We start from the raw sequence: 72,089 nt of genomic DNA, 5'->3' as shown, positions 1-72,089 counted from the left end.
AGCACTCTGAGGCAAAGGTGAGGTGTGCAGTGCATGTATCTGTTGATGTTACTGAGCTTTGCAATCTTCCTCTCCCTGCTTCTTCATACTGTTTGCAAACCTGTCAGGCAAGGGATCCAGCAGGAGGCTGATAACACAGTGTTATCAGCCCATCAACAAAACAAAAGCCTCTCTCATTAGTTCAAGCTCTTCTTAAACAGCTTTTTCCAAGGGAGAAATGGAAGGATATTACCAGCTGACCTGTTGGTTAGCTCCAAAAACCCCTAAGCAGACACTTTTCTGTCTGACTGTCCGGTGAAATTGGAGGCGCACACACACACATACCTGTTAGTATTAGCTAGCCCACCACACGCCTAGAGTCCATGGGACTGAAGTCTGTGCTGTACGAGATGGGAGGTGGGGGGGGAGGAACCCCTGCTTGAGCAGTGAGCAACAAGGGAGGGGTGGGGCATGGGGAAGCCAGGCAGACCCCACTGTGCCTGCAGTTTCTGCTAGAGCTCTGGCTAGAGAGCAGAGGGGCGGGGCCAGCCCTGTTCTCTGGAGCCAACAGCACAGCCCAGGGCTGCAAAGCATCTGGGATGCTGGGGGATGCTGGTTTAACTTAAATCTGGAAGGGGTCTGGGACAGCCATTGCATAAATCAGTTTGACCCAAATCAATTAAGTCTGATACTACATTCAACCAGGTGTATCATAAACTAGTTTCAGCCATTTTGAAACTGGTTTATGTGCACTGAACTCATGTTCTGTTACAGGATTAAACCAATTTGTGATCATTTAAACCAGTTGATGTGTAATGTCTGTCCCTAGCCCAGGTGGAGAAGATCTTTCCTTTAAAAATTTTCAGCCAGTGGCTAGTCTCCTGCATTATAATCTCTCTCAAGTCCATAAAAGTTTCCCCTTCCTAACTTTCCCTTTCTAAAGGCTGTCTCATTTCCTCTGAACTTTCCCATGGCTCTAGGTGAGTATATGGGGCCAATATAGCCAATAATCACATTTACTTTGCCTTCTTCCTCTATCTTGTTGCTGTGGGAACACTGGCTTTTAAATCAGGTGTTCATTGCTTCCCTTTATTCAGAGTGAAGTCTGCATCTTATTAAGAGTTATGCCTTTCCATCATGCTCCTTGTCCTTTCCTTTGACCCTACAGGAACCTTCAGTATAGAGCTAAACTTGGTCAGAGAATTTTTGTCAGAGAAAGATATAGTTCTGGCAAGATAAATATGGTTCACTGCATTGTGTTGATTTTCCTGATGCTTTGATTTGAAGAAAGGAAAGGCAGAAAAGTTCCAACAGTGTTGAAATGGAGTTTCAGCATGTTCAGAACAAAACATTTTGATTTTTCCTTTCAGAATGAGTTTTTGTTAAGTGCTTTTATTTTATATTCAATATTATAACATAATAGAGAATAAAATGTCAAAAATAAAATATAATGTTTAGATTGTGTCAAAATAGAAATACTGTATGTCCAGAATTTCCTCACAGACACTCTTGAAATTTTGGGGACTTGTTCCCAATTGGAATGACACCCAGTTTCAAAATTGAAAAAATCTCATGAAGTGGAATTTCTGTTCTCCACATATCAGTAGTGGGGCAATGTCTGAAATTATGCAAAATGCATTCCAGGCCCTAAGCTCACACAGGGGAGGAGCTGAAGTAGGAATATTCTCTTCTGAGCATTGTTGCTAAAGGAGGCCCTACTATCCAGGGGCCTTTGTACATGCCACAAAATTGGCCTTTAAAGCAGCTTAAATGCCCTTTAATGGCATTGCTGTTTGCACGCTTGGTGGTGTATTCTGCTTTAAATGACTTTGGTATGTAGCAAGATGTTAACACCTCCAAGGTGTTTTAGTTTTCTACCTAACAACGTGCAACATGCACGGGGCACTGGAAGCTGATGTGCTTGGAGGTTGGCAGGCCCTGCACAGCTCAAGGGCAGTGGGACCTGGCGGCAGCCCATGCAGGCAGGCTCCATTGAAAGAAAAAAAGCAGCAAGCCTGATCTTTCTCCCCCCCACCCCGAGCCTGCCTGCCTGAGCTGTGTGAGGGCCCAGTGCTTCCCTTCACAGCTGTGGTGCCCCTCGGGACTGCCTGAGCCAGGTGCCAATGGCTGGGTGCCACCTGGGGGGCCCAACACACAGCTCAGGGATGGCTTGGCCCTCTAGCAGCTTACCCCCCCCCACCACCACTGCCAAAGAGGCAGGTAGGGATTGGGCCCCTACCCTTGTGTACACACCATGGGGGTTTAGTGTGGTTTAATTCTCCGTAAATTGAAGGAATGTTTGTAAAAATCCACTGTTTCAATTTAGGGAGAACTAAAGTAGACTAAACCCCGGTGACATGTACAAGCAGCCCGACAGAAACAAAGATTTAGTTTTAATACAACTGTCCCTAGTAATAAGAAAGAACAGGGAAAAAAAGAAAAAGTTCTATGATTGGGACTGTCTCTCAATTCAGAATTAGATAGACTTTCAGCTGCTGTAATCTGGCATAGTTCCAGTGATACCTGAACAACTATGCCAATTTATGCCATCTGAGGATCTGGCTGTGAATCTTTATCAATGTTTTCCTGAAGGTGACAACCCATCTTTATAGAAATCCTTTAACATTACCTCTCTAAGATACTAGGATTTCCCCTCTTTTTTTTTTTTTTGCAACTTCAAATTTCCAAACAGATTAGAATAAAATGTGGAGTGCAGAGTCAGGCAGGACAACATTGAGACTGTATTTGATTAAGATAATCCTTCTTTTCTTCTATGTAGCTGCTACAAACATGCAGTTATTAATCATACGATCAATTGCTTTGCAACATCGTAGCACACAGGTTAAATATCCTTGTGTCAATGGGAGCATCTGTTCCAGGTTCTTACTGAAATCTAATTATTTTCATCCTCAAAGAAATGTTATTGAGTTTAAAATATCTACTCTTCTGTTTTAATTGTAGCACTTCATACACTGTACATTCAGCAGATCAAAACCATGCACTTACTACTTCTGTTTTTTTCACTTAACAATATTGTTGACAAACCCTTTTCAGTTCTATCTTTATATTTATATTTCATTAAAGTCAAATTTATGTTTGTGTGTGATATTGGTTCATGAATGAATAATATTTGCATGAGTAGCTTACAAATGCTCACTTCTGGATGACGACTATATGTTCACTGAGGAGAATACATAGATGAAGTTGCTGTTTCCTTGAATTACACACTGAAAAGGTGCTTCTAGGCTATTTGTATATATGCATGAAAACACACACACATTCTCCCGCCCTCTGCTCCATGTTTTACTCATGTATGTCTATCAGGCACCATTCTCTCAACCTAAATAGCACCTCCTACCTTTATTTCTCTCTTGTTTTTATCTCCTCTCTTCTACTTCCATTATTCATTACTACCATTTCACCTCAAAAATATTTTATCTTACTATTTATCTATAGCATTAGCTCAGGGGCAGGTAAAATACAGCCCACAGTTTGGACCTGGCCCACCAGGCAATTTCGTCTGGCCTAAGGGCGCCCACCAATTAATTGTAAACCACCCAGCCCATGCACCTCGCTCCTACCCTCATGCGTGGAAGGGCCTGGCCTAGCCAGCACACTGAACTTCCAGGTGTGGCTGCTGCTACCACCTGCTTGGCTTCCCTGGCATCCAGCAGCTCCTCTTCCTGTTCTTGCTGCAGTACTCACTCCAGGGAACAGGCAGGGAAGCAGCAGAGTCGGTGGGGAGAAGGAGAGAGAAGCTGCAGATGGTTGAGAATGTGAAGCATAGAGTATGCGGCTGGGGCTGGTGGGAGTGTGGAGCCTGGACCCCATGCCCAGGGAAACAGTGGGACTGCAGACCTCAGGTGGGCAGGGTGTGGGTGTGAGGGGTGTGAGGGAGGGTGGGGGCATGTGGGCACCGCCCACACACTCCCCTCATGGCACACAGGTCCTGCTGCCAGCAGCAGCAGGTGGTGGACCCTCATGGTGCTCATGGTCCACACAGGCACTGGTGGAGCATGGCTCTGGCCGTTGCAGGAGCTGCACATGGCAGCAAGGAGCACAGCCAGGCCAGTCCACCTCTATTGCACAGAGCTCCCTACAATGCATGTGCAGCTCCTGGCACTCACATGCCACTGTGGGAAAGCCCTGTGCAATGGAGTTGGCTGCCTTTCCTTCTCCCTGCCACCACATGGAGTCCATTGGGAAGCAGGAAGCAGGGCTCCCCTCCACTTCTGGTGGAGTCCCAGCACCTGCACATGGCGGCAGGGAGTGAGGCAGGCAGCCAGGTCCATCACATGGGGCTTCCCCTGGTTGTATGTGAGTGCCAAGAGCTGCACGTGTGATGTGGAGAGCCCCACATCATAGAGGCAGGCTGGCCTGGCTCCAGTCCTTGCCACCACATGCAGCTTCCAGAACTGACCTGAGCTGTGCACTGCTGAGCAGCAGCGCCTGTGTGGGCCATAAGCACCTCAAGTGCCCACTACCTGCTGCTGCTGCTGCTGCCACCAGTGGCAGGTGCTGTACACCATGGGGGAAAGGGTGTGTGGGAGTCCCCACACCCCACCACATATACATACTCCACAACATACCCTACACCCCCCACACCTTACCATATGCACACACCCACCCCACAACTACACCCAACACACTCCCCTACAAACCATATACAAAGATAAGACTGTATTTTGAGCTATTGCAAACACAAATCATAGAATCACAAAGTCATAGAATCATAGAAAATTAGGGCTGGAAGGGACCTCAGAAGATCATCTAGTCCAACCCCCTGTTCAAAGCAGGACAAGGATGGAAATTCTACAACCTCTCTTGGTAACTTGTTCCAGTGCTTCACTGCCTTGCTAGTGAGAGAGGTTTCTCCTAATATCTAATCCAGCGTTTCCCAACCTTTTTCACCCCATGGCACTCTTACATGGCCTCCCCTGCACCATGGCATACCAGCCGAGCAGGGAGGGGGTTAGCAAGTGGCCGAACACAATGGGGGGTGGTGGCGATTGGGTGAACACTGTAGAGCAGGGCGGGGTGGGGGAGGTGGAAGGTGGCAAGCGGCTGAACACTGCACACCAGGGAGGAAGGGGGAGCAAGTGGTGGATTGCTGCAGAGCGGTAGGAAGTGGGTGGTGCAGTGTTTGAATCACTGGCTGGAGCCACGCCTCCCCATCTGTCTGGCTGCCCACAGCAGCAGGTTGGGGGTGTGGCTCCAACCAGACAGGGGGTGGGCGTGGCTTCAGCCCAAAATGCCACAGCACACCAGTTGGGAAACACTGATCTAACCTAAACTTCCCTTGCTGCAACTCGTGACTGTTGCTCCTTGTTCTGTCATCTGCCAACACTGAGAACAGTCCAGCTCTATCCTCTTTTGAACCACCATTCAGGTAGTTGAAGGCTGCTATTAAATCCCCTCTGTCTTCTCTTCTGCAAACTAAATAAGCCTGGTTCCCCCACCCTGTCCTCATAAGTCAGGCACCCCATTCTAAGTGCAGGACTTTTCTCTTGTCCTTGTTGAACCTCATGAGATTTCTTTTGGCTCAGTCCTCCAATTTGTCTGGGTCTCTCTGAATCCTAGCCCTACCCTCCAGAGTACCTACCACTCACCCCAGCTTGGTGTCATCTGCAAACTTGCTGGGGGTGCACTATTTGCCATCTTCCAAGTCATTGATGAAGACAATAAACAAAACCATCCCCAGGACAAACCCCTGGGGCACTCCACTTGATACCAGCTGCCTAGATCTCAAGCCATTTATTATTACTCTCTGAGCCTGATGCTTCAGCCAGTTTTCTGTCTACCTTACAGTCCACTCTGCCAGCCCATACTTCCTTAGCTTGCCAGTAAGAATGTGGGAGACCATATCCAAAGCCTTGCTAAAATCAAGGTATACTACATCCACTGGTCTCCCCACACCCAACAGAGACAGTCATCTCATCATAGAAGGCAATCTGGTTGATCAGGCATGACTTATCCTTGGTGAACTGTTCCTAATCTCTTTCTTCTCCTCCAAATGCTTATAAATGGATTCTTTGAGGATCTGCTTCATGATTTTTACAGACACTGAGGTGAGGCTCACTGGTCTATAGTTCCCTGGATCCTCCTTTCTGAAATAGGGGCACTATGTTTGCCCTTTTCCAATCATCCCAGACCTCTCCTGATCACCATGAGTTTTTAAGGATGATGGCCAGTGGTTCTGCAGTCTCATCAACCAACTCTGTCAGCACCCTCGGGTGCATCCTAACTGGCCCTGTGGAACTGTATACATCCAGCTTTTCTAAATAGTCCCTAACCTGTTCTTTTGTCATTGTTGGCTGCTTACCTTCTCCCCAAACTGCGTTGCCAGGTACAGTAGTCTGGGAGCTGACCTTGCCTGTGAAGACTAAGGCAAAAAAGGCATTGAGCATTTCAGCCTTTTCTGCATCCTCTCTCAAGGTTGCCGCCCCCATTCATAGATTCATAGATGTTAGGGTTGGAAGGGACCTCAATAGATCATTGAGTCCAACCCCCTGCACAGGCAGGAAAGAGTGCTGGGTTCAGATGACCCCAGCCAGATGCCCATCCAACCTCCTCTTCAAGATCCCCAGGGTAGGGGAGAACACCACCTCCCTTGGGAGCCCATTCCAGATTCTGGCCACTCTAACTGTGAAGAAGTTCCTCCAGATGTCCAGTCTAAATCTGCTCTCTGCTAGCTTATGGCCATTATTTCTTGTGACCCCAGGGGCGCCTTGGTGAGTAGAGCCTCACCAATGCCCTTCTGCACCCCCATGATGAATTTATAGGCAGCCACAAGGTCACCTCTCACCTCCTTGGTTCTGTTTGTCATGCATCTGCTGATGCATGATAAAGTGCAGTTAGTTTTTCTGATGACTTCATCACATTGTCAACTCATGTTCATCTTGGAGTCCACAAGGACTCCAAGATCCCTTTCCACTTCCATGCTACTGAGCAGGTCATTTCCTAGGCAGTAGGTGTGCTGGACATTTTTCCTCCCTAGGTGCAGCACTTTGAATTTCTCCTTGTTAAATTGCATTCTATTGTTTTCTGCCCATTTGTCCAACCTGTCCAGATCTGCCTGTTGTTGTTCCCTGCCCTCCGGTGTGTCCACTTTCCCCCACAGTTTTGTATCATCCACAAACTTGGACAGAGTACACTTCACTCCCTCATCCAAGTCACTGATGAAGACATTGAAGAGTATCAGTCCAAGGACCAAGCCCTGTGGGACCCCACTGCCCACATCCTTCCAGGTCGATACCAACCCATCCACCACCACTCTCTTGGTACGACCCTCTAGCCAATTTGGCACCCACCAGACTGTATAATCATCCAAGTCACAGCCTCTTAACTTGTTCACCAGTATGGGGTGGGATACCGTATCGAAGGCCTTCCTGAAGTCTAAGTAAATGATGTCAATCCCTACTCCTGTGCCCAGGTGTTTTGTAACCTGGTCATAAAAAGAAACTAGATTTGTCAGGCATTATCTACCTGCTACAAACCTGTGCTGGTTTCCCCTCAGCACAATTTTTTCTGCTGGGCTCTCACATATATGAGCCTTAATAATCTTTTCAAAGACTTTGCCAAGGATGGAGGTGAGACTGACTGGCTTATAGTTGCCTGGATCCTCCTTCCTCCCCTTCTTGAAAATAGGGACCACATTGGCCCTTTTCCAGTCCTCCAGGACCTGGCTTGTGCACCACAAGTGCTCAAATATTCTTGCCTGTGCAATGACATCAGCCAGTGCCTTCAGTACCCTTGGATGGAGCTCATCCGGGCCTGCTGACTTAAACACATCCAGTCCTTCCAGGTGACTCTGCAACATCTCAAGGTCAATGCTTAGTAGTCTCATGCCTAGCTGCTACAATCCCATTGTGAGACTTGTCTTGCCCCTTGTTTAGGAACACTGAGGCAAAGAACTCATTTGTGAGAGCCCTGCAGAGGAAGTGATGTTGAGGGGTAACCAACATGGGTTCGTGCTAGGCCAATCCTGCCTAACCTGGTCTCTTTCTATGACCAGGTAACAAAGAGCTTAGATATGAAGGAGGATGTTGATGTCATCTTCTTGGACATCCAGAAGGACTTTGACACAGTGTCCCACCCAATTCTGGTGGGCAAGCTGAGGGACTGCGGCATTGATGAATGCAGAGTCACATGGGTGGCAAACTGGCTCCAGGGGTGCACCCAGAGGGTGGTGATGGATGGGTCGATGTCGACCTGGGAGGGTGTGGGCAGCGGAGTCCCCCAGGGCTCGGTCCTTGGGCCGGTGCTGTTCAATATCTTCATTAGCGACCTGGACAAGGGTGTGGAGTGCACCCTGTTCAAGTTCACTGATGACACCAAGCTGTGGGGTGAAGTGCATACATCGACAGGAAGGGACCACATCCAGGCAGACCTGGATAGGGTAGAGAAGTGGGCGGATCTGAACAGGATGCAGTTCAACAAGGACAAGTGCAGAGTGCTGCACCTGGGGATAGGGAACCAGCATTATAGTTATAGGTTAGGGGCTGACAGAGGCAGCACAGAGGGAGCACAGAGCACAGAGGATCTTGGAGTCAGGATTGACTCCAGGATGAATGTGAGTCGCCAATGCGATGAAGCAATAGGCAGAGCCAACTGCACCCTGCAATGCATCAACAGGGGCATCACTAACAGGTCCAGGCAGGTCTTGCTTCCCCTCTATGCGGTGTTGGTCGGACCGCAGCTGGAGTACAGTTCTGGGCGCCGCACTTCAAGAGGGGTGTGGAGAACCTGGAGAGGGTCCAGAGGAGGCCACTCATAAGGTTGGGGGCCTCCATGGCCAGCCCTATGATATGAGGCTGAGGGACCTGAATCTCTTCAGTCTCTGCAAGAGGAGACTATGGGGGGATCTTGTGGCTGCCTACAACCTTATCAGGGGCCAGCAGCAGGGACTCGGGGAAAGTCTGTTCACCAGGGCCCCGCTTGGAGTCACCAGGAACAATGGCCACAAGCTGAGGGAGGATAGGTTTAGGTTAGATATTAGGAAGAACTACTTCACTGTAAGGGTGGCCAGAGCCTGGAATAGGCTTCCCAGAGGGGTGGTGCTCTCACCTTCCCTGGAAATCTTCAAGAGAAGACTGGATAGGCACCTGGCTGGGGTCTTATGACCCCTCCCAGCCCCAGTGCTCCTTCCTACCCATGACAGGGGGTCAGACTAGATGATCTGTCTAGGTCCCTTCCGACTCATTGACTCTATGATTCTAACTCATTGAAGAGTTCAGCCTTGCCCTCCTGTCTGTCATCAATTGCTTTTACCCATTCAGTAGTGGTCCTATTCCATCCTGGGCCTTTCTTTTACTCCCTATATATCTGAAAAATAATTTTTTATTATCCTTAACTTGGGATGCCATCCTCAGCTCCATGGTAGCTTTGGCCTTTCTAACTGCCTCCCTACAACTGCGAGCTGAGGAGATATACTCCTCTTTAGTAATCTCTCCCTGTTTTCACTGCTTATATGCCCCCCTTTTTGCCGTTAGGCTGCTCTGGATTTCTCTGGTCAGCCAAGGAAGACTCTTGGCCCCTTTCCCCCTTTTTCCCTGCATTGGGATCATCTCCCTCTGTGCCCGAAGTATCATTTCCTTAAGGCACAGCCACCTTTCTTGGCTCCCATCTTGTCAAATCTCTTACTCTGCAGTGCGCCATTTACTAAACACCTGAGTTCACTGAAGTCAGCCTTCCTAAAGTCTAGCACTTCCACCCTGCTAGTTACTTTACTCACTCTATGCCTTATGATGAAATCTATTATTTGGTGGTCACTGTCCCCCAGGTGACCACTGATCTTTAGGTCCCCTACCATGTCATCCCCTGTTGCCAATACCAGGCCCAGTAAAGCATTCTCCCTAGTGGGACCATGTACCTCCTGTGTCAGGTGGAGGTCCTGTACACAGGATAAGAACCTGCGTGAATGGTGGAAATTTGCTGTCTGCATCTCCCAGCAGATGTCAGGGTAGTTTAGGTCCCCCATGACTACCACCTCCCTAGTCTTTATGGTCTCTGAGAACTGCCTCAGGAGTTCCAAATCTAGTTCTTCCCCTTGGTGTGGGGGTCTGTAGCAGACCCCTGCCACCAAATCCCTTTCTCCTTGACCTCTATTCATGATGGTGCTCCAGTCATGAGAGCTCCCACCACATCTCTGTTATTCCAATCACATCATAGTTCCGTGACCGTGCAAAGACTTCCAATTCTTCCTGCTTGTTTCCCAGGCTCTGTGCATTTGTGTCCAGGCACCTGAGGTAACTAGTCAATTGCCCTGATTTCTCAGGAAGTATGAGAACTCCTCCCATGTTGCCCCCTCCTTCTTGTTCTTCCTCCAGGTCTCCAGCAACCCCACTTATCTCAGGGCTTTGGTCTCCATCCCCCAGTGAATCTAGTTTAAAGTCCTTCTCACTAGATTAGGAAGCTGGTCTAAAAAGATGCTCTTCCCTCTCTTCGTCAGGTGGATCTCATCACTTCCCAGCAGTTCTTCTTCTTGGAACAACATCTCATGGTCAAAGAAGCCAAATTCCTCCTGGCAACACCACCTGCACAGCCAGGTATTAATCTGCAGGATGCACCCGTTACTGCCCAGGCCTTTTCCCTTAACTGGAAGAATTGAAGAGAACATGACCTGCGTCACAGATCCTTTCACCCTTGCACCCAGGTAACTTGATTTTTCAAAATGGAATCCCCCTCCCAAAAGGAATTCTTCCTGGGAGCAAGGGAAGGGACTTCCAGTTGCAAGGGTCAGGGATTAGGGACAGGACAGGACTTCCAGTCCCAAGATGGCAACCGGGGGCAGAGCACCTGTCAAGGGGTGGTACTGCCCTTGCAGCCCTTGACAGTTCACTAAAGCTCATTAAACAGCCCTCCAGTTGAACTAATTCCCCACCCCTGCATTAACTGACTATCTGTTCTGTGTGTTTGTTAATGTTCCTCTTACAGTGAATTAGAGTTCTACTGTAGACTTCAGTGAGAAAAGAACCAGGTCCTGTGTTCTCTTTAACTTGATTTTAACTTATCTTTAAAAAAACTAGTATTAAATGCACAACTGTCTAGTGTAATGTAGGGGAAATGGACATTCTTAGAGGCCCTGAAATCACATTGGGTCATATTTTTAGATGCTGTAAGTCATCCTGGTTCAATTGATACCAGACCCAAATCAAGTCAATAGACTAGCAGAGAATCTGTGAGGAGATTTAAAAAAATCCAGGCACAATGGTTTATTGGTAGGTCTAAACCCCCTGATAGGTCTAAACCACATTTTCAGATCCAGAGAATGGTGACTATCCCAGGTTTAACCTATATGCAAGATACCTCCTACTTTCTGAAACTTAGTTATGAATAGGAAGTAGAGAGATGTAATTTCAAAATATTTTGATTGTAGAAGCCTAGGAAAAATAAGCTAGGCTGAAGAGTGAGCTGTTTAAGTTTGAAGAAGATGTAAATGGTATCTCTTGTGAGAGGCTAAATTGATGCACACTGCATTCATAAACTTTTCTGTTAGAACCTAAAGCTTTTCAAACAGTGCCTCTGGTGTTTAGTGTAGGCCTCTTGCCTATTCTTATGAATTCTAGCAGGCAAGATGTAACCTTGCTCCACGGCTGACCTGATTCCCTGTGCAAGGTTTTAGATTTTAGAAAACACACTCCAGTCTGGTACCTGCTCCCCTCCCCTTATCTGTTAGCTCGACCTTAGAGTTCAGTTACTAGTTATGGAAGAATTTTAAAAATTGCTTTATTTTTAGCCACTAATTTACCAACAGACATCCTGAGACAGATTGGTAAGATATAAATGAAATGCTATAATTATACAAGGGACTGGGTCACTGACCTTTGGATTGCAATATCTTGTCTCTTTTGTCCTTTCTTTGTACTACCTAGTCTATAGGATGAAATTGCATCTTTTTCTTTGGCTGTCTAAAGAATGAGGTGGTATTGGAAACTAGTGAGGCATGGCACAATGTAGGTGTTTGGAGCTTGCAATAATTTACCCATTTTCATTTTGTTTGATTTTATTAACACTTGGGTCTCAAGGGAATATACTTGGGGTGGGGGAGAATACTTCAGCTATAATCTAATGATCAGCACTTACACTCTCCCACTGCTTTGCCGTTATGTCAAATGTCGAGATACCTCATGGCCAACAGCTCACTTTGGCTAAGCAATTTATATTATAAAGTATATATAAAGGAAGAGGTGCACACTGTTAGCTATACGTCATGACATAAACACATATATGGAAAACAGCAAGGGAGTAATTTAAAATATGGATTTTTTTAATGTGGTGTCACATCTTTTCTTGATGTAATTGGCATGAGTCAGTGGAACAACTCAGAAAAAATATATTGTATAAGGATTCAGTTTGCAAATCAGAATTAACAAGATTTTAAAATATATTGTTCGAATTCCATCAAAACTCTGTGTGGAAAGTCAAAAATACACAAACAAAATTTGGATTTGGGATCTGCTGACAAAATTGGATGAAAATCTCATAAATATCCCTACAAATATTTATTACAGTGTTCCAATGAATAGAGCAGAAGGTGCTAATAACTGGAAAACACACAGTGTACTTTTGTGATTACAGTTGGTTTGATTTATAAAACTGATTAAACTTAATCAACCAAACCAATAACAAAACTCATCTTGGTACCTTGAGTTTTGTACTAAGTTCCTTTCTTTTATTTTATTCTTACAGCTTTCACTTTCATGACTAAGCTTTATCCTGGAGTAAATCTCAGACCTGTTGTATTTTTAAATTATTCTTACCAACAAAATGTAGTAAACCTGTAAAACTTCTCTGAAAATATTCCAGGTATATACCCAAATGCTACTCATTTTTTTAACAAAATCTGCTTTAGTTATATTAGCACCTTCACTATTAAAAATCAGGATAATATACATTTCTCTCCTTAGCTAAACACTGTATTCTTTCTGCTGTTCTTGGTAGAACTCATAGAGCAATGTGTTGCATGAATCAAAATAAATATTAGATTACCCTTTTATTCTGAATTCACATGATTGGTATCTACTCGTTTTGGTTTTAGGTAAAAGGTAGTTGTCAGTATAAAGTAGGAAGGGTCATAAAGCAGTGACTCATGAGGTCTTATGTGACTGACATTCATATGTGGAATATCTCTGCTGGTTTGTGATATTGGGCAGCCTGAAGCCACTTACAAAAATTCATTTCTAGTAGTGGAAAATTTCTACTGCTAGAAAAGTTACTAGGAGAGAGAGCAGTACAGATATTCAGTCTGCAACTTCCCCCTGTCCCAGCCCCTGTTCCTTGCACATTACAGAGACTGGGATAATCTGAGCCTGAGGAAAGCATGGGCTGCACCAGTCCTCCTATTTCCAGGGTGCCTGGAACAGTGGGGCAGAAAAAGGCCGGCAGAGCTGCTGTAGCTATGAGGTCCAGTATAAAGGGAGTAGAGTTGAGGCTTGTGGGGATAAGGAGTTATCTCAAACCTTAATATGTTCATTAGAACAAGTGGCAGGACAATGGGGAGAAGCTCAGGGCTCTGGGGGTACCGCACGAACAAGTTTGTGATCAGCAGTTTAAATACCATCTGGGTGAGAAGGGACTAAGCCATGATCTCCAGCTCCCTGGTTAAGGGCCTTAACCACTAGGCTACTGAGCTAAAGCATAGGCTATGGCTCCTCCACCTCCTTTTTCCACTGATACCCACTAGTAGTGAGTTTTCTGTGACTAGAGTTTCAGGACCTTCTCAATATACCCATGCCTAAATGAACTTGTACCTCCTCCCCCCCCCAGTCTCATAGCTGGAGTGCAGGCTACTGAGCATGTTCAGAAAAGGAAGTAGAGCAAACATACCTACACAAAATCTCAAATTGGCTAAGTGGTAAAATATGCACAGCCATGTAAGGGTAAGGAGAATTAGGGTCTGGCTGTAAGTACTCAGGTTGCTCCAGGTTTTCCCATCCCAACATTTTTAATTACTATGGAGTAACAGGAAACAAACGTTATGAAGGGAAAGCAAAGGAGTAATACCCCAGCATTCCTGATTGCATTTTACAGGATGAATCCACATGCTGAGCAACAGTTTCTCTCTTAGGTGTAATGTGAACTAATCCTGGGTAGAAAAGCAGCTCTTCTAGCTGGGTAATGGCTGGGTTTGCACTTACAACCAGTGTTAGATCAAGCAAAGTGATAAAACATAAAACAACCAGAACAAAAAAACACTTGTCTCTTCCATCCAGACACATGGAACTGTAAGTCAAATATCAAATCCAAACATTTGACATACTAGCCTTTGGAAGTACCAGCAGTGGGGCCCTAAGGTTATCAAAACGTTGAGCTTTTTATTGTGACATATTTTTTAATTGTATAGGTAACTTAATGAGAGAAATACCTGCAGAACTCAGTATAACAATTATTAAAGAAACAAATGACATGCACATTGCCTATGTCAGTACAGCTGATGGACAAGTGACTACCAGGGGTGTGCAAAGCTTCAGTCACTGATTTGATTTGGAGGAGATTTGGCCCAATTTGGCAGCCAAATCTCTAAATATGAATCGAATCAGGAGACCCATTAATCTCTCCGAATCAAATCAGAAGCCTCTGAATTGATTTGGAGAGATTCAATTTTTCAGCCATAGACACAGCTTTATATGTTTTTCCTACGTACCTCTAAGTACCAGGCGTAGCTTGTGAATGCTGAGATGGTGGGGCAGATGGAGTGTGCCATGGGAGCCCAAGGGGGTCCACTGCAGAGCATGTGGGGAACCCCTTGCCCCCAGCTCAGCGACTGGTGCCTTCTGGACTTGGGGAGGCACCCAGGGCCCCACCCCATGGCAAATCGCTGATCTGGAATGGGGTGGGGGGGGTCCCCTGTGTGCTCAGCAATGAACCCAGAAGTGGACTGGGAGTACTTCTGTCCACGTTAGGGTTCACTGCCAAGAGCATGAGGGACACCTCCCCCCATGCTTCTGTGGGATGCTCCATCTGCCCCACCATCTCAGCATTCACGAGCTGCACCTAGAACCTCGAGATACGTAGAAAACACATATAAAGCTGTGTCTATGGCTGAATCACTGATTCTCTGAATCAGAATCGAATCTTCAGATTCAGATTCTGCTGAATTGAATCAGGACAGTAATCTGAATCAGCAAATTGAATCACTGTCCCCTGAATCAGTTTGAATCCAAATCCAAATCACATACTGCCCACTTTGCACACACCTAGTGGCTACTCATCTTCATATTTATTTTAAAAAATGTTATAACAGGTGGTGGTAATGATGATGATGATAACATGCCTAACATGTTTATTTAGTAGACATCACCCTGCTCAGGGTTGACGACTATTCTCTCCTAGATTGTTGGGATGATATCAGGAGGTGACGCTATTGCTACTACTGTTGTATCAGCTGTTCCCAGTTTCTGTCTTTCCCTTCTGCCTCATTTAAAGCTTTACTTTGCTGGGTTGAGATATCTCCTATTCTGGGAATAGTTTGTGATTAATGAATATTTGTAATTGGTAGTCACTTAATGTATGTCCAGAACCAAATATTTGGCTTGAATCCATTTTTACATAGTTTTCTCATCATCATTTGAGACAGCATTGAGCATAGGTTGGCCAAGCCCAAGTACCCAAGAAGATAGTTAGATGTTTGGTTATACCATAATATAATTCTTCCTTAAGAAAAGATCACTTTTAAAATGAAGGTAGTATAACATCAAAATGGAAATTTCATCTAGCTTTAGTAATCTTTTTCCTCTATCTTTCTTGCCATTTTTCACTCATGTCATTGCAAGCTTCCTTCTTTCTAGAGGCTTTCCATTATGACACTGAGTGATAGTGAACAGAAGGGTGAGATACAGAGTGAAATTGAGTGATACATCAAGCCAAACTTGAACTTTGACCACTTTCTTCAGCTGCCCTTTCAATAAAGGAGTGATATGCTGCTAATATTTTAATAATCAGTTCCCACAAAAATGATTCCCTAGCTCTTTTCAGCTTTAGACAAAAAGCTAGTTCTTCTGAGGGTGAAAATCTCTCTAGTTCTATTGAATACCATTTACACCAGCCAAGTTTCTGGCCCAAAAGCTTTACTATAACCATAAGAAAAGGAAATACTGTTTGAATGTTTGTTAATCTTTACTAAGTGTTCTTCACTGGAAAAATTTTATTCTTGTTCATGAAAATTATACTGAATAGGCTTCAACCTGTATAGAGACAGTAGACACGTTTAGGCTATCCTTCATCAGGAAGTGTTTTGAAAATGCATGATATGAGGAGTCATCCATTGCAAAGACAGTACTTTTGTCCTTTTACAATATTTTGGTGACCCACTGCAAGTCAGAGATAGTTTTGCAATAGGCTGAAGAAAAATATTCTATCAATCAAAAAATGGATTTCCTTCAAAACAAAAAATGTGAAAAGTCTGCTATTGTGAACAAATTGAAAACTCAAATATGGACATTTTCAGCTAAAAAATTAATTTATTTCTGGATTTGGCAAAGAAAATATTTTGGTTGCTGAAAATAAAACAAATTTATGGATTTTGGCATATTTTTTGCCTTTTCAAAAAAATCGGGTTTTTTGTGGGAGCTATGAAAACTAGTTTGTCCAACACCTTTTAGAAGTAAATAGTAGGGCTGTGCAAAGCTTCAGTTCTTGATTCAATTCAGCAGAGATTTGGCCCAATTCGGTGGCTGAATCTCCAAATCTGAATCAAATCAGAGGCCCCTTTAATCTCTCCAAATCAAATTGAAACCCTCTGAATCAATTCAGAGAGATTCAGAAAAATTCAGCAATTCGGACATAGGGACAGTTTTAAATATTTTTTCTACATACCTCTAGGTAGCAGGGGCTCATGAGTGCTGCGATGCTGGGGCGCATGGAGTGTCCCACAGAAGCATGGGGGCTTCCCAGCATGCTCGGCAGCAGGGGGGGGGGCGGCACATTCCCCAGTGTACCTGGAAGTGGACCAGAAGTACTTCCTGTCCACTTCTGGGTTTGCTGCCGAGCATGTGGAGGGCCCCTCCCACACTCCTGTGGGATACTCCATGTACCCCAGCATCACAGCAATCATAAGCCATGCCCATTACCTCGAAGTATGTAGAAAAAACTTTTGAAGCTGTGTCTATGTCTGAATCACTGATTCTCCAAATCAGCATTGAATCTTCAAATTTGGATGTGGCCTAATCAAATCAGGGACAGTGATCTGAATCAAATCACTGTCCCTGATTCGAGTCAAATCCAAATCAAATAGGGACCACTTTGCATATCCCTAGTAAAAAGCATAATGTGAACCCAGTCATGGACAGGGAAATGATTTTGTCTTTGCATCACTCAGGGCCTATTGGCAGATTACTAAAGATCCTCTTAGAATGATTTCTGCTATCTGTCCAAGAACTTATATCATGCCCATCTTCATACTATCTCTGTAATGGGCAAAAATACAAATTGCTGTATACAAAAATTGCAAAGTTTAGAGTCTTTTGATACCTCTCAGTCCTGCTTACAACCTGAACTTAAAGCTGAAGTGGAATTTTTATCATGGTCATAAGAGCTAGGATCTATTTACCTGAGAGCACTGATAGTCTTCACTTCAACTCCAAAATGGAAGCAGGCACTGAAGTAAAACTTTGAATAGATGCTGGATATGAAAGTGTAAAGCACAAAGTGAAAATACAATATTTTGGGAAGGATTTGGATTAATAAAATTGATTATCTGGAATATGGTCAGAGGAATAAAATTTAACATCTTGGCCATATCTACACAAAACGCTGGCTGATACTACTGCGCAGTAATGTTGTGTGGCAAAGAGAAATATTTGTGGCTGAAAGAAAGCCTTCACACAAGGTTGGAAAATATGTTCTGTTCTGAGCCAGAGGGAAGACTTCAATCTACTGAATCATCAATGCCACTTCCTGCAGCAGGTTTTTTTTCCAAGTGTTGCCCAGACCTACCTTAGCTTGTGGGATCTGACACAAGGTGGAATGTATCCTAATTAAAATGCTGGTTCTGGCAGGCCAATTAATTTCTTGCAAGGATTTGGGGCTATTTGCCATTGATAAGTTGCAAAGAACATTATTAAAGCAATCCATAAACACTTGACAATTATTATTCATGAAGGATTTAGGGAAAACCATTTTAACTTTCCAATCTCCACTAAAGTATCTTTCAGAAACTGATAGGCAGCATATTGCAAAGATTTTAATTGAATGCTGTTTCTAAACTAACTGTACCTAGCTGGATAGTTTCCAAGATTTCTATTATGGTAAACTGAACAATGAGAACCCAGTTTTACTGACAATCATGATTATAATGTATGTTATGCACAGATAGTTTTCTTTTATAAATTTTTGTTCTACTGCATCCCTTGAGGCATACTTAGGGGAATAAGATGAGTTGCAACTGGGGTAACCAAAATACAATGGAAATGTTGTATTCTTTGATAGCTGGTTGCAGTATCTAACTATTTATCCATTATCCAGCTATTGAACAGCCCTACACACTGCCTTTCTGAATTCTGATTGGGTAATTTAATCCATTAATTATTCAAAGACTTAGTGCATTATAGTTAGTACCTGGAAGAATAATGTCCTATGATTTTACTCACTGGGCCTGTCTACACATGCAAATAATGTTATATGAGTTTACTGTGCAATAATTTACTGTGTAGTAAACCAGCCCTGGGCAGGCGTTTACAAATGCAGCCACTTGGGAGTAGTTTGCTCCTTATGCCAGTAGCCTGCTCCAAGCCTCTTCTGGCCCTGCTCTGCCCTCCCGGAGCAGCCAGGGGGAGCTGGAGGCTCCAGTCAGAGCTGCTTGGGGGTCATAGGCACTCTTTAAAAGGCAACCCACATAGTGTTCCCTGACCACTGTATTTCTGGCCTGGAGCAGTCTGCAGTGTGGTGGCACAGCCCTCTCCAACTCTGTTGGCAGAACCTTTGACCAACCAGTGATGGTTGCTCCACCACCAGGCCCCATGTTGTGGGGACCAGGGGAGAGTTTGGCCAGGCCAGTCAGGGTGGGAGGGAAGGGGCAAGGAAGGTAGGGGAGGGCCTTCCTCCCAATGTGAGGCTTACTGGGTGGACATGGCAGGTGCACCCAGCATTCCAAGTCTGTCCCCATGGGCAGTGGCAACATGTGGCTCCTGCTGGCATCCTAGGGTGTAGAGTTGTGGTACCTGGCTGGCCAGGCAGGGGCCCCCTCTGAGGAGTAGCTGAAGCTCAAGGGGGTGGGTGGTACCATCCCTGACCTGGCCTCTTGGGTGGGGCTATGCAGGATACCAGAGCTGCTGGAGGAAGCTGGGAGTGGGGAATATGCTGGGACATGCCCCTGGTGCCCCAAGGGCCCTCCCCCACTGCTGCTTTGTCATCACTGCCAGGCCATGGCACAGTCTCTGGCAGGCCACCCATGCTACAGAATGTGGACCAGCTCTGCCTAGAGTGCCAGGGCACAAAGATGTGGTCCAGCTGCGCCATAAAGAGCATGGTCCAGTGGGCAGCCCTGACTGGCAGTTGTGGTCAGTGACGTGGATGAGGTGATGCAACTCACCAGGCATCTACATATGTGTTATTACACAGTAATTATGGCATGGTTAATATGGCATGCATTTGCAGGTAGCAACTAACCACACAGTAGCCTAATTTATTGTGCAGTAAGTGTTTGCACACAGACAGTGATGCTTTACCATGCAGTAAATTACTTTACTACACAGTAAAGTATCTTACATAGATGTGCCTACTGGCCCACAGCTCCCAATCGGCCATCTACACGTGTTATTGTGCAGTAAGTAATCCAGAGTAAATTTGATGCTTGCATTTGCAGGTAGCAAATTTACTCATGATTAGAGCAAATTACTATTCAGTAAGCATCTGCACATGTAGACGGTGATGTTTACTGCATAGTAATTAGCTCTAATCTAGAGTAAAGTGTCTTCCAAAGACTTAAACTGTGGATGATCCTATGTAAAAAAAACACACAAGTACTTGCCTGCTCCTGAGAGTCTCACCTCAGGTGGTCTGTTTTAAAGGCTCAGGCCAACCATACTAAGCATCCAGTGGCCGCCTTTAGTAAAAGTACCCCATTTGCTTTCCAGGCACTAAATTGTCTTGGGACTTGTAACAACTAATTCCAATTGAGACAGCAATTACTATGAATAATCTGGGGTACTCTGGTCTGTCTCCTCTCAGACAAGAGGAATGAACCCACTATCTTGTGAAATTGGTTGGGACCAGGGAAAATTGACTGGGTAAACTAACTGGAACATGATGGTGTCCCAGCACACAATGAGCTAAAAGATGTGGTGGCCAAGGCCTTACTCCAGACTAAAGCCTTGGAGAAGAAATGCCCCTAGACCTTTCTCAAAAAGAGATACTTGTAGGAGACTCCATTGTAGAATTTGTTTTCATAATAGAAAAACCCTGATGTTCTTGAGATCCTCATTCACAAGTTCCTTAAACAAATCTCAGCAAGATCCGCTGGCTGGGAAATTGGCTTCGTGGTCAGACCCAGAGGGTTGTGATTGATGGCAGTCACTCATCATGGTGCCCTGTGACCAGTAGGGTCCCTCAAGGCTCTGTCCTGGGACCCATACTGTTCAACATCTTCATTAACGATGTGGACATTGGAGTCAGGAGTGGACTGGCCAAGTTCGCCGATGACACCAGACTTTGGGGCAATGCATCCACGCCAGAAGATAGGCAGGTGATCCAGGCTGACCTGGACAAGCTCAGCAAATGGGCAGACGAGAACCTCATGGTGTTTAACACCGATTAAATGCAAGGTTCTCCACCTTGGGAGGAAAAACCTGCAGCACCCTTATAGGCTCGGCAGTGCTACATTGGTTAGCACTACAGAAGAAAGAGACTTGGGGGTCATCATTGACCACAAGATGAACATGAGCCTCCAATGCGATGCTGCGGCTAGTAAAGCGACCAAAATGCTGGCGTGCATCCATAGATGCTTCTCGAGCAAATCCCAGAATGTCATTCTCCCCTTGTACTCGGCCTTGGTGAGGCCGCAGCTGGAGTACTGCGTCCAGTTTTGGGCTCCACAACTCAAAAAGGATGTGGAGAAGCTTGAGAGAGTCCAGAGGAGAGCCACGTGCATGAACAGAGATCAGGAAAACAGATCTTACGATGATAGGCTGAGAGCCATGGGACTCTTTAGCCTGGAAAAGCGCAGGCTCAGGGGTGATCTGATGGCCACCTATAAGTCTATCAGGGGTGACCACCAGGATCTGGGGAACGTCTGTTCACCAGAGCGCCCCAAGGGATGACGAGGTCGAACGGTCACAAACTCCTGCAAGACCATTTCAGGCTGGACATAAGGAAGAATTTCTTTACTGTCCGAGCCCCCAAGGTCTGGAACAGTCTGCCAGCGGAGGTGGTTCAAGCACCTACATTGAACACCTTCAAGAGTAAATTGGATGCTTATCTTGCTGGGATCCTATGACCTCAGCTGACTTCCTGCCCTTTGGGCAGGGGGCTGGACTCGATGATCTCCCGAGGTCCCTTCCAGCCCTAATGTCTATGAAATCTATGAAATATGGAAAATATGCAGGCCCAAAGCCTGCAATATCTTCATTTTCAATTGCTTTGTTCTATTTCTATTTCCATATAAGTCATGTTGTTGAAGGGCTTCAGGTATTAAAAGCCTATTCTTGCATTAGCAAAGATACAATTTGCAGACTTGCTAGGTGCCTGACTAGCTGTGAGCAACAGAAAGTGAGTGGAAGCAACCAAACAAGTAGATCCATCAAGCAATTGCTTTAATAATGGTGCGTGATTCTTAGTTAAGCATTTCAAAGGGGGCAGTCTGTCCTGTAACAACACCAATACAATTAAAGGATATTCTATCATTTGTCTAGTTCTAACTTTCTAAGATAAGAACTGTCTTTCCCACAAAAAGCCAGCTAAGAGAGCCTTAATAAGGTAAAATGTTCCAAGAAGTTAGAAGGAAAAACTTACACCTGAACATTAGCCTTTGTTAAGATGGAAAATCAAAACAAATCACTTCCTATGCAGGAGGTTGTTTGGGTGGCTTCAGTCCATATAAAAAGAAATTCTAAACAGGATTCTTCTAACGTGGGAGTATTTTCTAATGTTTAAGTTTTAGTGCCTGTTTTATCCGTGCATCAGCCCAAAGGTTGAATTCATGAGTTTCACAATAACTTTTTAGAATTGTGGACAAGGGCAGGTTTGGGAGGAAGGGAGGTGCAAAGGGTGGTCCTTTTCACCTTTCTGGATCTGCTGTTAGTTGTGGCTACTTATGTTTCTTGGATAGAACGCAGAGACTTTTCCTCAGCACAAAGAAGATATACGAGAAGTAATTGTATGCTTAATAATGGGAAAAATTCCAGAATTAATCCTGCAAAACTTCCATTATTTTTAAAAACTGAGAAAGCCCTTCAGGAGCTGGCTCACTGTTATGAGTATGGTAATAAATAATTCCCCCAAAAAGTCATATTTGTATTGGTTTGTGCTACTTTCTCAAATACATAAAGTAAACAAAACTGAAAGTAGAGACTTTTTTCCTGCCAGGTACTTTCAGTTACACTTATTAGAGGGAGACAAAGTTCTATGTTCTTAGACCAACACGGCTACAGCCTATAACCCTGAACTCATTAGAAGGGTTATTCATGGGTAGAAAAGGTTCAACATTTTGCTTTATTAGATCTTAATTATAGAAACCATTATGTCCTGCTAGAGCAATGTTGTACAGCTAGTAAGAGTTATTTTCTCCTCACTGTTTTTATTTCCTCCATTTTAGCTTGAAAACCTAAAGTGGATTTGTGCAGCCACAATTCTGAAAATTGGCATTCAAAATAGCCTCAGTTGTGGACTCACCAAAAATGTGGGTTTTGCTCATAAAATGTCATGTGCATATATATCTAAATGCCTGTATATCCATGTAGATGTATAATGTGTGTGTGTGTGTGTACAAATGTAGCTATTCTGCAAATTCTTATTTTCAAAAACCCTTCAGATAACAATGACAATTTTTTCAGTTTTAATTGTAGTAGGCAATTAAACTGCCAAAGAGCAAACACAAGCATGTACATTCTTTTGTTCATTATAAAATACTTTTTAAAGGGAAAAGATATAACAAAACTGATCAATGCAGATGGCAGTAAAATGTGAGCCTGTTTCAGTGCAACATCAGCTTATAACAACCTGAAATAAAATGTATTATGGATAAAAGGAATGTATTTTATTTTGTATAGCTATATACATAAGCCTCTAATAAGGAAGTGTTTGCATATTTCAGAATAAGTATTCCTTTATATTTCAATCACGGGGTGAAATTGACCAAGAATAGTTTCTAAACCTCTTAAAGTGCTCTATTATTGGTAAATTCTGAAAATGTAGGTCATATTTATATAGTATGATCTGAGATAATCCTCCCAAACCTGGATTTACCATAAAAAATCCATTTATTTTCTGATTATATTTTAATGTAGAAATCTGCAGGAATCCAAATTAATTTGGAAATACTTTTGTGGGAGGAGATTTATGAAAAAGTTATGTTTAAATCCATACAGAAAAATGCAAAAAAAAAATCAGAGATTTGAAAGGCTTACTGTATAATAATTTTTTGTGGTCCCTATTTTGTTGGTCTACATTTGAGAAACAAATCTGGGGAGAAAAAAATCCTCCTTAGCCCAAGCCTCTCATTTTGTAGAACTAATGTTGATGACTGTTCCATACTTACCATTATATAATTAATTATATCAATCTGATTTAATAACAAGAGGAGATTATCAAGATACAGAAAAGTCATCACATTCTTCAGCTTCCTAAGTAGCTTTTCATTTTCAGGCCAGGAAGCTAATATGGATGATAAAATGTGCAATGATACATGTCAATATTTATAAACAGTCAGATGGGAATACAAGTGTTGCGTACATCAAATTTCTTGAGAACGCACGCACCTCAGATGCTGAAAGCTTCACATTCTCTTAGCTGTGTTGCTGAACCAGGGCCTCAAGCTAAGACAAAAGAGAGTTTAAACTTCACAAAAAGGCAGGCAAGGTTCTTTGGGTAGATGTGATATCTTTTACTAGACCAACTGCATAGTTGGAAAAAAGTTCTTAGCAAGCTTTTGGGCACGGTCACCCTTCATCAGGCATAGGGAGTCTTGGTCTAACAAAAGATATCACATCTGCCCAAAGAACCTTGCCTGCCTATGTCCTTAGACCAACATGGCTATAACCAAAAACCTAACAGAAAAGCACTTCTGTGGTTTAGGGGGTGTTTGCTCTAGCCATGTTGATATAAGGACATAGGCATCCAAGGTTCTTCGGGTAAATAGGGTATCTTCTATTAGACCATCTAAATAGTTGGATAAATTGTTCTTCACAAGCTTTTTGAGTACAAACACCCTTTTTCAGGCAGAGGGAGAGTCTACAGTTGCATTGTGCTCTCCTGGATGGATAGAAGCCAGCCTGCAGGAATGCAAGTCAGTGAAAATGCATCGCAGTGAGAAATCAGAGGAGGTGAGAGTCAATAGGTCAGAGACAGGCTGGGGTAGAAGGGGGAATGGTGACCCAGTGACGGAATATAGCTGGTAAATTGTAGAGAGGTGCCTGAGGTTATTAGATGATAGGCAGGTTATAATGTGCCATAAATCCAATGTCTGTTTAGTCCATGATTTTTTGTATCCAGTAGATAGATGAAGTGAAGTTTATAGGCTCATCTGCAAAAGGTGCTTTGTAAATTCCCTTTGAGGATTAGAACTGCTTCCCAGAGCAAGTGCTGCAGCAGGAAGACAAGGGGGAGCTGCTTTTTTCACCATGTATATGGTGTAAACAGGGTTTAAAGAGCAAGTGCTCCTCCTGTGGCTAATGATGTGGTGGTTTTTACCCAGAAGATCACATTAGTAACATTAATCATCACCTATAATTATAAGAGGAAGTTCATAAATGCATTTGGTTCTTTGAATGATCTGCAGATGTTAATAACAAAACCTATAAAAACTCTACTAAAGAATTACAAGACAACAATCCCGCCTCATCTGTTTTGTTTCAGAAGAACAGTTTTTTATAATATATATTATTTATATATCAGTCAAAGGAATCGGTATGGAGAGGAGAGTACATAGGGCAAAAAAGAACACTGATGTGTCCTGGCTTTTCATCGCTCTATTAATTTTGTAAGTCTCATTTATGAAGGGGAGAGTTCTGACAGTTGAAATTAAATAAATCATAGCACATCCTACAATAACCAATCTTTCTCTTTCTCAGTGTTATCTCTTCTTATGCACAATGCCAATGCTTTTTGTTTGTCCTTGTTTTATTTTTGTTTTTTCTTTTTAGAGGTTGAATCTACCAGTTTACCGTTCAATGCACTGGACTCTTCTTATACAGGTACCTAAGTTGGAACTGAGTCCATGTGAAAATGGCAGCACCATCCCCAATTAGATCATTCTGGCCAGGGCTTTGTCAAGCCAGGCCTTAAAAACCTCCAAGAATGGAGATCCCACCTCCTCTCTCAGTAACCTAGTCCAGTGCTTCACCACCCTTCTAGGGAGAAAGTTTTTCTTAACATCCAACTTAAACCTCCCTTGCTGCTCCTTGTTCTGTCATCTGCCACCACTGAAAACAATCTAACTCCATCCTCTTTGGAACCACCTTTCAGGTAGTTGAAGGGTGCTGTCAAATTTCCCCTTAGCCTTCTCTTCTGAAGACTATATAAATCCAGTTCCCTCTGCCTGTCCTCATAAGTCATGTGCCCCAGCCTCCAAACCATTTTTGTTGCTCTCCACTGGACTCTCTCAAACTTGTCTGCATCTTTTCTATAATGTGTATGTGTGTGTGTGTGGCGGGGGGGGGGGCACAAAACTGGACACAGTACTCCAGCTGTGCAGAATAGAGCAGAATAATCACTTCTCTTGATCTGCTGGCAATGTTGCTACTAATGCAGCCCAGTATGCTATGCTGTTAGCCTTCTTGGCGACAAGGGCACACTGCTGACTCAAATCCGTCTTACTGTCTGCGGTAACCTCCAGGTCCTTTTCTGCAGAGCTGGTGCTTAGTCAGTCAGCCCCCAGTCTGAACTGGTACATGGTATTCTTCCATCCTAAGTCTAGGACTTTGCATTTGTCCTTGTTAAACCTCATGAGATTTCTTTTGGCCCAATCCTCCAATTTGTCTAAGTCATTCTGAATCCTACCCTCACCCTCCAGTGTATCTACTGCACCCCTCAGTTTGGCGCCATCTACAAACTTGCTGAGTGTGCAATACATCCTATCTTCCAGATGGTGAATGAAGATATTGAACAAAATCAGCCCCAGGACTAACCTCTGAGGCATTCCACTTGAAACTGGCTGCCAGCTAGACATAGGGCCACTTATTACTATCCAATCTAGCCAGCTTTCTATCTACCTTACGGTCCATTCATCTAGCCCATACTTCCTCAGCTGGCTTGCAATAATGCTGTGGGAGATGGTATCAAAAGCCTTGCTAAAGTCAAGGTATATTACATAGTTTGCTTTCCGTGAATCCACAGAGCCAGTTATCTCATCATAGAAGGCAATCAGGTTTATCAGGCATGACTTGCCTTTGGTGAATCCATGCCGACTGTCCCTACTAACCTTCTTCTCCAAATGCTTAGAAATGGATTGTTTGGGACCTGCTCCATGATTTTTCCAGGGACTGAGGTGAGGCCAAGTGGTCTGTAGTTCTCTGGATTCCCCTTCTTTCCTTTCTTAAAGATAGGCACTATATTTGCCCTTTTCTAATCATCCAGGACCTTTCCGATTGCCATGAGTTTTCAAAGATAATGGCCAACAGGTCTGGAATCACTTTTTTCATTAGCTTTTTTCCACACAAGCAGAGAGAGGTAGCTAGCTGTGTGAGTCTGAGGTGAAGTGCCATTTCCACGTGAATCATGCCCGTTCACTTCCCTCTTTGACATACAAGAATTGAGCTTGGGGAATGGTAAGGCCCTATAGGCATGCATATGTATATGTGCATGTTGGCTGTAAATATCTAAATTTAATATGTTAATTATATCTGACCTGCATAACAGAATTTCAGCTCTTATCATACTGTATTCTCTTAAATTACACAGTCATCTTTCATTTGGAAATACAAGTGAAAACAGTTTATTTTAGCCTAATCCACACTTCAGTGGAGAATATTGCTCTCAATATTTAAGTGTTTCTCTAAAATCTCTGAATGCCATTCTTTTCAGGATTCCAACACCAAGGTATAAACAAAATTGCATCCTTTGTCCCTGTGCCAAATGAAAGACTCTGAGTTAATTTTAAGCATGTAGCTGATGTATAGAACTTGAGTTCCTAATTTATTTTTGTAACTATATGACTTAATTTATTTGTCTGTTGTCTGGAAAAGAAACTCTTCAAAATCAAAGCAAAATGGAGAAAAAGACTAAGAGGAAATTAAAGTAAAATTAAGCTCAGAAATAAAAACCTTTGTATTTGGCTCTGTCTATTGAAGATAGAGGGCCATAGCTTGTATGGTTCCAGCTTAAGGTGCAGGAAAAGACAGAATACCTGACATGGTGCAGTTCTTCCTAGATTCTAATTGGGGGCTTTGCCTAAATAGGGTGATAGGAAAGTAGGACCTAATAAGATCTGCCCATACCTTATAAGGACCTTATAAGATCACATAATCCACTCCTCTATTCAAGGCAAGATCATCTGTAAATAAGCCATCCCAGCCAAGTGACTTTTATGCCCTGCTCTGGAAAATGTCCAGGGATGAAAATTCCACAACTTCTCTAGGTTGTGTGTTGCAATGCTTGACCACCCTCATAGTCAGAAAGTTCCTCCTAACCTTCAGCCTCAATTTCCTCTGCTGCAGTTTGAGATCATTGTTCTTAGTACTGTCCCCCATGGCCAAAGAGAAAAGCACATCTCCATCCTCTTTATAATCATCCTTAAGGTATTTGAAAGCTACTATCAAATCTTTTTTTCTCCAGACTAAATAACCCTACTTCTTTCAGCCTTTCCTCATAAATCATGCTTTTTAGGCCTCTAATAGTTTTTGTCACTCTCTGCTAAACTTCCCAATCTGCCACATCTTTCTAGACATGTGGGGGCCCGAACTGGACACAGTACTCCAGGTGAAGCCTCATCAGTGCTAAATAGAGTAGAAGAATTACTTCCCTTATTTTGGAAGTGACAGTCCTCTCAGTACAACCCAGCGTGCTCTTGGCTTTTTTTGCAACAAGACCAAACTGTTGTCTCATATTCAGCTTATGTTCTACTCTGGTCTTTTAATTATTTGACTGTAAAGGATGTGCCTTCTTTTTTAATCCACAAAATTTACTGAAGTAAAACCTGCTAATAAAATGGGACACAAGCAGAAGTCTTTATTTTTCAAAAGCAGTGATACACAAGTAGGTACTCTGGGGCAGGTTTGAGCTTGTACATAGAAGCCTTTGCATGTCAACTGGGTGCTGAAGGCATGTGTTTTATGGATACAGTACATTAATTGATAGATATGAAGTAGCAATCAAAATGTAAATAGAATTTGGCTTACATTAATTCCTACATTTACCATACAGATATATTACATATGCTTTTAGGAAGCTGGACTCAATTTCAAAGCAGATCTTTAATTCATGAACTTTTAAAATTAATTCCATTTGCTGTTAAAAATATTGTGATTAAAAAATTATGCTTTCTCTGAGCTGAAGTGACTTCATAATTTCACATTTTCCCCCAGTGAAAGCTGTACAAAAATGAGACCTCTTACTTGTTCGGAAAAGCACTGATACTTTTTTCTTGTAAAACAATATTTTGTTGATTGATTACTTTCAACATGACAGTTGCACCTTATAGTAGGTTCTCATAATTGTAATTTAGGTTAAAGACCATATTTCATTTTATTACTGTTATTGGTGCCTGCCTCACATATTAAAGGACCATATGCTAAGGCATAGTTGGAATGTACTGTTTCTAGTTATGCATTTATGGGACATATATGATAGTTATACAGTAGAATAGAACTTTTATTCTAGTCACTTCACCTCCATGCAAGCAGCAGGATTCAGATAAGGCCAGAATTGCCCTTGGGGTGATGTCTTTACCCTTACCCATGTGTGGAACTCCCAGCAAGCTCCTTTGAAAACCGAGGTATTGAGGCCTTACAGAATACAGTCTTTGTTTGCAGGTTGGGGTTTCATTTATAGATGAGAACCATTTATAGATCAGATAATATTTTACCGTTTTATGTATAATGAAGATTTATGAAAAAATATTCATCTAATTTCTAGATGGTGTTAGTTTGACTTCAGCAATGTTTAGTCCCACATTCAAATATACTGCTTTGTGTAGATATTAATAATGTTTATATATAGCTTATCAGAATTCAGTCCAAACCAATTAGCGTTCTTACTCTGATGGGATTTGGCTAGGTCTCCTCAAACATATCTCAGGCTGCCTCCCACACATCCCTACAATCTTAATCCTTGTTTTTATTCCAGTGGTATCAACAGCCTCCATTAGAAGCAATAACTAAGTGGCCAAATCCAATTTTTGTTAGAAAGCTTTTCTCATTCTACAGAATGGTTAGGGAACAGAGCCTGCCTGGATTAGAATTTGTTATTCTGCTTGTGTACTATCAGCCAGGCTGTTAGGAACTGGAAGCCTTGAAGACAGATAGCATAAAGAAGCCTAAAACCCCAAGAACCTCAGCTTGAGCTGCAGTTCTCAGGACTTCCAGGCTGTGCAACAGGGAACCTGGAAGACTTGGGGTTTCTGACCCTGGGACAGTTTTCCAAACCCAAGTTATCTGAAGTCCTGGACCTTTGGAATCTCTAATCCTGAAGCACACTACATAGCAGGGCTGACCCAGAGCCATGAACACCAGAAGCCACAACTCTCTAGCACAGGGGTGGGCAATTATTTTGGCTGATGGGCATCTTAATGAGTTTTGGTGAGCTGTCAAGGGTGACAAGGTAGCCCCACCCCTTGACAGGTGCCCCACCTTGCTTGTCACCACCTTGGGACCAGAAGCCCCAGCCCGTAACTCCTGATCTTAGCCACCAGAAGTCCCTTTCCTTGCTCCTGGAAGTATTCCCTTTCAGGGGAAGGGGGAAAGAAGGAGTTGAAAAAAACCCAAATCATATACTAAAAATCAAACATCTTCTATAATATATTTTAATTTTATCTCAAAAAATATTTTGTCTAGATGTATGTGTGTTCGCATAGTGTATATAGAGGCAATTGCATAGTAGCTCATAATAAAGTCTTATATTGTGTGGGGGAGTGCTGTGGGGGGTACAGTTGGAGGGGGTGTGTGTGTGTGGTGGGGTATAGGGGTGGATGTGGGGTTTGCAGGCAGGGTGTGGGTGGGTGTGGGGTTTGCGGGGAGTTGTGGGTGTGTGTGGGGTGCACCCGGGGATGTGGGCAGGCTGTGGGGAAAGGTGTGGTTGTGTGAGGGAGAAGGCAGTGTTTGTGGGAGGTGGGGTGTGTGTGGTGGGGGTGGGGTATGCATGTGGGACCCACCCCCATGGTGCCCAACCCCCATCGCTGCTGGCAGCAGCAGATGGTAGGCCCTCAGGGTGCTTATGGCCTGCACAGTTCCTGGAGTTACACATAGTGACAGGGAGTGGGGCCAGACTGGGCCAGTTCCATCATGCAGGGCTCTGAGCAGCTCACATGCAGCTCCCAGGACACAGCCAGAGCCATGAACCACAGGGGGGAGACCTGTAAAATGGAGCCAGGAGCCTGGTACTGCTCCCTGTCACCATGTGCAGCTCCCAGGACTCCACCAAGAAGCAGGAAACAGCTGAACCAGCCTAGCTCCATTGCTCAGGGCTCCCCACCACTTCCAGCAGAGTGGAAGGAGCTGCATGTGTTGGCAAGGAGCATGGAAGGCCACCAGCTCCATCGCATAGGGCTTCCCCCTAGTGGTGCACAAGTCCTGGGAGCTGCACATGAGCAGCAATGGAACTGCACTGACCTGGGTTCCACAGTCCCACCACCCCACTGGGCATAGGCGGGTGTCCCATTTCAAGCCCTGCACTCCTGCTGGCCCCACCCCATGCTCTGCGCTCCCACCCAGCTGCAGCTTCCCCCTACCAATCCTCACTTTGCCACCTGCTACCTGAAGTGCTTCAGCAGTGACAAGAGAAGAAGCCACTGGAGGCTGGGGTGCCAATCAGTTCCCTGAGTGGCTGCAGCACTGGCAGCAGCAGCCCCACCCAAAGCTGTGCACACTGACTGTGCTATAGCAAAACTGCATATATTTAAATTCAAATCCATAAACTGTCAAATATATTAGCAAGACTGTATTGTATAATTGGATGTTATTTAACTTTGTGGTATCTCATGGATCACAATCAAAATATATTAAGTGTTTATGGCCACTAACATAAATTTTATTTTGAAAATTTTTACAAATATTTATAAAGGAATTAAGACTTTTTTTTCTGCACTGTTGCCAACAGCAACATCTACTGTAAATTCTATGGGTGTTCCTCATACTAATAGCAAGCTGCAATAGGGTATCTGACCATGAACTTTGACCTCTCTAAAGAAGGCATAGTAAGAAATGTGTGAGCACATTATGCTTGATTAGTCTCTCTCTAGTTTGCCTAGGTAGGGAGATAATTGAAAACACAATGGACTTTGAAAGTGGAAGGTTCTCAAATATGCTTTGCAAATGCATTCAGTTTTAAATCTATAACATGTTACCTATATTAACAGCAGGCATTGTCTTCACAATATATATGCAATTATTTTGCTAATGCAGTGGAAGTAAGGTAAAGCAGCATCTGCAGCTATTGTGATCTTAATTTCAAAGGACTGAATCAAGTCTAAATCTTTCCATAAGATCTGTGAATTAAATAGAAACTTTTAACAGAAGAACTGATTGGTCAGTTTCACATTCTCTATTTTACAGTGTTCAGTAAATGAAGCAGTAGAATTTTGGCTGCTAAATGATCTTATAGAAGAATCACCAATACATTTTACCCTTAGGGGCAATGTTTGGCGGGGGGGTGAGGGGAGGATACCTTAGTATAACCATTTTAATACACAGCCGCTGGTACCAAGACTATTATTCTGGATGTTTTCTGGTCTGTTGAGTTCTAATGTAGCTAATCTCCAACAGATAGTGCTGCCCAGGGTTCCTGTAAAACAATCATCTGCAAACATATTTATTAACCTTTGTTATTTAGTTTTCTGCAAAGTGCAGGCCACCCTGCTGAACACATTACAGCATTTATTTACAATGCTGACTCCTATTAGATATCATTAGGTACACAATAATTATAATAATTATGTGCATTGCTTAGGCTACCCTGCTAAATAACAACCACTTTTATTCAGAAGTCATAATTGCTGCATCTAGACTTAAAATGAAATCTAATTAGATGTCAGTTTGCCCTCCTCACACATAATCTATTGCTATGAAACCTGTCCAGCCTAGATTAATTCAATTAACCTAAAAAATGCTATGTAGAGGGTCAGTCAGGTAAAACTTCTACAATGGCAAAGAAATTGTAAAAATAAACTTGATTGTGACAGTAACATTTTATGATTTCTTAGGCCTGTAACGAGAAAAAAATTGATGTAAACATAACACTTCCTTACTTATCAGGTCTATTTTGAGGATGAACTTATTGTTTGTGAAGTACTCTGACAATATGGCTGTGAGTTTTTTAAGTGCACAACAAGATAGCAAATTTAGTCTTAAAAATAGCTATTCCATATTTCAGTCTTGGAGCGATGGTTGAACCCAGTCTTGAAGATTATAGCTTACTAACTTCCTTTCCCACATGCAAAATTTTGAAGGGAGTTTGCAAGATTTTAGAACAATGATTGAAGATGGATTTAGGAATCTTTCAAGAAAATGGGGGTGGGGGGTCATGGAGGTGTTTTTTGGGGGGAGGGGCATTGAACTGCATGATGATTCATTCACCAATCTAACTAGTTCTATTATTAGAAACAGAAGACCGTGCCAGAGTTTTTTGATACATTGCCATCTAAACATAAATCATGTTTTACATATGCCCACACACACGCAGAATCTGAATTCACACACATTGAATGTCCCAGCAGCTGGCTAGCCTGATGCTGTCCCCCTTTCTAGCTCCTCCAGTGCTCCATCCTCTATTTCTCCTGCCACACCTTGATGAAATCAACCAAGCTGGAAGTGTTGTGGCAGGGGGTGGGGGGAAGGGAGGGGGAGGGGAGGGGAGGAGGGGAAGGATGGGAGTTTCTTTTGGACCACTTCATACTTGTCCAGGCCCTGACCCTGTCAGCCAGGACCTGAGTTGCTCTAGCTGCTTCTTTCAGCCCCAGGCCCACTCAGTCTAGCCTTTGGTCCACATTAGGGCTCTAGCCCTCTGGGCTTTCTAGCCTAAAAGGAGTTAAATCCCCTCTGTCTCTCTCTTCCCCAGTGTATGGCCCCTTACCTTCCTGGGGTGGGAACACACAGGGAACTTTAAGGTAACTGCAAAGCGATTACTACCTCCAGGTGCTCTGGGTGTACATTACAAAACAAAAAAGGAAAAAAAATCCCAACTAAAAATTGTTCCTGAGTTTCAGGGTAATGGACAGAATCTTTACTTCAGGCTTTATCCGATGGGCCTGCTGCCTATACCACCCAGAAACAAAAAAGGGAAAACTGCAACAAAACTTACTCCCCCTTTTCTCCAAAAGTGTCTATATTTTCATAGCTCACAAAAACCCTTCTCTTAAAGGACTCCTGCCAGTTCTGCTACCTTTGTAGTCCTTACCAGTAACAGAGCGAGGGCTCCCTGTTACAGAGAGGAGCCTAGTGACCCTAACAACAGCACAAGGAGCAACGGGGGAAGGGAGCAGTTGTGAACTGGGACCTGGAGAGCCACAAGATAACTTCTTGCAGGCCACATGTGGCTTTCAGTCCATGAGTTGATTTAAGGCCACAGAGTCCCTGTATGATATACAAAAATGCAATTCTAAAAATGAAGAACTCCGGTTACTAAAGTGGGATTAAGGCTCCTAAATCTGGAACTAGGATCCTGAATACCCTCCACTCTATTGCTGCCTAACCCTGAATGTTCTTAAGCTCTGTAGAAATTGATCTGTACGTTTCCCAGAAGGCTGAAATTGTACTCATTTACTTGAGCAGAAATACCTCAGTTTCGGCAGGGCTGATCAGCTTTAATGCCTACCTGCAATGTGAAATACTAAACAAATGCACATTAGACCACCTTAATGTACAGTAATGAATGCACACAATTTTTAAGCAATGCTTAATGCACAGTAGCTTATTTTACTGCACATTAGCATAACCTCATTTTTTGTTATATAACATTTTACTGTGCAGTAAAATAGGCTACATGTGTAGACGTGCCCGGTGACATAGCTTCAATTGGAGGGCTGGGAAGTGCTCTCTGCTAACCTAGTGTTCAGAGCGCTTTCCTGGTATGTGGGAAATGTGGGTTTAAAATCTTTCAGGAAAGAAGGGAACTGAACCATGGTCCCCTACACCAAGTGCTTTAACTAGTAAGCTGTTATATGAAAGAGGAGCAGACCCTGAATACTCTCTGATCTACATTTTAGAAAGAAAGGAATTAGCCCTTCTCGGTTCTTTAAAAGAAAAAGCATGGTTATCTACCTTCAGGATGGCATTCCAGGAAGTGAGTCCTTTATGTAGAGCAGCACCTCCCTGCAATTCTGAATGATCGTTTCCCTATTGTCTAGCAGTCATCTTCTCCATGCTGACATAAGTAAACTACCTGCTCAAGTGGTAGCTGTTTTGGATCCCGCCAAGGGACCTAAATCTTCCCGTGTACTTTAGTATATGTAAACTAGGCACCTCACTCAGTTGGGAATTCCCCATCTCCTTGTGTGCTCCTTACCTGCAGATCAATAAATATTTCCTGTCAGATGCACCTTCCAAAACTGTTAAGTAGGATTTAGACCCTCATCTTTAGTATAGCATTGAAACAATGACAACATTGGCGTTCTACGTACAATTTCCATGCCATATTTTATTCTGGTCAGTTGCCTCCTTCATCACTTTGAGATTCAAAGCATGCATGGCTATTTAATGTGCCAGCATATCCACAGGCACTTCGTTTATCTCAGTTGTACTGATCGAGATATATTCATCCAGGAAAAGATGGGTGGCAGGTATTGACAGGCACAAGATATTAGGAAGTATGCAAAAGTTAAACAGCTCCAGGACCTTTGCTGTATTTAACCAATGAATACAGAATGTGTTGAAAGATCAAGCCTCTTAGTAACTTTTTTATTAACAACAACATTAGTCTTCAGATGGGACCCAATCCCATGATTCTAATAAACAAAAAAGATTAAAATTGCTCCCTGACAATGAAATCGTTCAAAAATTGGTATTGCTGACAACTGAAATTGCTGAAATGGGAAGACCTTTATGATTGAAATGTTAAAATAAATAATATTTAAAATGTAATATTAATAATACAGTAATTTAGGAAGACCTGAGTAGGCAAAAGGGTAGGAAGAGTCAATGTTAAAAAGGTTAAAAATGACAATACTGGAAACTTGGAAGTCAATTATCTTGCATGCTTAGCAATGAATGTTATCACAGACAAGACACAAGATATTAGATGGTGGCTGCCACAGATAACCAAGTCTGAGAACACCACAAACAGATTCTCAAGTACCTCTATAATATGTAGTGGAAAAAAAACATATTGTTATGTCAAACTTTAATTGTGTCATGTGCTGGAAGTTTCATGTTTTCAATACTTAAACTGCCTTAAAATGTTTAAAAATTATGCATGCCAATTTCCTAGCTCAGAAAGTGATACATCCAGCATGGGAATTTTATAGTTTTGATATATAAAAGAGACTTGGTCATAAAACCAAAATTAGTGGTTGCTTAGGCACAAATGACCATGACTTGTTCACATTTGTAGCCTGTACAGTGCAGTGAAAACAACAGAGCTCTCTCTAAACAAGATTTTGGAGACCAGAAACAGTGCTATGAGAGTATGAAGCTCTGTGTGGGCTGATTACTTGCACTAATGTGTCTAGCCTGCTTCTGGTACCCAAGCGAACTCATTCAGAGCTACCTCGGGTCCTGTGTGTGGTACAGGCACATCCTAACTCAGTATGCAAGCAAACTACATTTGGTTAATAGTAACTTCACCTGTTCACATAACCCTCTGGTTTGCAAAAAACTGGTTACAAGTTTTCAAGGTCAAGTTAATATTTTGATCTTTTACCTGTTTGTACCCAAAGGCTTCTTTTCGTCATTCCAGGTTTATGCTGTAATGGCAGGTGGACTTGTGAAGCAGAATGAACCTGATGTAGCTTACATGGTTAAAATCAGAACTGGAGGCTGCTGATTCAGCTGAGACAGTGAGAAACAGCATTTTTAAGAGGAATCACAGTATTGAGCAATGTTATGCAGAAAGCTTTAAAAAAACCCTGGAATGTTAAAAACAAACATTTAAAAGTAAAATGCCTGAATATTGTCTCGCTTTGTCCTGCTGTACATCAGGCTTCAAAAATTAACTGTCAAAATGCTGGTGTAAGTGAATCAGAATTGGGTCTAGTTTCTTACTGGCAAAGTATCAGCAGTGCTGAAACAAAATGTGGAGCAGAGATGGGCTTCTACAATCAGTTTACCTTGTTTTTACAACTCAAGGCTGGTTTGTAATGCAAAGATCATGTGTTACTCTGTGTGAAAAAAAATGTTTGCCTAGTAAGAGTAAAGTCCAGATCCGTTCTTCATAGATACAAATGAACCAGGGAGCAGTGTTGTTTGTCGTCAACCAGATTCTGGCAGTCTTATTTATGGGGGCATTCACAGACTACCGTGTTACTTGACATGAGCAAATGTATCAGAAATTGGAACTTTCTCAATAGCAGCACCTCTTCAAGTATTGTGTTACTTTCCCTTGACAAATGTTGATAAGGAAAGAAAATAAGAAACTGAATTTTGCATCCATTTAAATTTATTGATTCTATATTATATGATTCTATATTGGTTCTAAATCATATGATTCATTGTTTCTGTATTGTATCAGTTATGAACAATGTACCATGGCAACAGGATAAATATCAAAATAATTTGGTGTTCATGAAAGGGAAGGAGGAATCAAGCTGTTTCAGGATTGCAAAATTTTATTATTGGAAAGATAATAATAAACAACTGATGAAGCTGAAGATGTCTTGGAGAATACTTTCATGTTATACTTGGTTTTGGTTATATTGTATTATTTGTATAAAATGTTTTAATATTTAGTTTAAAGATGAGGACTATTTCTAAAATGCAAAAGGTTTTAAGAATAGAGAAATACCCACCTTTTTCTGTAGTACACTCAATAAACTGCCACATTTTGTGTTCATTTGTCAATTTAATCAGGTTTGTATAATGCATTGGCTTATGGAGGGTGATAAAAACTGTATGTATATATTTTATCAGCGAACATAGGAGGACCTGATCTGGCCACTGGGAGTTGTGCCTTTGATTTTAATGATGATAGCATCAACCCATGCTAAACAAGAACACCAACACATCTGCGTAACTTGTAGGCTGAGAAACTGTATTGCTCAAGGGCTGCATTAAATTATGTGAACTCATTTTAACATATGCTTAAAAACTATTTAATACATATTTGTGTTCCTTTGTATTTATTGACACCAAACCTTTCTAGTTGATGCAGTGCAGACAGAATGAATGAAAATCCCTTGCAGAAGGGTATAACTTTCAAACTTAATTTTGGTATGAATTAGATCGGGAATGTAAAGACTTGCAAGATGACCTTATTTTTCAATATGGCTAAATTGTTGTATGCCAAAAATAAAAAATCCAAGGGCAACAGATAAGTCAAGCCTGTGGTTTAAAAAAACACAGAATTAGGATAACAGCTATTGCAAAGATGCACAATGAAATATGTTGTACCAATATAAATTTGAACAGGGAGGCAGACCTCCTTGTACAAGAAAGTGGATGATAAGGAGAATTATTGCAGAGAGTAATATCAGTAAAGCACACGGTCTGTTCAGATGCATTCATAAGATTACCTTGTTTATCATGTAGAAAGTTGTACTCATGAATTCACTCTTAATACATATTTTGGTGATAAAATTTACCAAGCTAAAGTACTGGCAAGTATAACAAATACCTCTGTTAGTTTTCTCTGTTTCCTTTATATATTAAGGAACTATTTCAATCTTGGTTTGCAACTTGAAATTGGGGATACATTTTGTTATAAAATAGAATACTGTGTAACCTCATAAAGACCATGGCTAAAAATTTCAAATTCAGGCATCTACCTATAGGAAACGGCATCCATATTTTGGCACCTAATTAAGAGTGGCCTGATTTTCAGCTGTGTTGTCTGTGGGATCTTACAGGGAGGCAGCACATCCAGAAATTCTCTCTACTTTGTCCTAGTTGCCTAACTATGTGTTTAAGTGCCTACTGTTAGGTACCAACTTTGACAGGCCTGGACTTTTATGTCTTTTTTTTCTTCTGTAAGAATAAGAGATCCCATCACAAAGGGGCAAAAAGACACAGTGTTCTTGAGAGATGGCTATTTCCTGGAAACCCTCAGTGATCTGCTGAAAATTCCGGCACTTGGGAATTGTGGTCCTTTTTCTCTTTTTAAGGTATATAACTACCTAGTACCACTCTCTTTCCCAAGACTGTAACTTTAATTTGGGTGAAATATATGCACATTCTTTCCTCTCTAGTATACACCAACTATGTCAGGCCTGGAGATATTTTATCACAGTATTTACAAACTCACACTCTGTTAAGTGGACCATGCTGCCACATAGTGGAAGTCTGACACACTCTGTCTTCACCCACTATATTAAGTCACACAAATATACAGATGAAATAATGGGGTTTGTTCATTTTTGTAATAATTAACAGCACATTTACACTCCTAGTGTATCACTGTTGATGTTTACTCTTTGATCAAGTATGATGGATGCCTTGTGGTTGCAAATTCAGATTAGCATAATTTCATCACCAAGGGACCCATGAAAAGGTTCAATTATAGAGCAATCTCATTAATACCAGGCCTTGTTAAACTAATAGAAATAGACAACCCCAACAGCTCTGATATGTATACATGTGCCTGGAATATAATTAATGGAAAAGTAACCCATACCTGAAACAAGCTTGAAAGATACGATTGCATGACATACTGGAATGACTGAGCTAACAGATGTTACAGTATATTGCAGTAAAAATGTTTTATTTACAAAGATTTAAAACAATTCAACCAAAAAGCAGGGCAAATTTTCTGCAACGATCTTCATGAAATGTTTATCATTTTTTACCAGTTTTATACTTTGCCTATTCTCAGATTTTGGTTGAAAATGTATGCCTTCCCTAGGACTCCTGCCTATCCCAGCAGGAGTGGGCAAAGTTGGCCTGAGGAAGAAAAGAAATGCATCTCCGTTAGCTTTAGCATCTGCAAAATAAATACCCATGTATCTGTTTTATAAACTTCAAAACTGAGATAAGCTTTTCATGTCCTGTTAGGTCATGTCTTCCTGTGTACCTGTCTAAGTTATACCCCAGTGCACCTTGATGCTGGTGAAATCACCAGCCCTTTCCTTACTTTTACAAGTTTCCTAGAAAAGAAACATGCTAAAGTCAGTGTTTGATTCAGTACATACTTTTTCATAACATATAAGAAATGAGAATAGTGTTTCTGGTTGTTTGAGGAAAAGCCTGTGACTTGGGAATTCCTGTGTTCTATCAAGGGCTTAACAGATACTTTCTATCTAAAGTCACAGGGAAGTTCCTCAAACAATTTGCCTCAATTTCCTAATTTTTACAATGGAACAATAGTGGAGCTGAGTAGAAAGTTTTTTGTTGGGTTTTTTTTGCAGGAAGGGGGAGGTTAATCACATAAAAATTTCTGATCTTTCCAAAGATCTCTTCCTTTTCTGCATCTAGACAAGTCAGAGACCTTTAGAAGCTTTTCTTGAAAAAGTATTTATATTCCCATAGGATCTAGATAAACCCCAAGGTTCAAATCTCTGCACCAAATAACAGATTTGAACCTTGATCATCTATTACTTAGTAAGCACCTTAACTGCTAGGCTATTGGTTATTCCAAGATGGCACTCTCCCTCCAGGAATTCCATTTTGACTTAGGAAATCTTTCCCAATTAAATTAGAGTAAAATTAAACCAGAATTAAACAAAAGAAGGGCCTAATTTATTACCAAGGTTTTTTTTATGGTGGAAGGTTATCCACTATAGGCCAAGATAGGGCTATCCAACTGCTATGCACCGCAGGGGGGAGGGCGAGTGAGGGTCGGGGGGCTGCAGACTGCATAGACCCCACACAGGAGCAGTCAGGGAAGTAGCAGTCATGCAGGAGCCTTGCAGGCCAGATGCAGCCCACAGGCCCTCAGTTGGACATCCCTGAGCAAAGGCATGAATTTGTAGGTATGTATTCTAGGTGTGCCAATAAATGTTCCGTGATGGCATTCTTTGATTACATTTGTTGTTTGGGAAGAAGTTTAAATTAAACTATAAAAAGCCACTCACATACTGGAATACAAGTATCCTTACAGGAGCATAAGAATACTTGTAGCTTGCAGACAATATCTAAGTTGCATCTTTTGTGGCATGAGAATACCACCTCTCAGCAGCAGAAAAACTTCTGTATCCTTTGCATGTTCCTTCTCTGTACTTCTCCTATTCAAATAACCTAAATGTAGCTATGTCCAAAGCCAAAAGACAACATCCAGCCACTGGAGCTCTTTACAAAACAGATCCTTCCTTTGCCTTAGGGGGAGATACATAAAGGGCAGTGCAGACTAGTGGTCTGAATGCATGGTTGGGAGTTGGACCTGTTGGCTAAGTACAGACAGTCCAAAAGACCACGGCTGAATCAGTTCAGTCTTTGCAAGTTAGTCTAAGCTGCAGAGATAGAATCAATTTGCAAGTGAACAGACAGTCACTTCTGATTCAGGAAATGCAGGCACATGCCTTCAGTGGCTTAAACCAGAAGCCAGGGGGTACTAAAGCATGCCTCCCAGGCTGACAGCTCCAAGGCTTTCCCCCCCTCCCTGCCTGAGTGGAGGGAGCATGGCCAAGCCCCAGACCAGAGCTAGCTTGAGGGTCTGCTTGAGTGGTAGGGGAAGGGGAAAGTGCTTGCCAGGCTGAGGAGGGGACAGGTGGGGAAAAAGGTAGTGGCACTGAATTCATAAAACCTTGAACAAAAATAGTCCTTTCTCTGAAGTGAGCATATATTGAACAGAAGGGTATAACCCTGTGGAGTCTTATTAGCTGTGATCATGGGCTACAAATCCCAGAGGCACCTGGAAGCAGAAAGAGAAACTGATGAGCAACCCTGCAGAGTCCTGCTGCTCTGGATCTGGACTGCAAATCCCAGAGACCTCAGTGGCAGCAGGAAGAGGAAATGAACACACAGCTTATGCTGGGATGCTGTGGGACTCTGATTTAACTTGAACCAGAAAGGGGTCTGGGACAGAAGTTTCATAAACTGGTTTGACCCTAATCAGTTAGGTCTGATACTACATTCGGCCGGTTTATCTTAAACCAGTTTCAGCCATTTTGAAACTAGTTTATGTGCACTGAGCTTCTGTTCTGTTACAGGTTTAAACCAGTTTCTGATTATTTAAACTGGTTTATGTGTAACTTCTGTCCCTAGCCATTGAGTTCTGCCACTTATTTCCTTAATGCCTTGGGCATTTTATCCTTCTTCAGTTTCCTTATCTTATACTGGTGTTGTAAGAATTAAGGTCCTTCTGCTGATCATGGAACACAGTACTTAAAATTTGGGGTAAACTTGAAAGCTAGGAGGACCCAGAAGCAGCAGGTAAATTTCAGAATAAATTGACTTGGTAAAGCTAAGGCATTACTCTGTACTTTATAGCAGACCTACACGTGACTACAGTTACTCAAAATAGTAATGGATGGGTCTGATCAGTGGGATTATTTAAGTCAGTGACTTTGCTGACAGAAATGAGCTTTGGATCAGGCCACAGGCCTGGTATGCAGTATTGGAGGATTAGGTCCTAAATGAGTTGGTAAAAAGCACTGAACATATGTAACTGCTATAGAAGTGGCATGCTTCAGTGTGCTCTAGAAATAAGTATTGTAAGCACGGACAACATCCGAAGCAAGAACTTTTTGGCAATTGTAACTAGCTTCTGTAAAATGGGTCATGTTCAGAATACAATACCTCTCTAACAATTCATTGTTGAATCTTGCAGTTACTTCCTAGGCCTAATTTTTGTTTAGATTTTTTTTTATCTGTTATGCATATGCTCTGATTCCATCATATGATCTTATTAAATCTACAATGCCGCATTTTTTATCACTTCTACAATTTATTTTTCTGCAATTTTAAGCAAAATAACACAATTCCAAAAATACTTGAAAGCTGATGAATGACTCATACTGTAGATCACTGAGCATTATAAAATATTCAGTGACTCATAGTCCCAGCATAAACTACAGAGTCCAAAAAAGACTCTATTGTTCACAATATAGAGGTAAAAATCCAAAGACTTCTAAATCAGGTATTAGGAGTTATTCCTGCTTTTGCTGTTGTCACTTTTCAGATTTCCAGTTAATCCCTTTGTGGATTTTTAAAACAGTGTAATGGAACCTAATAATTTTATAATAAGGGAAATTCTTTTTGCTAGATTAATTTCAATTTGTAAATGTTGATTAGTTTCATGCACGGGTGTAATGATCTGGAGTGGAGGAAAATATGACACTGGAAATGGTTTTCAAAGCATGAAGCAGCTGCGTTATGTAGCTCTGCTACTTAGAATTACAGAAGCAGCCAAGCTCACTTTCTGAATGATTCCACTTCTAGGTGTTGAACAAGAAATGCTTTTAGTCATTTGGGTGAACTGATCCCAGAACATTTAAGGCCACGTACTTCCCTCAATCTCTGAGCAGAACTCCTCATTGGAACAATTTCTTTTTTGCATGCATGCAAATAGGCACAAGTCTTTTGCATAAAATTTCATGAAATAAAATATTGTGAAAGCTAGTTCTCCACAGCTTTTACCATATTAATCAAATTCATCTCCTGACCTTCTCTGTAAGGGCAAGGTACTTATCTTCCAAACAAAAAGTGGAAGTGGAGTCCCATAGTCATTGCAGATTGTGTGATGCTTTTCATAGTGTCAGGCCAGATCCTAATTCTGAAATGGGTGATCTTATCCAGCTGACCCAACTCTCTCCTAGAAATTTCATTTTGTTTTAATACTATCATGTTTCCTAAACAATTGACGTCACACCCTAGAGATGGCTGCATTTCTGTGTGATGTGTATATATCAGTTAAGTTTGTAGAACTCTGTCTGCATGCACCCATGGCATAAAAGGTATTATTTTTCCACTGAATTAGCAATGCATTTCAGCACAGATAATTGAAAAATAGTGGTGAGATGGTGCTTACCCTCACTCATTTTTCCTCCTTTTCCAATCAACCACAAAAAGCAGTCATGGGATATAAAACTGTCCTCTGGTCCGGTTCTCCACCTTTCCTTAATTAAAGTACTGCACAAATGTTGTCTCTTTGCCACACTATTTTGCTTCTACTGTCTGAAATTCAGTCTTTCACTTTTTTAAAGATTGTAGGGAGTCTTTCATTTTGGGCATCAGAAATATTTGATTATTGATTTAATTTGAAAGTTTGTATTTAGCACCAATAGTGATCCTTTTCAAGAACCAGATTCCCAGCTGGTGTAAATTGGCTAAGATCCATTGATTTCTATGCAGCTTCAGTGAGTTATATGAGCTAAAGGTCTGGACCCTATCATTTTTCCTGCAGTCCAAAGGCTAGTGACTGCTAGGAGAGCATGTAACAGCTTTCAGAGTAGAAAATATCCTGGAAACCTGCTGAATGAGAGCTACAATTACACAGGGAATTCATTTAGTGAACTTGCTAGGCTTGTTTCACATCTAAAACCAAGACTGCACTAGGGATTGTGCGAAGTTCCTGCTTTAATGTTTCAGTATAGGGAAAGACATGCATACGCACACACACACATTTGAACCAAATCTTTTCTCCTTTATACTATTTTTACGCCAGTGTGATTCTGTTGATGTGACCAGATTTACTTTTCACTTATCCTGGTGCTCATGAAAGGAGAATCGAGCCTCTTGCCTTTGACAGTGGTAAATTTAGTTTTACGCATGATGATCTTTTAAAGTGTGACCATCCGTACTTGCGACTTTGATGGATAATGTCCTGTTTAATAGAGTGAGGTCACACCACTTACTAAGTGGTCTGACAATTAAAGTGGGGTGAGTGTTGAGTACACGCAGGTTGGGCTGAGTTTTCAACACTAAAAAAATAGTTCAGGGTAAAGGAACTGACTGTTTGTCCTAACTTAGAAATACCTTTGAAGAAGAACAGATAATAGGCAGGTTTGATTCAGATGCCTTTTGACATCAAGCAGGATCTGGCAATTTAATCTGTGGGATGGCTTTCTGTTTCAATGTATTTTTTTAGCAGTTAATGCTAAATATGAGGGTAAGTATAATCAGATACAGTAAGACTTCAGTGCTGTATAATAACACCTTATCTTATTAGAATGTCAGTCTAATATTGTGGATGTATTTTGTATGTGTAGATTTTTTTAAAAATTGGACATCAGCAGTCCTGTGCAGATGACTTTTAAATGAATCTGTGAACATTGATACATTCCCTGCCAAGGTGCAATATCATTGATCACAACTGGGGCTCATTGTTATTAAGGCTTCAACAACATTTGTATTAACAAGTCACCTTTGTATCGTAAAAAGGCAGAGGGTTGATAGGCATTAAAAAAACAGCTGCATCATAGCAAGCAGCTAAGAGCACAATGGGTGTCAATAGGAGGTAAAACTACTCCTGCTGAGACAAGTGAAGAAGAAAAATGAATTTGGAGGATTTGTTCCAGAAGCCCTGTTTAATTGTTTATTCCCTCCTAATTCCATCCTATTCATTTAAGGGCCATGACTTGTGTCACTTAAAAAAAAAATCAAAGCTTGAGCTTTCTAGGTTTTTCCTCGCTGTAAATGAATAGCATTTTGGGAGGGGAGAGGGATGGGGTGGTACTCCTTCCTGATTAGTTACAAGGCATTTACTTTAGATAAGTGCTGTTTGAGTGTATGACCTCATAAGTGACTCCAACCAACGCCATTCTGCTTCAGAGAGAAGATTAGGTTCCACTAATGGTGTCACAGCATGAAATAAGATGTAACATGCTAGTTAGGAGTCTGGAGGGAGGCAGGAGAGAGCTTAAAAAAACCTAAGAGGAAGAGAGTGACTTAAAGGTGCAGAGACACAATGTCTACCAATACAGAAAGAGATTTGCAAATGCTTAGATCTTGACTATAAATTATGCCATATTCACAGTAGTGCCAGCTATAGAAGTTGAGGGTGTCTTCATAATTTCAGAGAATGTAATAAACTGACTTGCATCATATTGAGTGGAGGATAGCTATGTTCAGTGTAAATGGGTCTTTATCCTGTAGGCTTCATGAACAGAGATAAAACTATGGTAAGAAAATGTGCAACTAATCATGTCCAAGCTAAGGCATATCTTTACTACAAATTTGCATTCAAATGCATATAAGCACAGATCTTCTCTATGTTAAGACATAACCACTTATTGTCTGTTTTTACTACTCTGGCAGCTATCCTTCCTCTGATCAGAGATCCCCTATGGATTTGAGCAGGATTAGATAAGAAGTTGTAAAAATGCCTGTGCTTGAGCTACACTAGAATTCAGACCACTGCTGTTACTGTTGCTGGAAAACAAACAACCCTATAATCCATGAAAGGTTCTTTATAAGGTGCATTCCATAATTTATACAAATTGCTGAATTTATACTAAATTGCTGAAAATAAACAGCTCCCTCCCCACTAAAGTGTGATTAAATATTTCTGGCAAATTAAATATATAGTAGCCACTGTTATTTCATCTATTTTTGATGAAACTGGAACAATCATTTTAAATTTGTCAGCTACATTTGGTGCAAGCTTTCTGTTTTTGGTGATAAAATTAGTAACATCTTGCAACCAATTTGCATTTTAGTTTTCTGAATGTTTAAGTTTTGATTGGTTATGTCTGGCCAAAAACATCCTATGGTATTAGTTCTGTAATTGTCCAAGTCTTCCTGGTTGGATCATATGTGTGAAAACAGTTGGGCTCATATCATTTCCATACATTTTACCATACAAAGTGAACTGTTAAAAAAAGGTAGCAAAAATACACACACCTGCTTAAACATCAAACACAAAAACACTCCTAATGGAGTCTCCTAGTCATGTGCTTGATGTTAAAGAGGAGTTTACAAGAGCAGAACCTAATTATATGCAGCTCTGCCTGTGAACCTTAAAAGCTTTAGTCCTGTGTATGAGTATGGTGGAGACAGAAACATTTCATTAATGAGAAACTGGTTTATTAAAAAGCAATGTTGATGTTTATTGTAAAGATTTGTTTATCTAATTTTGTGTTTTGTATTGCAGCCATAATTGAAAGCGCAGAAATCCTTTAATATGCTAACATTAGAGAGGTCCTTTCTGAGGGCTATCTACTGATTTTATTGCAGTTTACATGCTGAAAGAATCTTAGACCATGAGCAACTGGAAGCTGGCCTTATTTCTCAGAAGATGCATTGCCCTTATTCTTGAAATAAAGGAGGTAAGAGGGCAGTTTCGCTACTGATTTCAGAAAAGAACTTTACAAGAAGAATTGTCCACCTCTTCTTCTATGGATAGCTGTGATACAGGGTTTACGTATTTTAAATTAATTTTCTAGATGTTTTTAAAACTGGTAGCACTGGACTTTAAAAAATGTGTGGATTCTCACTCATCCTCCCCCTGCCCCTCACATGCTGGTTAATAAAGTACAGCAACAGCTAATTTAATCAGATAACAAAAGTATTCAAGAATTAAGTAATTTGAAAACCAGTTGTACTTTCTGCCAGGTCAATCTCCATAGCTTCAGGAAGGGATAAAAGGACCCGTGACTTCATTAACAGTGGCTCCCTCTAGGTGCAGGGTCCTGAAGCAGAGCAGATGGTATAAATGTATCCCATGCCAGCATACACTAGGCTGAAAAGATTAAATTCTTCAGAGGAATGTGTTGGTGATATTGGTAGTACAATTGCAAGATAATACCCTATTTTGCTACAAGATCAGTCAGCTCATTTCCTTGAGACAGAGAGCATTCTTTAAAGTGTGTTGGTGTTCAGTATTGAATGATTCCTGTGAAACATCCTCCACCCAATATGATGCAAGTCAGTTTATTTCATTCTCTGAAATTATAAAGACACCCTGAACTTCTATAGCTGGCGCTACTGTGAATATGGCTGTATTGAATTGTTTAGTAAGAACCTAGAGCATTTTGAAGAGCTCTCTGATACTTAGCATCCTCCCTCTTATTTTTGCCTTTGATGTTACATTCTGGATGCATTTACATGTGAAAGTGCCTCTTTTTTGTTCTCTGAAAGCCCATGTAGTGTCCATAAATACCACTCATTCTTTGGAAAACCATTGCCCAGTGATTGAAGCATGGTACTAGGAATTAGGATTCCTGGATGTCACTGAATTGCTGTGTGATCTTGAGCAGTGTAGTTAACTCTGTGACTCAGTGGGCATGTCTCCATGTGCATTCATGTGTTTTTCCTAATGCACGTTAAATGCAGTACCTCCAATATGAGGTTCTAAATAAATGCACATTAGGCTGCCCTAATGCACAGTAGCAAAAATGCACATTTTAAAAGTGACACTTAATGCACAGTAGCCTATTTTACTGCACATTAGCATAATTGCATTTTTTTTATGTGACACTTCAGTGCACAGTAAAATAGGCTGCTGCACATTAAAGCACACATATAGACCTGCCCAGTGTTCCCTCTGGTAAACTAGAGATACTATTTCCTACCTTCTGAAATACAGTGAAGAATTTTTTATAAAGTACTTAAAGAGACTTGCTTAGAGATACTTGAAAGAAACTATAAACTGCAAGAGCAAAATATTCTAGATATATGATACAAAATCGATACACAAATTTGGCTGAATTCTTCCTAATTTAAAACTCAACTCAGAAGGTTTTGCAAGAGCTGTGTGGGGAAGCCTATATTTGTTCCTCTTATTACAAACCGCTGCCATCTGTGCCTCACTTGTCAGAGCACTAAATGCTCATTCACATTTTAGTAATATTTAAAAACAGAGATTAGAAGGAAAATTAATCAATTTCTTAGTGAGGCAATTAAATAGGTAAGCATCTCAAAAGAGATGCTCCAGGGCCAATGAAGAAAGAAAAAAACCTTCATTCCAATTTGGTAAACATTATCTACTTGTATCATTGTACCCAAATTCCATAAAAGAGAGGATTAGAGCTTCAGTTTTGTTGAATAAAACACATTTTTAATTGAAACTATTCAATAAATCTGCTGCAGGTTAAGAACTGATCACTGGTCCCAAGACTATTTGAAACACGCTCTGGCCACTGACCTCAGTTGTTACCACCCTCATTTCCCAATATGCCACAGATTTGTAGTTACATTCTCTCTGGGAGCTCTTGAAGCTGTAGGAGGCTGGACGTGACATTGGCTCTGATCCCAGTGCCCTCACACATGACCCCAATCAGCTTCAGTACAATTCTCATGATACCCACAGGGTTTCCAGATGGAAAGAGAAAAATAATGTTATCAGCACAATCCAAAGGAAAAAGGCTTATTTTTTACCATAGATGGTTTCCACTTTGATACTGATGCACAGGGGTTATTATTTCATTGTTGGTCATCAAAATATCTCAGCATATTAAGGCAAGGGTAATTTAGGGTGTTTTCTTTAATTGTCAAATCCTTCTTCTTAAAAGAGAAAAGTCAGTGAATGCTAATAACCTGCAAAACTTTCTTTTAAAAACACGCATCAGGCTCTGGCTTCTGGCTTAATGCATGAAGTGGCATACACCACAAGGATAAGATCCTTTCTTTTTCATGTAATGTAAACTCCTACTCCCGAGTTACCCAAGGAGTACAGGACTGGGTCCAAGGTCTGTAGCTGACATGTCCACTAGTAAGTATGAGTTTCAACCAAGTTAAAATACCCATAGTTGAAAGTACAAGCTTCTGGAATCTCATAACAATTACAAGCAAAATATTTTTCTTAAAAAAGGATACTTGGGTGACTGTAAGGATGAGCTTTTCTTGTTCCTTACTTTTTAAGAATATGATCAAGTGCCTTTTACATTTTAAAACCATAGACTTGTATATGCGTCTTCTTTAGTAGACTTTTCAGAAGGTAAATGGGAAGTTTTGTAATATGTTTGTCAAACAGCCTACCTTTAAATGTTTTTTTCCAAAACCGGACATCATGTTTTGGCCCTTTATGTCTTTTTGTTTGGGGAAATATTTTGTTTTCCAACATTTTATTCTTTATCATGTTATCTCAGGTTAATGGCATTGAGGCATATCAGATGACCCATCAAGCTAAATTTTAGTTCTTGCATTCCAACTTTCCTGTGTTTCTTGACACTCAGTTCTTTACTATTTTCTTTCCAGTTCAGCATGTGTTTATAATAAATAAATAGTATTTTGGGGCAATAAAAGTACCACATGAAATGTGTGGTGGTGGCCATGGTAGTAGCTGTGCCTTCTACTGTCCTGATATGGAAAATATAATTCCCTGTTTACAGACAAAATTGTTTTGCATATTTATAAAGCATGTGAAGAATAAATGTTTCAATTGCCTTTTTGTCTCTTCCACATTTTGAAACATCTCACCTCTATGGTATCTTAGGAGATAAAGACTGCCCTACGGTGAAATAATTGGAGACAATAATAAACAAAATGTTACTTTACAGAAATAAGTGAGACTAGCTGAGCTTCACACAGTGTCTGCATAAATGTATCTTTATTTAATATTAGGAAAATCTAGATGGGAATGCTGCTAGATTGACAGTCCTGGAATCTGAAGTCTTAAGCGTATTCACATGGGATAACATTTTTCTCAACAGGACCAGCAAAAGGGCTGTTAGGCTACATTGATGCATAGGCCTTGTGCCATGATCATTATCAGGACAAGCTTCTTGACCATATAGATCTGATCCCTAATCTGAAGGACCATTTCTATGGGGGGAGCAGGCCATTCCACCTTCATGGCAATTCCATTTTTGGCTTCTCTGCTTGGATTACCAAGTGTTTGAATTAAAAACAATCATGATAAATTGTTAATTCTCAATTATAAAGCTCAGCCAATAAAAAATCAGTTACAGTGCAACATCAAATATGGTTTGTAAACATGGTAGTGGAACCTCAGGACCAAATTTGTTTTAAGATAATCAAAATAAATACGTAATCTGCCAATGAACAAACAATGGCTGATAGGCATAATATAGCTATATTAATTGACTCAAAAGCCACAGCTCCCATGATCTTCCTATGTAATATGTAGAAAAAAGCTCACCAATATCAGCTGGTCTGTTCTTTCCTAAGCCTTAACACAATTAACACAACTCAAAAATGGTTCTATAAGTATTTAAAAAAGGTAAAGGGCCTTTACGTAAACAATTCTTTGTCTTGTAGTGATTTAAAGTTTCATTCTAGCAACAATCTGACATTTTTACCAGAGTAAAGCTTCATAGCATGTACTTTCCATGATTAGTTTGTTGGGTATAGATCAGTGACAATATTCTTTCTCAAAAATTATACAGTAGGCAATGATGACAAAACCCTGTGCTTCAGGTAATACAAAACAGGTGCATATTCAGCATGTTCTCATAATCTTGCATCTTTATGTGTAAATAGGCATTTACTTGCACAGAGTTTTGTGTGGCTCACCTGTTATGTGAGATCTTGAAATCTTGGCCTGATACCCTCATTTCAGTTGCTTCTGTTTAAACAATCTATTCTGAGCATATGAAAGTTTTTTAATATCTTGGCAACTTCATATTATTACCAAAATAAACATAATCATGGAATAACCGTGTAGTTTACCACAGATGTTGTTAGGCCCTAATGTTGAAGAATTATACACATAAGTAACTTTATATACCTGAATAGTTCTATTGAAAGGACTTTTAAAAGTTTGTGGATCAGGGCCTTAAAGTAATGAACATTCAAAAAAAATCAGTGACATGTAAAATCAGCAATGTGCTGAAACATACAAAACCACTGTCGTCATCCCTCCCTTTTTTAATAACAGCCAGGTATTTTTACTGCCAGATACATGCTGAGTTTTTGACGACATTTATATGACATGCAATGGCCAGTGAGATTAATCACGGGTCTGTATTCTTTAAAGATACCCCTGAGGATAGACTTCTGTGCCTGCTTTCAATATAAAGATGGTTTTCTAAATTGTGACTCAACGCACTGCAAGTTCTTGCAAATCTTTCACTTTTAACATGTCTGCTTAATAAAAATGTTCTACTTGACAGTGAAAAATTGGTCCTATCACAATGTTACCAGCTCATGTTTGTGTTTTTTTTTCACTGCTACCATCTAGACTTCCAAGAGCCACTACATTCAGTGAGAGTCAGTGATGCCATTACAGCCTGACAAGGGCATATTGAGATACTTTAGGAATACATCTTGCCAACTCTCTTATAATTTTATTCCTAATATTGGTGATGCAATGGAAATAATAGACAGAGATGGCTAAAGGGGCATAAAAGAGCTCAGGTGGACAGCTGAGAGACAGCAAGCAAAATAAGCAAAAAGTTTGTATGTTTTTACTGGGAATAAAAGAAACAACACATAAATCCATGAACTGGAAAGACAGATTACAGTTCAAGTGATGTTTCTGAAAGAAAAAATGAAATCAGCCTTGTCTGATATTTGTGTTCCTAGAAGCTCTATCAGAAAACCCAGCAGAGCTAAGAATAAACATTATTATGAAGTAACACCTTTCAGCTGAACAGATCCCAAGTGCTTTGTAAACTAAGTGCTTATACAAGTACATGCAACTGCCTCCAAAATATAGCCATACCTGATAGGGAAAGTAGTAGTCACTAAGGACAGGAATACAGCAGTTTGTACAGGGCCATGGGCCAGGGATCCATATCGCTAGCAGCCCTATGCTAATCTTTTCTCTTATGGACAAGTACCAATGAGTGCTTCATTTGCATGCTGTACCAGACAGAGCATGAGCTTTTGGGGATCTGATTTGAGAGAGCCACATATAGGACTATATTGTGGCATTAGGCATGTTATTGCAGTTGCCGAAGGAGCACTGTGCCTTAAGGACAGCCCCCATATAACTTCTGATTTACTGCTGACCAGAGAACAGCAATTCCATTTTGTAAATAATTGGAGGTTTCAATTTTTTTCTAAGTGATTTAATTCTCTGCTCCAGAAATCCAGTATTCCATCCTGGGCCCAAGTGCTTTCTTAACAAAACAATTTCCCAACAGGAAAAAAATCACAAAAATGTCCTAAGTCCACCAGCAAATTCTGCCACTGACCAACAAAGTAGGGGTTGGATATAGTACTCCTCTTACTTTCTACCCACCTAGTGCTGGAGGAAGTGAGTAAACACTTACTCCTGTGCAATTGGAGCCAGTGCCTAGGTTGTCTGCAATAAGGAAGATCTTACACACTCCTTTGATTGCACAGTCTGAGTTAGAATCTAGCCTGCAGTAAATTGTAATATGGTTGTATTACATTATTTGTGACAATGCAGCACCTTAAACTGCACATTATAGTCAAGATATATCTAAATATATTTACTTCAGTCTAAGAATATCATAACCTTGGATCTGCTTGCCTAAAGCTGTGTATCTCTAATGTATATTACAGTGCAGGACAATGTCTATCGTGTAGCTTAGCTAGGAAATAGTGCTGAGTCAACTATGAATTATAAGGCCATGGTTTCTTTCTCATGTCTCTTTCCTTTGAAGTCAAGCCACAGCATGCTCAGCTGTGCTCTGTGGGGGGGAAGGAGGGTTGAATATTCAGATTTCATCTCTGTTTATATAGTGGGTTTTTGAGATGCAGGAATTTGTTACAATGCCCAATTTCTGCGGGAAAGGAGGCTGAGATTGTTAATATGTCCCAAGGAGCTGCATCTCCATATACATCCATTATGCCTACCAATGCAGAAAGCTGTTCATGGCAGATATTAATGGCCACTTGGACCTAAAAGCGTAAGACCAGACACTTTTAACAGAACACTTTTAATGTCTCCTCTGACATGATTTCTTGGCTGGATGTTGCAGTAGGCAATACTGTGCACTCATTTTTACTTAGTGCTTATTTGTTAATGTGGGCTCTCTCAATAGCTGGATCTTTCACACTTGAAGTCTGCCTGATTTGCACAAGAAAAATGTGAAATCCAGCAATATATCATAAATACCATGAGTTTCATAGACACTAGGCACTCACTACCCAAAACATGCCTCTGAAACACTCACATAAGGGAATGCACGGGAAGGGGAAAGCCAATAAATCACCACCTCACCCGTTGAAAGAAAAGACTTTATAGTTCAAGTGTGCAGAAACAAAATATTATATTTCAGATATGTAAGTATTTATAGCCAAAGTTCAGGCAGGGCAGGTTTATAGGGCATTGGCCATAACTCTACCCACTACTTGGTTCTCTCTAGCCTCTCTGTGCCCGCCTGCATATCCCATCCATGCACACAAGAGCAATCCTAGTAAACCATGCTGGACAGTTTGGGTGGTGGGGTGGCCTTATGCCTCTATTCCTCTATGTGGCCCCATAGGTCAAGTGGCCCTTTTGTTTACAATTGTTCATTTCCTCTTATGGTGCTGGCAATTTTTCCTGCTTCTTCATCAGGCATCCTGTGAGTGTGTGTGTAGAAAAGGAGCAATTGAACTGGACCAGCAGTGTTAGCACTATATAATTCCAGGTTCCCCGCTGCATAATTCAGGGTTAATGTGTTGCTTACGACACAGAGCCTGTCTATATGCCTAAAGCTATCCCATTGATTTTCCCTGTTAAAATCACTGGAGTACTGTAACCCTAGTGAGGGAAGAATGACACACTTATTGGAAATCTTCATGTGGTGGCAGGAGATCCACCCCCTAAACCACTGTGTGTGTAGCTCCTATAGTGGATACTACCCATTATCAAATGATCACCTGCTGTACAGGATTGTGTACAATTATGGCACTATATAAAGCATTTCAGCCTATTCACATATGACAATATGTACATTCCAACTGCCGCTCCTTTTCTTGACCTCCTTTATCCTACCGAAAGTAAATTTAACATCTTATTGTGGAAGTCATAACACAGGTGTCATTTACTCGGCATTACAGTTCTGTAGTTTCAGTCTCTGTCAGGGGCGACTCAGTATTGATCCAGCTGTGAATCAAAGCAGCTGCTATAAAAGCTGGAGCATTAGAACAGGATTCTATTGATTGCAGTTGAGGTTTCTTAATATTCATAAAAATACATTTCTAGCTCAGCATGGAGAGTAACAAAAGGAAGGACAGCTAACATCCGCATCTTCTCTATGCAATTAAAGTATTTGCATCAAATACTTTATTATGAAGGCTGGAGAACAAGAAAAGCACATTCAGCGTCATATGTTATGGCACAATCCCTCTCTGGTGGAGCAAACAATGGGACCATTATACAAGCTGACATATTTTTTGTTTCTAATATATTCTGCCTCTTTGTGTCTGTGTATGCTTAAATAACAGGCACAGATGTACTGTTTCCAAAGGTCTTTGACTTGTCATGAGAATACTGTCTTTACCAGTAAAATAAATTGATTACTAGTGACAATGTTAACTATTATACAAAGAACACAGCTCTGGTGGCCTTTGTTACATTTTAAAGAAAAGGTTATTATTTCTTCCTTATGACAGTTTGAAAGGTTTGCAATGTGGATATGGAAAGATTTAGCTCATGAATATGCAGCAGAATGGCAACAGGCCTGGTAACCAGATCTTCAGATGAACCATTGGTTATGATTTACTCAAGAGATGAAGGAAAATATGAAACAGAAATGCAAAATGTACAGAGACATCATGCAAGTAGTTAAAATCCAGTATTGTGAGGCTGTTGTGTGATACCAGCCTCTGGGGTGCTAGATCTGACTGATGACAGGTTTATGGAGAAAGTAGTTCCAGTTAGGAAAAAGCACTGCACATTGTGTTCATGGAAGGGCCACCAGGTTCTTTGATGATATTTATATCCAAGATTTATTATGTTATCCTATTTTCTTTAGACCCTCAAAACTGTGAAAACTGACTGATGATACTTTGATCTCTCTCTTTCGATCTCTTTTTTATTTGTTGGTTATGGTGCTAAGATATGTCATAAAATTCTGGACAGCACTGTAGCTGGGAAAGGAACCTGTTAAGCAGAAGATACAGTATGCTGGCAATGCACAAATAAGGAAATGCGTGAAAGAAAAAGCTAGTCATATTAAAAGTGTTTTCCAGTACATTTCTGCTTTATAATACAAGCTATAAAAACACACATACTTGCTACCAAAGTGAGATAGTTGCTAGATTCCTTGTATTTTATCATGTCTTAACAAAAAATACACTTTCTTGATCTCATTTGAGTAAGCATCAGATTTATAATGGCTAATTAGATAAGAAACTCCTCTTGTAAGTGAGAATGTGTCTGCAAATATTCTGGTATCACTGCCTGAAATATAAACCCCAATTAGAATATAGATTCCCATTTCTGACACCCTACTGGTTCCTGGAAGCATTCCAGACCACACATCACTCTGCTTTCATTCTGCATTGTATAACGCTTGCTTGTGCTTTGAGGGCACATCCAGACGTGCAGGCACATGTATTTTGTGGCACCACAGATCTCTTTGTAGTGCCACAAACCACATGCATTGAACATTAAACCATGCACAACACGGTTAATTTGCAGTGTGGGGGCAAAATTTGCTACTGGGATTTTGTGGTAGAAACCCCCATTCTTCTCGCCCCCCCCCCAAAGTGGCACAAAGCACACAAAAAATAGTGTGTACTGGGACAAACACAGAGACTGGACTGCCCTGGACAAGCCCTGGACTGCCTGCTCCCCCATCTCCACATGCCACTTCCTGGCTGGCTGGGGTGGCACAGTGCCTCGGTGCAGGGGCTGACTGTTGGCTATTCCTGCACTGAGGCACTACCTGTGCCCCAGCTGCCTCCCCTGCTCCTGGCCCTGCAGGCAGCACATGGAGCCTGGCCAGGAGCTTGGAGGAGCACAGCCTGCAGCAAAGGGCATATGCAGGGGTGTGTGCTGAAGCACAAAGTAGTAACACAAATTTGTACTGCTAGCATTTGCGCTGCCTCAAGCGGCATCTGGATGTGACCTTAGAGTACAACCGTTTTGACTTATTTGGTTGCAACTTACTGTACAATTTTGGTTCTATACAAAGCCACAGCAAAAGCATTCATGGCACGGTCCAGTCAGATTCCAGTGAATCTGCAAATTCTGCTAAATACCTTGTCACAGGGACACAAAAAGGAATGGAAAGGAAGTTTCTATACACATAACATAGTAAAAACAAGTACCATTTTCAAGTCCTTCTCAAGAGGCGGAAGAGTGGCTTAATTAATAATAATAATAATAACCTATCAATACTGTTTCTGGAGTCTAGTAAATGTTTTGAAAATTCTGGCTAAAAGAATTGAAAATCAATTTAGAATTTTTAAAATCAAATTAGGTTTTAAAAAGAACCATCTCTTTCATTTTCTTCAAATGAATTTGCTAATGCCATCCACAAGCTATTAACAGGTGGGCATTCTATATGTAATTTTATTATTTTTAAATGTTCTCAAAAACTTTGGACTATAATTTTATTTTTTTTAAACTGTTTTTGTGGTTTTATGAATTCTTAATTGAAAATGCAAGTGCTTCATGAGATTGTGTATAACATCTACTGCCTTACAGTATGACTCTAAACTCAGGAGTCAGAAATAACAGCCTCAGAAATCCTTTGTCTCTTTATGAGTGAGAAGGGATTTTGTTATTATTTGTCTGTAATCATGTTCAAAAAAGTTATCTGCCTCTGGACTCATGTAAAAATAATTTGAGATCTTCTATCTAATTTAAACTACTACAAATGTTTTGTGTAATGAGATCGCAAACTATCCATTTGCTCCCCCTTGAAAATGCTCTGGGTTCTCCCTTGATTGCAGTTCAGATCATGCGGCTAAACACCAATTTAGAACACAAATCAGGCTGTGTGTTGATTGCAGTTCAATTCATGCTGCTAACTACCAATTCCCTGATCAACAACATGCTGCTCTCCAGGCTATGACCTGGGCCTCCAGATGACTTGGTTAAGTTATTTATTCACAGGCTAAAATGCCAATATTAAATCCCCTCCATCAAATTTAAATTTGAACAAGGATATACAACACGTTTACTTGATCTTGTGCTCTAAGTGATTTTTATTAGTTCACATAACACTTTTGAATGTTGCTCATTTTCCTAGCACATGTAACCTACCGTCTCTTTAAAGCATGACTTGTTGATCAGATAGTCTATGATATTTTTATTGTACTCGATTTCTGTCTTGATTAGAAGAGTCTTTCCTCACAGAACTTTCTCTCAGATTAGTAAATGTACTTTGACTTTCACCTGTTTCTATGAGTGCTTGGCCAATTTGTTACTGGAGAGAGAAAGTTCTTCTGTAAAATCCACCCCAAGTCGGCAGTTTGCTCCTGCTCCTTTGTCACCAAGCCCCATCCTCCTATTTTTGACTATTAAATCCTTCCTTGTGTTGCATAGTCACGTTTATCCTGGTTGACATCTGCACTCTCCGATCAGTGGATCCTCATTATCACCCCCGGGGCAGTTGTTCCAAGCCTTGTTTAACATACAACAGCGCCTTTCAAACTTCCTAGCATTCTGTCTTAGGGCTGCCTATATTCCTACTCTAGAAGCATCTGACTGTGAAAAAGAGTTTGCCACTAGTAGACTCTACTTTTGTTTTTACACAGGAAATTCCTTCTAAGAATGAAGAGGGTTTTCCTTTCTCATATGGCAACAATATCCTGGTGACTGGCGGATCATGGTGATGATGGAAATTGTTTTCAGATAATTGCAAGAGGTTTGCTTTTGTCAGCAGCTGCTCTTTAGAGATATATGGAGACAAGTCCAATATATTTTTTACTTTCACACCCATTTTTGTCTTCAAAAGGAATGGTGTAACAGAGATGGTGCCTGAGGCAAACCCCACAAGAGGTGGCCGGGTGAAGTTGGTGCACAGTTCTGAGAGTTTGGGGTTGGGGGCTGCAGGTTCGGGAGGCTGCAGGTTTCAGGAGTGGAGACAGAGGGCAGCAATCGTATCCGTGCTGGAACCCATACACAGTCCTGGCTGAGCTGCTGTTGATGCTGCCCACTCTGCCCACCCAAGACATTAGACATTAGGGCTGGAAGGGACCTCAGAAGATCGAGTCCAGCCCCCTGCCCCAGGGGCAGGAAGTCAGCTGGGGTCATAGGATCCCAGCAAGATAAGCATCCAATTTGCTGTTGAAGGAGTTCAATGTAGGTGCTTGAACCACCTCCGATGACAAGCTGTTCCACACCTTGGGGGCTCGGACAGTAAAGAAATTCTTCTTTATGTCCAGCCTGAAATGGTCTTGCACCAGTTTATAACCGTTTGACCTCGTCATCCTCTGGGGTGGGCTGGTGAACAAATGTTTCCCCAGGTACTGGTGGTCACCCCGATAAACTTATTAGGTGGCCATCAGATCACCCCTGAGCCTGTGGTTTTCCAGGCTAAAGAGCCCCATGGCTCTCAGCCTGTCATCGTAGGGTCTGCTTTCCTGACCTCTGATCATTCACGTGGCTCTTCTCTGGACTCTCTCAAGCTTCTCCACATCCTTTTTGAATTATGGAGCCCAAAACTGGAAGCAGTACTCCAGCTGCAGCCTCACCAAGGCCGAGTACAAGGGGAGAATGACGTCCCGGGATTTGCTTGAGAAGCATCTATGGATACAAGCCAGCATTTTGGCTGCTTTACTAGCCGCAGCATTGCATTGCAGGCTCATGTTCATCTTGTGGTCAATGATGACCCCCAAGTCTCTCTTCTGTAGTGCTAGCCAGCGTAGCACTGCCGAGCCTATAAGGATGCTGCAGGTTTTTCCTCCCAAGGTGGAGAACCTTGCATTTTTCAGCATTAAACACCATCAGGTTCTCATCCACCCTTTTGCTGAGCCTGTCCAGGTCAGCCTGGATCACCCTCTTGTCTTCTGGTGTGGATACTTTACCCCAGAGTTTGGTGTCATCGGTAAACTTGGTCAGTCCACTTCTGACTCCAATGGCTACATCATTAATGAAGATGTTGAAAAATATGGGTCCAAGGACAGAGCCTTGGGGGACCCCACTGGTCTCAGGGCACCATGACGATTGACTTCCATCAACTACCACCCTCTGGGTCCAACCACAGAGCCAGTTCTCCAGCCAGTGGACCCAAGGCCACAATTGGCAATTTCACCAAGAGGTGATCATGGGATACCAGATCGAAGGCTTTTTTGAAGTCAAGATATATGACATCAATATTTTCTCCCTTGTCCAGGTGATAGGTCACCTGGTCATAGAAGGTAATGAGATTGGTCAAGCAAGACCTACCCGCAACAAACCCATGCTATCGCTCAGGATGTTGGCATTGACCAGTCCATTAAGGATGGCCCTGGTTCTTGCTTTTAAAGCAGCAGCAGCCAGGAACTGTTTTAGAGTTCCTAACATGGCAATGTTGCTGGGGTACAGACTCTGCAGGGATTGGGGGTAGTATTGGCACCTCTCCTAATTTGGCACCCAAGGCAGGCGTCCCCCTTGTTCGCCCCTAGGTATGCTACTGCTCAGAAGTCTAAGGACCTCCATCCTCTTTACATTAAGCTTCTATTTATAATACAACTCACAGGATGCTAAGTCTGCAGGGGGAGACTTGATATAGTTTGTGGAGAACAGTCACATAGCCAGTAGCCACATAGCCAGCATAAATCTATTTTGTAAGTATTGGGTGCATACACACATGCATTTACTCCAGCCTAGATTTAGTCTGATATAAACAAAGCTGAAGTAAGGATTTTAGGGCAGGCACCTACACATGTCAGCATCAAGGACCAGATTTGCACCTAGCTTCCTGTAGCCCTGCAGTGGGCCCCTGCTGCCACCACAGGGAGCACCAAGCTCCTCCTGGGTGCTAACTCAGGGACTGTCAAGAAGCATCAGGTCAGGACAGGCTATCCCCCGGCCCTAGGGGACTGCGTGCTGCTGTGGCAGGACAATGTCCCCCTGCCCCTGACTGCCCGATCGGGGCATGGGGCTTGGAAACAGCTGCAGGGGAGGGGCAGGTCCCAGCCCCTTGCCCCAATCCACTGATGTGGCAGCTGGCAGCTAGCAGCTAGCTCTCTGCCACTGGAAGATCAGGGCAGGGGGCTGGGACCTACCCCACCCCTGCAGCTCTTTCCAAGCCCTGTGCCTTGATACCTGATCAAGGCATGTGGTGGGATCTGCCCCTAACCAGAACAGTTCCTGGCCAGCACCAGACTGCACAGGGAAGTCTGCATGTGCAGCCCAGAGCTGGCTGGGGACTGCCTGAAGCAGGATAGTCACCAGCCACCTCCACACTGCACATACTTCCCCGTGTAGCCTGGGCCTGGCTGGGAACTGTCCCAGTCTGGGGCAGCTCCAGGCTGGGCAGGGAACTGACCCCATGCAGGGTCGCAATTGGGGAGCAGGGGCTGGAAGCTCCCTGCTGCCAGGGTAGGGGGGACATTGTCCCCACCCGAGCATGCAGGACAGAGGCTGGGGAGCTTGTTCCCCACCCAGCTCTATGAGTGTGGAGCTGGGGGTGTCATGGGGTGGGGTGGAACAAGCTCCCCAGCCTGTTCCCCCCCCCTCACAACCTTCACACTTGCAGAGCTGGGCAGGGAACAAGCTCCCCAGCCCCCACCAGTAGGGAGCTCCCAGTGCCAGCTCTGCAACCACAGGGCCAGTGCTGGGAGACTCTTATCTCCCAGCTTGAGCTCTGTGGCCATCGAAGTCAGTCTGAGAGACCCTTATCTCCCCAGTCTGAGCTCTGTGGTTGTGGGACTCGAACTGGGAGACTCTTATCTGACCACAATCTCAGAGCAAGGAGTTTGGAGCACCCTGCTGCTGGGACAGGAGGGTCCTGTAGCAGAGCCCAATGCAGCAGCAGGCAGCTCCTGGGGGCAGGGAGCTATTTTCCACCCCCTGAACTGGAGCAGATTTTGCTCTTGGCCAGGCATCTGCATGAGTGCCATGGCGCCATTACTAACTGCAGGTAAATTTGCTACTTGCATTTGCAGATAGCAGATTTATGCAGGATTAGGGAGGTTTACTGCTTACTTTGTAGTAAGCTATGCTAACATGAACTGAAGCATTTTGTGTAAATCCACCCACTGAAAACTCCATTTTCCCTATGACAGTAACTGGCATTGTGTTTCTCAGGCCCCTTTGTGTTTCTTAGGCCGCCAAATTCTCTGTCTAGAAAAGCTGTTTTAATTATGCTTGTATGTAATAGGTGGATCTCAAAATCTTTTTATGTCTCTAACCTAGAAAATCATCCAGAATACAACTTTGCTGTGGTACCTTAGCCTCTCTGTTTTCCTTTCCAGGCAATGCATGAAAAGGGGAAGGGAAACCCTGACCTTCTACCAGCTTCATGATAAGGTTTCTTTCCAGATTTGTTTTCCCAATTCCAGTAACTTTCTACTTCTTGAAAGTTCCTATTGTCTTCCAGGTTGATTTTTAAACCCTTAAAGCTTGCTTGGAGCTTCATGCCTATATCCAGACCACACTGTGCTTCTCCAGGTTTCATTGCTCTGCAGTATGTCCTCAGTTTCCTGTAGCACCCCAACAGATTCCTTAGACTTCCCCTATTAACCCACTTCCACCATTTACTTCTTTCAGCATTTTAACTCTTAAACTTCTCCCCGTGCTTCTGACCTCAATTTCTGTGTCCAAGCCAATCTTGCTGAGTGATGATTTTCATCACATGTGATAAGCTTGGTGAGTTGGGGCCATACTGAAAATTTTCATCATTTGACTCTATCTAGTTTATGCCTGGTTCAAACTGGCTTCTGGCTTCTATTCTATTCCATCCAGGAAGAGCACAAAACTGCAGACTTCCTCAGCCTGAAGAACAGTGTTTGTACCCAAAACCTTGCAAAGAAGAATTTTTCCAACTATTTTAGTTGGTCTAATAAAAGATATCAGGTTTACACAAAGAACCTCATCTCCCTAGTTCAAACTAATGCATCACAAATTCAAGAGTCTTTCACAGATGTCAAGTCACAACAAAAAAGAAAAAAATCTTTGACAGATCACTTTTGCCACACACTCTTGATGAATACCTCTGCTTGTCTGTAGTTGTTGGAAGGGATAACTACTTGTTGTAATAAACTTTGGGTGGAGGGAGGGACTGTTACTGGCAGCTTATCACTGGGATCCTATAGAAGTTTGGGTGCCTTTTTAGGGACAGAAGTTGAAGGGAGTGAGGACCGTCTGGGAGAGAGAAAGGATGTGCCAAATAAAGCCTGTTAAAGAGCAAGGAAAAGTCAGATAATTCTTCTTTATATTATTACTCTGTGGCTATATTTGTTCATTACTTAGACATCTTTTTTTCTATATTCATATTAAAGAATAATCCTAACCCCTTCTCTAATTGTAGATATTGTTCAAAAGCATCTACCAGCTGCATTAATAGAAGAATGGATACAACTAATCAGGGTTTCACATTTCAAGCCAGTAGGCCTAACAGCTTCTGAGATATAAGTAAATGAAAATTCATGGTTCTATATTGTGCCCAAGAGCCAACTTTACTACTATTGCTATATAATTATTTATAGCTGCAAAACTATCAAAGGGAATTGCTTACCACCTCCTTACTATATGTGGTAATTGATGTGAAGTGAGGCATTGCATCCCCTGCTGACCCTAGCATACTGAAAGTCAGATGGATTATATCTAACTCTATTATGATTGATATTATCAAAATCCATGAAGCACAACATGGCATAACAGGCTTTCTAAGTGTATCTATTGATTGTTTCTGTGTGTGTGTGTGTACATAAGTGCGCACATGAATGCTTCTTCAAGACTATTACTATGGAAATCTCTCTAAGGGCAGGAAGAGAAATGCTTCTAATAGTTTCAGTGTGTAAATATATATTTCTGATAGCAGTGCCTTTTGTGATTCTCTATTAAGGGATATCCCAGTATTTTCTACTAGGAACCTCCTTGCTTCATTGGTTTATCCCCTTGCTGAAATTTTGGGAAAATTGCCAAACATTTTAACAGTGTTCTGAAACCAGATATTTAATGTTCGGTGCACATTAAATATGGTAGAGCAACGCTCAAATTCCAGAACTCATAGATAATATCCTCTAAGCTGACAAGCCTCAAGAAGCAGAAATCTGTGGGTTTGCAAACAAAATGCAGACACTTGCTAGATTTAATTAGTTGCCATTACAGGCAACCCCCGCTTAGCGCTCTTAATTGGTTCCTGAAAAACCAAGTGTTAAGCAAAATAAGCGTTAAGTGAAACCAAAAGTATTTGACAACCCGAGATGGTGACCGCAATTGTCTTTAATGACCCAAGATGGCGACCACGAGCATTATAATGAAGCTCACTGAGTTCTAAGTGAAATCAGGTATCAATTTTAAATGAGCATTATAGCGAAATAGCACTAAGCAAAACAGCGTTAAGCAAGGGTTGCCTGTATTCTGTTTTGTTTTTTATTTTTGTATGTGATCCCAGATAAGAGTTTGGTAGGTACAGTGTAACCCATTGAATCAGTGATAGCAGAGGTGTAGCCAGCTCTTTCAGCCCCCAGGACAGAAGTGTGAATGAAAGGGAAATTATGCTTATTAATGGGGAGTGGGGGAGAAGAGTCTTACCTGCCTGGTTTTCCTTAATCAGGTAACTGCTATGGCTGCAGTGGCTGTAGTGACACAGGCTTGGGCTGCTGCTGCTGGGGGACACACAGCAGTGCTGGCTTTCTAGGAGTTGCTCCTACTGCCCTCAAGGCAGGCCTCCCATGGCAAATCTGTGGGGATAGAGGTCATTCCACCCCGTCTCATCCAGATACACTACTGGGCATGGGGCTTTGCCTGCCTGGCACCTATGGCTGGGTGGTACAGGGCTACCCCTGCCATAGTAATGACTTCTAGAGGGATGGGGCCATATTAAGTCAGCACCCAGGGCTAGTGCCTCACCTGCCCACCCTTAGTGAGTGATTGAAGATGCATGGGGAACATCAGTTACACTAACCATTAGACTGATTTTCCCACATGCCATTGAAAAATGGAAAGAATTGTCATGACACTGTAAAGAGGTCCAAGCTAGTGCAATACTGAATATCAGGTAATGATTGCTGGACAGATAGTGTGATCAATTAACACTAACCCTACATCACTGTATAGCTGAAAAGAATCCCTCTCAATACATAGACACATGGATGACTTTAAATCCCAGTAATTCCACTGACTGACATTTTGAGAGATCTTGGCTGTTTAAATTAGGGCGCTTTTAACTCCAGGATGGAAAGTTCAGCTGTCATGTTTCTGAGTTTTGCTTTGTTTCCTCTGCTCTTGGGCCTTGGTGCTGACCTGATGGCACAAAAAAGTTAGAAATCTGGCCTAACTAGCCACCCAGAAATCCCTGTGTATAATGAAAACTCTTGGAGGCCATAAAGTCACCTTTCTCAGCCCTCCGTAAAAGTGTCTGTAGGAGAAATGGAGTGTGCTTGCTTGGGCCTACCGTGGGCTCTTTTCCATCTGTGGGCTGCTACAGGCTGTTATAAGGAAGGTAGCTTAGCCCCCAGAATAACCTAATAGACTGGTGATTGGGGTAGTCTCCTGGCAGGTGGTAGATGCGAGTTTGAATCTTGATCCCGGAACTCATCTCTCACTAAGATACTACGTGAAAGGCAGGCAGTGTCACTGGGTCCTCTGGCCGGATAGCAGATTAAGATGCCTTCTTTATAGCCTGGACTCAGAAACCTAAATTTCAAAGAGGGGCAGGAGTTTTTATGTTTCCTTGGTTAGCTTTAGGCAGTTGACCACTCAGCATGTGGGCTTTTAAGATAGCTCTTCTGAGGCATCAGGTTCTCCCCATGCACTGATGCTTAACTCTGGGTTTTCAGGTCTGCCCTGAGGGCCAAGTGCCTAAAATTTAGGTGATCCAGTGCCTAACCTGTAGGTGCCCATGTCCTCATTTGGACCTGGCTTTTGGGTACTTTAATACAGAAAACTCTCTATTATCAACAAGGTTGTACAGGTTCTCCTGATACCGTCCATCTAATTTCTGTATTTTCCTGTACTCATCATATTTCTTAATGTAAAACACCATCAGACTTCATTTTATATTCTTTGAGTACTTTCCCTTAATATAGTATTCATATGGATTCAAGTTCACCAGCTATCATAAAGACCTAGCTGGTAGATATAGATGAACAAGCATAACATAGCATATCTGTTTAACAAATTTACTTTATAACCAGACCACTACTTTCAGAAGGCAAACTCTCACCAGGAGGTATCTGGACACGGGATTCTCAAATGCTGTAGCCCAGTAACTTTCATGCTTCTGTGACATATGACATGAAGTGCACGTGCTAGTGACTGACCCAGTGTTTAACAATGATTCACCATTGGAAATAGTCTTTGAAATTCATAAATTCAAGGCAAGACTGTTTTACTGGAACTGATAGTGCTGTATTAGTTGCTAGAAGTTAATGAGGTCCTGTGTTTGAGTACAACCAGATTAAAATGAAAAACGAACCACATTACATTCTGTTTCGACAATTATTATCAGTTGGTTGTAATATAAATATGCAAATTTTTCAGCTTGAACTTTAACATCCTCTGTAGAGACCATTCATCTCTTTAAAGTATTAATTTAAGTTGTAAAAGGATCCATACATCACTGCATGTCATTTTGAAAACAAATATTAATCAATTTTACACTCTGAATTGCCACTGTGCAAGTATAATGTCCATTATTTTGGAGCAAGTCAGTGGCAAGAAATTTACATATTCATCCTTGGCTTAAGAAATCATATGATAATACAAGTACAACACAAGAAATTCAACAGACTTAAGACCTTATCATCATCTATTCAATGGCAAAAAGCCTGCCTTTGCATTCTCAATGCATTGGTATGCAGATTAGGAATATATGTCTCATTCCTATCTGTATAACCTTGAAAGCCAGTGACAGCCGAAGTGTAATCTTAAGTTTTCTCTTCTACCAAAAAAAAAGTAAGAGAAAGAAAAACAAAATGAGTTTAAAGAATATAATAATTCAAGTTTTTTGATTTGCCTTTACAATGTATACTGTACTCAACAGCTGAAAAGCATGAGTGTGTATTAGTTCTAGATTTAACTAGCTACCTAATTGCAATTTATCTTTTCTATCTCTGTCATTATAACTAGACTTGAGTTGATGCTAATTTATATTCTCCAACTAATTTTTTGGGGGGGCAATATTATCATATGGAATCTAGGAAATTTAAATGTGTCTACTGCTAAGATAGTACTGTGGAAAAACCACAGGGTGCTGTCATTTCTTATTTGATGCAGTCTCTTTCACATTCATTAAACTCCTCTCTCAATCAGGTACTTCAGTTTCCTACTAAAGCAAACAGAAATATGCAACCTCTGTGTTCAGAGCATACTGTCTCACTGAAATTCAATACACAACCTCTGTTATGATCCTCTCTTTCTTACTGAATGAATTACAGTACAAAGATTTGGTCACTTGTTTTCCAGTTAGCATTCAAGAGGTTTGGCATAAAGGACAAAAAAAATAGAAACAAACTCTGCATGACTAACATTTCCCCATCATATATGTTTTATCTGCCACCATCTTAGTAGGCAATGTCCTGTAGTTCCTGCTGCTGCTCTGGTATATTGCTAACAAACACGGAGGCCAGCTGCAGAGTCCCATAGCTAAAGCCAACCAGAAAGGCCACTGAAATTAAAAAAGCAAACACAGTTGTTCCAATTAGATTGGCAGAAGAGGGTCCAGTACCGAGCTCCAGGAGGAAGGAATAGTCTTAAAGGGATCTCACCCATAACTACCCTCTCCGCTTCCCGCCCCACAATATAATTATGTAAAGCCAAACCCTTTAACGTTATCGTTCTCACAACAGACACACTTAAGTTCCCTCTAGTGGATCATTAAGCAAAGAATTAAAGAAGGGCAGGAGCTGGTAACATTTTTTCTGAAATCATTTTCTATCACTCAGGTAAATGTGAAAATAATGCAGCCACTAGCCAGTGCATGTTGTTATCTAGGTCCTCCTGCCCCACACTGAGAGCAAATGAATGAAGGAATTTTGGCTGTAAACTTCCTGTTATAAAGTCAGACTATATCAACATTGCTTAAATAGGCTTAGATCTCTTCATCACTACTTGGCTGGGTCACTGTGGATGCTACTGTAGAATACTGATGTTTCTTAATCATGCTGCTTTGTTTTCTGGTTAAGAGAATGGGTGAATAATTTCCACACATTCACTATCAGTCCAATGACAGGTTGTAAAAGGATAATTAAAACAATACATTTACTCATAGTTTCATAAATTTGCCAATACAACATAAGCAGATTAAGCTGGTCTACAAATATAACTCAGCTATTGTATTTCAGGTTTGGGATACTTAACATGATAGGTTGGGTTACTTATTTCCTACGGTATTTATTTAGGCCTGAACTGCCAAGAGAATACATATCCACTTGTATGCCTTATTTTGTTCAGAACTGTGTAAATCGTGGTAAATGCATGTGCAATTGGCCAGTTAAATCAGATGTGTCAACTAAATGTATGATTAATGCAGCCATATATGCAGTTATAGTATTTGCTAGTGCAAAACAATCGAGCAAATGAGTATCCGTTCTGTTCTGAAAAGTAGAACTTAATGTTTAATTACAGTAGCAACTCCTCCATTATCTAGTGCATCGTATAACATTCCACATATTTTATAGCACTTATAAAATGCTATAGTGTCTTCTTAAAGAAACAAACACCTGTATATGATGGTGTCCCCAGCCCTACTGCAGTTTAATAAGGAGCTACAGCAAAAGTATTTCAATAACAAAGAAAAAGTGTTTCAGTTTTTTGTTCAGCATAGACAGCCAGAGGTAGTGCCAAACAGTTTTACAGAGTTCTAAATCTTCATCCAATGCCTCTTTACATCATTTGAATGAAGATTTAAGCCTCAATAAAATTTTGAGTGCTTGTGGCCATCTTTGTTGTAGACTAATCAAAGTGGGGTACAAGTGGATGGATGTACTGCAGTGCACCCTATCATGAACAGTATATCTTGTAACATTTTATTTTTTTTAAGACTCATTGGCTTCAACTTTTTTTTTTTCCAGTGGTCCTGCTACAGCACAGTTTGGAACAACCCCCCTAAAAATATTTGTTGAGAGAATATTCATATTCACTCTTCCTATAGTTATTTGCAACAACAGAGTAAGAAAGTGATTAAAGGAACTGGTCAGATAGCTATAGGTGGACATCCTATAACTCTCACCAGTAGTCCAGATTTATTTACTGGCATGTTTATACACCTGCCAAAAATTAAAATATTACAGTGCAGTTTGGCATTGAATTTGTTGAAATAAACTCTAACCTCTGGTGAAGACAACGGTTGGAAAATTCACCCCTATAACTACACACACACAATTGATTCTACTGAATGAAGTTTGAAATAATCTTTATAATGAAAAGGATGCAGAATATTCCAACTGTGCAGGGTACAACTGGAAAGATACAGTCATGGGACCAGTTAACACAGTACACATGTAGAGCTGGAGCCATGCATCCCCAAAGTTTGGAGGAGATTCAGACCCAGTGTGCTGCTCTGACTCCACCTTCAATCTTCTTAAATGCTTAGGAGACCAGGCTAACAGCCCCTCACATTACCAATCTTCCTCTTGGAAGAGTAGGCACCCATCAAGTTTGTTTTATTTTTTTCCATTGTGTGTTTCTCTACCATATAATCTTATTTTGATGATGAATTTTTGTAATATATCCTTTATCTATAAAGTATCCCTTAAGACATTTTCCAGGGAAGAGAATTCTGTGTCAAACTATGGAATTTTATATTAAGGCTTTCCAGTCACAGCTGTTTCTGATTATACATATTTTACTATAGGATAAAATTGTAATGCATCCTTTTACCTCATGAGTGAGGTAATAGCAATATGCAAATCAAACCCTGCCTTCTCCTTGTTCTTTAAAAAAATACATTAAAAAGCTAAGTTTACAATGAATCATATTATTTGGGGGTATAATCTGGGAAAAGCCTATTAAAGACAATATTTATTCTACAAATGGAATGCCCTAACCACTAAGCTATAAGGTATTCTAAGGTCGATTGGGATCAAAGTCTCTTGTGGAAGCTGTTCCACTTAAATATATTTTGGGACAGAGGGAGAGAAAGATTCTATAGTCTACTGATTTAGGCCACTCACCTGGAAGGTGGGGCACCTGGGGTGCCTATCCATGTGCAGAGAGGCTGCTCCAACATACTGTAATTACAGCACATTGGAGCAGACTCAATTAATCAAGTCTGCTCAAGCGTGATAATTATTACACTCCAGCAGACTCCAGCATCACATGTATCAGCATCCCCACACTAAAAAATGGTGGCGGGGGCACTTTAACTAAAGCTTATTAGACAAGCTTTAGTTAAAGCACCTCTGCCACCATTTTCCAGTACAGGAACACTGATACACATGACACTCTGGGCGCTTTAATTAAAACAGCTCTTGGACCCACTCTAATTAAAGCATCCTCCACTCCCACCACCTTCCCCCCCCCGCCCCACTCCTGGAGCACATGTATAAATGTCCCTGGGTTCCAATCCCTGCATTAATGATTTGTTAAATCCTTTACAGAGGAGAGATTAAAAGTGTTCCACCTCTGAATATCCTGTCGCTCAGACTAAGTACAGACAGTCAAAAAGCCCAACGTACAGATGATCAAAAAGCTTGAGGCTGAATTGTTTAAACCTTTGTAGGCTAGTCTAAGCTGCGTAGATTGAACCAACATTCACATTTGATTCTGGAAATGCAGCCACATGCCTGCAGCAGTCCAGGCAAGAAGATGCTGGGGGGGCACTAGAGCACACACCTCCCTGATCTATTACAGCAAACAGCTTGGGCCAAAGCTAGCCACCCACCCTGTGAGGAGGGGTTTGCAGAGGAGGTGCAAAGCATCCTGGGATGCTGGGTGACTGTGAGTTAATTTGAATCTTGAGGGGATCTGGGACAGAAATTCAATAAACTGGTTTATCCTAAATCAATTAAATCTGATACTACATCCAGCCAGGTTTATCTTAACCAGGTTCAGCCATTTTGAAGGCAATTTCTGTGCACTGAACTTCTGTTGTGTTATAAATTTGAACCCGTCACATATTTGATCACTTATATCAGTTTATATTTAATTTCTGTCTTAATGATTAGGGTTTTCTCATAGGAAGTGAGAGATGTAGATTCAAATCCCCTTGGGTATTGGAAGACTTAAAACCCTGATATTCCACATTCTGGATGTGTCTTAACTGCAAAAAAAAAGAGTGGAGATAAGGGGAAATATACCCTCCTCCTCACTAGCTCCATTTTTTAAGTAAAAAGATATTCACTGAAGAGCATGTGCCCAATTCTGCTTGTTACCTGACCTGGCAATGTTTCTAAGTACAACAGAATCTGTGCTGAGCTAAGACAAGCCAGCACCCCCATCCAAATTCCTGAAGGCAGCCATTCTGTACATGACCTCCTGCACAACCCAAAAGACAACCATTTCCCACTTCTGGTATAGTAAAACCTAGTTTAATAGTTTCATAATTGGTAGGGTCGGAAGGGACCTGAGCAGATCATCAAGTCCAACCCCCTGCCATGGCAGGAAAGAGTACTGGGGTCAAACGACACCAGCAAGGTGTTCATCTAGCCTCCTCTTAAAGACCTCCAGGGTAGGAGCCAGCACCACTTTGCTTGAAAGTTGGTTCCAGATCCTGGCCGACCTGACAGTGAAGTAGCACCTCTTGATGTCTAGTCTGAATCTACTCTCTGCCAGCTTGTGACCGTTATTTCTAGTCACTCCTGGTAGTGCTTGGGGGAACAGGGATTTCCCAATGCCTGCTGGTCCCCTCTGACTAGTTTGTAACAGGCCACTAGATCCCCCCTCAGCTTTGTCTTGTGGAGGCTGAACAGGTTCAGGTCCCGTATCCTGTCCTCATAGGGCCTGCCCTGCTGCACCCTGATCATGTGGGTGGCCCTCCTCTGGACCCTCTCCATGTTGTCCACATCCCTCTTGAAATGCGGCGCCCAGAACTGAATGCAGTACTCCAACTGCAGCCTGACCAGTGTCGCATAGAGGGGGAGGATCACCTCCTTGGACCTGCTTGAGATGCATCTGTGGATGCATCACAAGGTATGGTTGGCCTTCCTGACTGCATCCCCACACTGCCGGCCCATGTTCATCTTGGCATCAATAATGACTCCAAGATCCTTTTCTGCCTCTGCACTGACGAGAAGGGAGTTCCCCAGCCTTAGGTATGCTGCTGGTTCTTCCTCCCCAGATGCATCACCTTGCACTTGTCAGTGTTGAAACCCATCCTGTTCTCTTCCGCCCACCCATGTAACCTGTCTAGGTCTGATTGCAGCCTATTCCTCCCATCTAGCATGCCCACATCCCCCCACATCTTAGTGTTGTCAGCAAATTTGAACAGGGTGCTTTTACCCCCTCGTCCAAGTCACTGATGAAGATGTTAAACAATGCGGGCCCAAGGACTGAGCCCTGTGAAACCCCACTGCCCACAGCCCTCCAGGTTAGAAATGACCCATCCACCACCACTCTCTGGGTGCAGCCTTCCAGCCAGTTAGTGACCCATCTGGCTGTGTAGGTGTCGACACTATAGTCCCCCAGTTTTTTAATGAGAATGGGGTGAGAGGCAGTGTCAAAGGCCTTCCTAAAGTCTGGAAAGACTACATCCACTGCTACACCTGCGTCCAAGAATTTTGTGACCTGGTCATAGACCTATAGAACAACTATCCATCACACATACATCTACCAAGAAAATCAGATGCTAGCTACAAAAGCCAGTGAGAGAAGCCCTGTAGGAAATGTTGGGTGAGAAAGTTGCCAAGGGAAAAACTCTCAGCCACAACTTGGAGGCCAAAACTTGCATGCCTATTGCTCTGGGTACAGTATAACAAAACACTCACTTTGTTTCATTGTGCTTGACA

The sequence above is a fragment of the Crocodylus siamensis genome, chromosome 9 (assembly GCF_052110815.1).
Source record: "Crocodylus siamensis isolate JL-2025a chromosome 9, ASM5211081v1, whole genome shotgun sequence".
Classification (NCBI taxonomy): Eukaryota; Metazoa; Chordata; order Crocodylia; family Crocodylidae; genus Crocodylus; species Crocodylus siamensis.
This window is presented reverse-complemented; position numbering follows the sequence as displayed.